Consider the following 60,948-nt stretch of genomic DNA (forward strand, 5'->3'; position numbering starts at 1 on the left):
ATATTTTATTAATGAAGTGAAAACTCAGTTAAGAGAAAAACCACTCTGGGGCAGCCAAACCCAGGATATCCACTATTTAGAAGACAAAGCTAGTTTCAAAGCAGTAGCACTCACATTCCCTTATGCAGTGGTCATACCTTAAACTATGGCGTGTAACCCAACACGAACGCTTCCCAACCAAGTCACCTACTTGAAGGGGTCTTCAATGGAATCCTTTACCTTAGGGCTCTTCCCTAAGATAGACTTCACACGAACACAGCAACAGCACTTCGGCAACAGCTTGAGAGCAACTGGATTAGCACAACAACTCCTAAAATATACTCTCTAAGCAATATGAAATTCAATACTGAATTCTTACAAATTACATGCCTAGATGCCTCTATTTATAGGCCACAGAAGCCTTAAATCGAGTTTAAATCGATTTTCTCTAGGCAGCATCCGGACGATAGCTTAGGGCGTCCAGATAGACAACTATGCAATCGGCTTTCAAAATTCGCTGAAATTCTTTCCTGAATAGAGTTGCATCTGGACAATGTTGCCCTAGCGTTTAGACGGTTACACTTTTGCTGCTTACAATTTCCATAATAAGGTCTGAGCGTCCGAACAGTGTAGACAGACGTCCAGATGGTTTCAACTCTTCTATATGTCTTGCCTTATCAAGGATAGCATCCGGACAGAATAACCACGTTGTCCAAACGGTTGTAACTGTCTTCCCATATCTGTGGATGGAAATGAAATCCTTTTACTTATCGAACACTGAAAGGCGTTCAGACGTGTTGCTGAGACGTCTGAACGGGTGTAACTTGGAACAGTTCGAAGCTTCTGGACATAGATGAGAGTCCGGAAGAAAAATTCTCGTCGTCCGGATGGATGTTACGTGACTGATGAGCGTCAGGATGGAATACCACGTTGTCCAGACGGATGTAAGGGACTTGAACTTCACTGTCTTGAATTCTGCACAGAGTCTTCTTGAAGCACATAAACGAAGTGTAGATTCTGAATATAACAATATCCCTAATTAAATAAACAACATTACATAGAAGTGATTTTGTCCAACAGAATGCAGCCAATCACAAATTAACAAATTCCTCTTTTGGCCATTTTGAGACAAAAATCACTTGACTGGTTTAAAAATACAATCCCAATCCAAATCAAAAAATACTCCCCCTTTTTGTCTCAAAATGACAAAGGGTAAAATAGAGTAAGAGAAAAACCAACAAATAAAATTTCTCCCCCTTAATGTCTCAACAGCACAAGGGCAAATAGAGTAAATAAATCCAAGAGTCATAAAGTTTTACAAAAATCTAAAACAGAATAAAACAAATTGTCTAAAAAATAAATAACCAAAGCACTAAAAAGAAATTAATCCTCTTCACCTAAGGTACGATGGTCCTCTTCATCACGAGCCGGATGATGGTATTGGAGACAGTCCTGAACATCCAGCTGACACTGCTCCACATGGAGGTCAATAGAATGACCCACCCACTGCATCGAGCTCATACCTTCGTGCAATGACTTTAGAGATGCTAGAATCTGGGTCAACACTGCATCAGACGGAGGAGGTGGAGGAGCAGTCTGTGAAGAAGATGCTTAGTAGGCGTCTCAACATCTATAGGAGAAGGTTGAGGAGCTTCATCTTGACTTCATCAGTTTCTAATTGCTGATGGGTTCTTGTATCTTCATATTGGGCTCTCCAGAAATGCTTATACCAGATTGCATAATAATCTACGTGATCAAGCAACCGAAAGGAAGTCTTGTAGTGCTCTCATCTCGAGCCTCTAGCATAATGTTGAGGATATGCTTGCACAGACAGAATGGCAGTCTTATGATAATGGCCTACAGGAACTAAGCCCACTTCTAGATCAGATCACTCCTCTTAACAGTAGGCCAAAGATTGTGCTGGACAATCTTCGTGAGCAGGTGGTGCGGGGGAGAGAAGGCACCAATTCTGTTAGTAGTAGCTCGCTCCTCACCCTGTGGAACAGCATGAAAGAACTCTCTAAGATCATCTGACAGGGGAGCCATCAAGACCTCATTAAAAGGGCTAGCTAAAATTTGAAGCACTAGTACTCCTATGATCTGGCTGATGACCTGAGGATAAACCATAATCACATGCCCCTCAACTGTAGACTAAAGGACAATGCCATTGTCCTCATCCTGCACAACCTTTGGATGAGTATAGAACTCTCTGGCCAGTCTGGTGAATACGACGCAGGCGCAATTGTGGAGGTAGCCCCAGCTATATGTCTGAATAATCTCACTGATAACATCCAAGGGAGCTACCATAACACCAGCCCTGACTACATTCCGCTCTGGAATGACCGGTCTGTTGGCAATTTATTTTGGCTGTAGAAGCAGCATTGCCTTCCTCTATCCTTTGTCGGACTCTGCGCTGAGAGCTGCTGGCAGATATGATTCTGCAAAGAATAACCAAATTTTTTTTGCCAAAAATAACACCAAGGATATTAGGTTCTATTAGTACCAAAAAAAATTGGCATTATAACAGCAGTAAACTGGACTTTCCAAAAATTACAAACAAGCAATATATCCAACACAGTCCAAATAAATACCATAACAGATAATCCAAACTCAGTAGCAGATATCATAAATATAAATATGCAGTCTTTATCTCAAGAATATACCACAAAAATACCTAAACAGTTAAAATAATTGAAAAATAGTTAAAGGACGGGGCAACATACCTGGAAATGAGATAAAGGACAGAAAATGACAAAATAAGCTGAGAATATGCGAGAAACTATGAGAAAACCGCAACAAAATGACAAAACGAAATGGGATGCGGCGGCTAGGCCTGAAACGTAATATTTAACCCTATAGGGTGCCCGTCCAGACGCATCACTAACCCGTCCGAATGCGGGATGCCACATAAGCATTCGACAAAGCCGTGCGCATCCGGACGTGTCATCTGATTGTCAGGCCATCTGAGCCGCACCTGTTCGGACGCAAGAGGAGACCGTCCAAACGCTTCACAATGAAAAGCAGAAACTGAAGGAAATTTGTAGAAAATTTATTTTCCCTAATGTCAGCTTCAGAATACGCATGTATAATCAACTAATATGGCAGTCAGATAGCATTTCAAAAATATGCAAAGATATAATTGAGAGTTAAGAGCTCAATTTGCACAAAATTCCTTGTAGATAGAAATCTTAAATAAATTACTCAACTCATGCAATGCGTGTGTGTATGAAGGCTTTCTCAATATGGTATGAAGTTCACTTCTATGACTTAAAGCAACTAAATTTTTTAAAAAAGAGAGAAAATTAATGAAGATCAGTCAAAAGTCAAACCTTATTTTACTAGGGCCTAGTAACCTTCATCTGATATAATCACCCTAAGATACAACACTTTTCTTTTACTTAGTCCTTTAGTGACCGTCTATTTTTGCAATGATTTGGTCACTGTCTGTTTCTTTAAGGACAAGTTCAAGAATAGATTTATAGCACAATAAGTAGTGGATCTTTTTATTTATCCATATTTACTGATTTTTTAAATGCTTTTTATCACTTGGTACTGCAACCTAGAGAGAATACTAGAATTTTTAGGTTCTAGGTTCAACTAGAGAGTTGGTCAATTTGACCATCTTACAAAAAATATCACTCTCATAAGAATCTTCAAAAGCAAAAAGTCAGAGAAAAAAAAAAGTACATTAGGGGAGCCTTAGATAGTGCACAAAATCATCTCATAAGAAAAGTAACTATCTAGCATTTAGATACACAGGAAACTTGGCAGATATTAAGCATAAACTCTCAATCATATATAAGCATAGTCAATTAATGCACAATGAACTAAGATATCAAACAAAAACACATGCAATATCTGATATTCTAAGAAAAGAGAAGAAAAAAATTCCTGCATCTTCTTCCCCAATTTTTTTTTTAAAAAAATAAAAAATAAAAACATGTTATAATTGTAAAAAGACACTCATACCCCTAGCATGTGGTAAGATCAAACCTATCTTCAAAGAGAAGGGATCAAAATTACCAATACAGAAAAAAATCACCCGACATGCTTTTTCTGTCTTCCCCAAATAGTACCTGTAAAATTTTGTCAAGAACAACAAGAGAAATATAGGGCAAATAACAATGGTTCCTAAATTGCAAAGCAAACAAAAATATGATAAGTAGAAAATTATGCAATGCAATCAAACATGATGCTCTAGGATTAGGAACCAAATCCTAGGCATGTATACCCTCACCAACTAGGTGAGTCCATTCCCACTCAAGGGGTGAATATCTGCCTCCTTTTTGACCCATGTCTGCCTTCCTTTGGTGGTTGTTGACAGAACTTCATTTGATGATCCATCCACTACATTATACTCTGCATCCAAATAGGTAGCTCCCTATAGAATTGATCATCCTCCATCTTCTGTGGCTTCTTCATGAAGTGTCTTGATTTGTTAGTCTTGAATTTGCCATTCTGATTGGCAGGAACAAATCTCTGTTGATGCCGCTGATGCTGAAGAGCCTGACACCGTGGGGTCTGGTGCCTTTGACCTTGATGCCATGGAGCTTGATACTGGGGGGCCTGATGTTGTGGAGCCTGATGCTAGGTCAGAGGTCTAGTGCCAAAATTTGCTTGTCTTGGCACTTCTTTCTTGACCTCTGATCTCTGAGCCTTGAGAAGAGAGCACTGGGGTTGGATGTGCCTGCTTAGGCAGCACTGATGGCACATATGAGGTCGTCTAATGGTGGGAAGCTTCTGAGTGATTGGAATATCTCCATAAATTACGTCCTTTCCTTTGTCCATGATTGTGAGTGGAGGCTCGGGGACTGTGGGCTTGACAAAAATAGTTCTAGAAGTAAAGGGAATGTTAGGGAAATGAGCTACATACCCAAGTCTGGTCTTGTCAGTTGGGCTCTTCTGGATTGACAGCATATGGGTCAACTTCTCATCGGTGACCCTCTCTAACTGAAGTTGTGTCTCCAATAGCTTCTCCTCTAGATCCTGTATTTTGAGCAACAACGAGCTCTTCTCAATCTGTAGGCTATACAGGTCATGGATGTGCCTCCTTGAGTTCTTCTCCATCTTCATCACTATGCTCAGAGTAGAAAGAATCCTCCTCTTCTTCATATGGAGCCACAAAGGCTAGAAACCTATCTTGATCAGGAAATTCTTCTTCTTCGGACTCATCACTGAGAGTCGCATTATAAGCCTTCCCTTTTCCCTGCTTGAGGTTTCCACAATCAGCTCGTATATGCCCAAAGCCTGAGCATTCAAAACATCTAGGGCCTCTTGGGTCTTTCTTCTCAGCTTCCTTAGATTCAGACTCTCTAGGGGCCTTCTTTAGTTTTTCGAAGAATTTCTTCTTCAATCGATCATTCCTCATTAATCTTCCAAAATTCTTGGCCAACATTGCCACAACATCTTCTTCCTTCTCAGAGTCTTCTTCAGATTAGACTTTGGTTTTCTTTTTAGATGCCTTGAGAGCAATAGTCTTCACCTTCTTGACTGGGGGCAGGGACAACTCATAGGTTTGAAGAGATCCCACCAACTCTTCAATCTTCATCTCTTCTAAGTCTTTGCTTTCTTCAATGGTAGTCACATTGATTCTGAAATGCTCAGGTAAAGATCTTATAATTTTTCGAATGAGTTTTACATCTGAGACAGTCTTCCCAAGACTCACCATTGAGTTTCTTAGGTCGCTCATCTTAGAGTAAAACTCTCTAAATGTCTCATCATCCAACATCTTAATCTCTTCAAATCTAGAAATCAACATTTGAAGTTTGGCAAATTTAACAAGTTTTGTGCCTTCATATGTTGTTTCTAAGTTTTGCCATGCTTCTTGAGCAGTTCCATAGTTTGAAGTTTTAGTAAATTCAGACGGTGAAAGCGCTTGACATAGAGCATGGAGGGCTTTGTCATTGGCAAGTCGTGCATTCTTTTCAGTCACAAGCTCAATATTTGTATTCGCTGGCTTAGTCCAACCAATTTCAACAATTTTCCAACAATCAATAGATTTTAAAAAGAACCGCATACGAGCTTTCCAATAGCCATAGGTCGTGCCATCAAAGGCAGGAATAGTATTAAGATTTTGAGATATAGGAAGATAAAATAGAAGTCAGAGGATAACACTCAAGAATTAAATCTAAACAGAGTGTACCAAGCTTTGATATTAATTGAAAAATAAAGTAACTTCTAATTTAACTTGCTTGTGTGCAACGTGTAACAAAATATTGTAAAAGTAGAATTTAAATGACACAAATATTTTGTTAACAAAGTGGAAACTCAATTAAGAGAAAAACCACTCCGGGGCAGCCAAACCCAGGATATCCATTATTCAGAAGACAAAACTAGTTACAAAACAGTAGCACTTACATACCCTTATGCAATGGTCGTACCTTGAACTATGATGTATAACCCAACACGAACGCTTCCCAACCAAGTCACCTACTTGAAGGGGTTTTCAATGGAATCCTTCACCTTAGGGCTCCTCCCTAGGATAGACTTCACACGAACACAGCAACAGCACTTCGGCAACAGCTTGAGAGCAACTGGATCAACACAACAACTCCTAAAATATAATCTCTAAGCACTATGGAATTCAATACTGAATTCTTATAAATTACATGCCTAGAGGTCTCTATTTATAGGCTATAGAAGACCTAAATTGAGTCTGAATCGATTTTCTCTAAGTGGCATCATGAAGGTAGCTAAGGGCGTTTGGACGGACAACTTTGCTACCGGCTTTCCAAAGTTGTTGAAATACTTTCCTGAATAGAGTTGTGTCTGGACGGTGTTATCCTAGCATCTAGACGGTTGCACTTCTGCTGCACGCAATTTCCATAATAAGGTCTGAGCGTCCGGACAGTGTAGACAGACGTCTGAATGGTTTCAACTCTTCTGCACGTCTTGTCTTATCAAGGATAGCGTCCGGACGGAATAACCACGTCGTCCAGACGGTTGCAACTATCTTCCCATATCTGTATTTAGAAAGGAAATCATTTTTCTTGTCGAACACTGAAAGGCGTTTGGAAGTGTTACTGAGACATCCGAACGGATGCAACCTGGAACAGTTCGAAGCTTCTGGACACAGATAGGAGTCCGGACGGAAAATTCTCGTCGTCTAGAAGGATGTTGCCTGACTGATGAGCGTCCGGATGGAATACCACGTCGTTCGAACAAATGCAAAGGACTTGAACTTCATTGTTTTGAATTCTGCACAGAGTCTTCTTAAAGCATATAAACGAAGTTTAGACTCTGGATATAACAATATCTCTGATTAAATAAATAACATTACATAGAAGTGATTTTGTCTAACACAATGCAGTCAATCACAAACTAACAAAAAGTTTTATGGCTTTTCATAACTACTGTGTTTGCTTCATCAGCTACAAAATGTTTTTGGAAGAAATATCAAATTAGTAGTAGATGATGTTGTAGACACATGGTAGGAAGTGAAGTTAGTGGGTTTTAATCGCTAAGAATTGTTGACTTACTCATTTCCGCCTATGTTATCATGGGATTCTACGATTGCATAGATTTTGTTGTTGTAGGTACTCAGAGTTCGGATGAGAATCCGATAGACGAATACTTAGGCTATTATGACTAAGGTCGTAGGGTGCTCTCCTTTTATTTAGACTAGCAAGTGTTAGTCTAACTTTTGTATTCCATCATTTGTTATACTATGTAAACAATGTTGATGTATATTGGCTTGTTTTGGTTGTAACACTTTTGTATAGTCATTCTTTTGAAGTATATATGGAAATGTAAGACTTCAATGATCTAGATGTATTTTCTTGTTAGCTCTGTATTTGGTATGTCTACTCCTTATGTGTTATGCCTCTACTACTATGATATGTAACTCTGATGCAATAGGTTCATTCTCATAAGACATTATGAGATGTATGAATTGCATAGGTTATTCTGATGATCGGATTAAAAAATAAAATAAAATAAAATTGATGACATATATTGAATCGGGTCACCACAAATTCACCTATAGTGTCTAAAAATCCTATTCTCTCCATCTTTTGGGATTTATGACTAATACAACTCTCCCATGACACTTAGGTAGTAATTAAGGGTGTCCTTCATCCTAATTTAGTGCGTGGTGTTACAAGACATTTCATAGCGAATATTTTATTTTCTTGCATCTAACTGTATACATGATGCCACGAGTGACTATATTGCCACGACATTTAAAAATTTTCAATGGCGCAATATTCTATACACTGTTAGATGCAACAAAATAAAATCTTCAACATAGAATGGTCACTCTCTATTTTATGTGAAATTGAGGGAATCCTATTCCATTGCTTTATGGGTGTTCCTATAGAATAGGTTTTTAGGTTTAGTTTTAATTAATGTGGTTTTATGATAAAATTGAGAATTAAATGTCAAATTCCAATTTTGGTAGACAATTCAAGTAAGCATGTGATTTTTTGGGGGGAAAATTTGGCATATTAATGGCTAGCCGATTTAGGAAAAAAAAATCAGAGAGAATTAAGTTCATATTAAATGGATTTTGAAATTGAACTTAAGTTGTTTCATAAAGGGAAAATTTATTTACCTTTTTAAGTTTGTCTTGAAAATTTAATTCAATGAGGGAGTGAGGCATCATGCGACTGACAGAGAGGAAGAGAGGATTTTTCAAAATTTTCTTTAGGTTAGTTAAGGAAAATATTAAAAAATTTGTAAGGAAAATGAAAAAAAAAATGAATATATATATATACAAGGATTTGGTCAGCTCCATATTTAGTATTTGCCAACAACCTTCCTAATTTTTAGATTAAAATTTAAGAAAATATAGTTTGTAATTAGTAGTACATTTTATTTCTCCCCTTTTTAATTTTTAAAAGTCTATTTAAATTTAATTCAACAAAACAAGAAGGCGTTATCGGTGTTATGGGTAGGGGTGAAAACCCGGAGCCGGTTATTAAAAATTGCCAACCGGCTACCCCGGTTAGTACCCAATTATTCGAACCGGGTACTAAAGTATAGCTCCAGCAAGAGAAGAGGGAAAAAGGGGAAAATACACTTTACCCCCCCTGAAGTATCCACCCATTGGCATTTTGGCGTCCAATGTTCAAAAAAGGCAAATGACTCCCCCAATCTAGCCAACTTTAGTAAATATTACCTTCCTTCCATGTTGTCTGTCTATTTAGTCGGAAACGATTGCACATGACCTCTTAAGGCTGCGTCTTTCCCATTTTGCCCCTCATCCAAATTCCTCATCAAATTTCCGTTTCCACATCTCATTATTTGCTAGCCTTCTCCTTCATTCTCTTCCTTCCCTTTCTCTCCCTTTTCGTAGCGCTGTTTACCTTAGCCCAGTCGTCACCTTCTGCTACGTGAAAAGTCTACCCTCTACCCGAAGCTCCGCCGCTCAATCCTCTCCACCATCCGCTCCTCTCCGTCCAATCCCTACGGCTACAGCAATTTCTCTGTGACAGTCGTCAATGGGCCACGCCGAGGTAGTCGCAAAATGTTACAGTAGGATTCACAAAATTCAAGACTCCTAAACAAACCTTACCAAAACTAGAGCCCCTCTTAACATAATTAATATCTGTTACCGGTCCGGTTACCCCCATACTTCGATTCCTTAATTCGCTATACTAAAATAACCAAACATATATTAGTAATCAAAAGCCATTATTTTAGTAAACATACACCTAGCTTCTCCGGTCCCTTCAAGCCCTATGATAAGTATTGAAATATTCTATTCAAGACCCCTTAATTCACATATGTTATACCTAGTTTGTTTTGTAAATATAATGTTTTGTTGTGTTTTTGTGTTTTGTCTTATTTTCATGTCTTAATTGAAAACTAATTCAAAACATCCGAATTAGACCTGAAAATACATCAAGGATAATTTCTATCATTTCTAGAGTTCAAGACTGCTCCTGCCAAGAAAAAAAATCAGTTCAAGTATAATCGATTGATTAACTTTATTATCGATCGAAGAAAATCGATCATGCAAAGAATCAATCGAGCAACACAGGGCAACAGCGAAATCGATCGAGTGAAAATCGATCAATCAACTTCGAAGCGATCGATCGACTTCGAATATTTTCGGAAGAACCTAGAACGATGTCGACATTATTTTGTGCGATCCAAATTGATTTATTTTCTGCGGTTCACAGAAGATGTTGACATCCATTTTGTGCGGCTAAAATCAATCTTTGATGATATTTTATAAATCCAATTATCTATATATATGAGATGAGGGTTAGGGTTGCATCACTTAGTTTATTTTCGTGCTTTAGCTTTTATTTGATGCAACCTCTCTGGGACAAAATCCAGAGTGCTTGTGTTCTTCTTACCTCTCCATTTCTAGTTTAGTTTTGTATTTTCTTTCCTTTTCTTTTCATGTAATCCAAATTTCTTCTTTTTTAATCTAGTGTTTTTAGTTCATTTTGAGCTTGTTTCTTTACTGTTTTTCTTAGATTACATGTTTAGATTAGTTTTCATTATGTGTAGCTAAGGCCATTCTTAAGGTTTGATCAAGTCTTTTCCAAATGCCATGGATTTAGGTTTTTCTTGATGTGTATGATGATTGCATGGCCTTGAGGATTGCAAAACCATTTCGATTTTAGTCTTGTTTTTAAGATTGAGAAATCGTTTTGTGATTGTTCTCCAAACTTATAATTGTTCATGAAAAAAGAGATTTTCTTGTCTATGAGATATCTTAGATTTCTTTAGTAAAACCTACGTTTCCGAATTATGTGATTGAGGGAACAATGTCTATGCAATGGTACCATTTGACATGATGAATGTTTACTTATTAGAGTCATTTTATAGGGTATGCCAAGGAACATTGATTACTCCACACCTTTGGTAGTTTAAAATACTTTTCAATTGTAGTTTAATCTTTATGTGGAGTGATTGGTGTGAAACTGAGATACTTTATCATTATGTCCTAACCATGGTATTTATGTGTTGTGTATGCTTATTAGGAGGTTTTATAGTCCAAGCTAGGGAGTTTAAATCATTTCACAAGTAGTTGTTAGGTGAGTGACTTGGGTGTAACTAGATGGGTTATCATTACTTCTTAACAAAAGAATCTTTATGTCGAGGTCATCGTATGGTTGACACCCTTTACGCGCTCATATCATGCATGTTAGGAAGATCGGTGTGAGCCGTTAAGCCTTCCATTGGTATGCGGTTTAGATAAGATCATTACCTTAAGTTTTCTTTCCTTTACTTTATTTTTCAATTTTCATCATTTTACTTGTTTTAGTTTCAATACTAAAACTTTTACTTTCTTTTTCAAGGTTAGATTGAATATGTTCTTCAATATTCCATTATGCAAAACAACCCCCCCCAATCCTTGTGGTTCGATAACCCTTACTATAGTACAATTGATTCGTACTATTGCGACACCCAGACAGTCATTGTCACCAACCCTAGGTTCTTGCCAGGGCAAACCCTATGCCCGGCGCCAAATAGTGCGAGCCTCAAATCACCACCCCTTACGTCCACGTCAGCACCACCCTCGCTCTTCAAAAACCTCTCCGGCCTAAACTCCAATGGGTCCTCCCACACTTGCAAGTTGTGTGTGATGGCCGAGATGTTCACCATGGCGGTTATGTTGGCTGGGATCAACATCCTATTGCTGAGTTGGACGTTCGATGTGGGTAAGCGGGCCCAGGAGAGTAATAGGCCAAGGGGGTGGACTTGGAGAGTCTCTTTGACCACAGACTGGAAGTAGGGTAGTGTTGCCATGTCGGCGTCTGTCACTGTTCTTTTCCCACCACGCTATTGATCTCCCTCTAAAGCTTTTCTTGAGACTCTGGGTGCAAGACCAACTCGGCCATCACCCACTCAGTCAACCAGAGTGGTGGTATCAATGCCTTTGAATATCATTTCCTACACGATCAAGCATGGTGAGTTAACTCAAAAACCTAATGACAGTAAGAAATAAGAAAAAGGTTGCATACCCATAAGACAACAACCATGTCATCCTCTTGATGCTTCTCTTCGCCATCTAAAGAAAGCAAAACATCGACGAAATCAGCATGATCAGAGAAGTTTTTGGAATCATTGACTCGGTGTGGCACCGGTTATTTTGCTTGGAGGGACAACCACGCGTGATGCTGGTGCCGGTGATTTCTGGTGTGGCACGGGTTTTTTGCTAGTTTTTGGTGGTTGGGGCTGTTTTGGGTTGTGGTTGTTTGTGTGAGAAAATTGTTGGATAGTGGTACAGGTGTCGGCAGTCTTAGTTTTTGGTCTAGGTGGGAGGGGCAAAATGGGAAAGACGCATCCTTAAAAGGTCACGTGCGTGACCTCGTTTCCATCCAAATAGATGGACAACATGGATGGAAGGTAATATTTACCAAAGTGTGCTAGATTGGGGAGGGGGGGGGGGGGTCCGTTATTTGAACATTAGATGCCAAAATGCCAATTGGTAAATACTTCATGGGGTAAAGTGTTTGACAAGCAAGAGGAGCTCTAAATAACATTAAGAACCACAATTATTTTTTATATAAGACCGATCGAGGCAGAGGTAGAGCTCCGAATTCCAGAACTTAATCACAAGCCATCAAAGATCTATGAGGCACAACAACATTTTAAATAAGAAAAAAAAATAGAGAAAGAGACCTATTTCTCCAGATCTGCCCATGAATTTACGGTTTACCATGAAGGGAAGAATCAAAACAGAAAAAGAGAGAGCCAAACCTCAAATGGCATTGATGGCATCGGCATCGGAAAGGTTTCAATCGAATGTCGAAGTAACTAGTGAGGGCCAAGGGAAAGGTCGAAGACTCAGTCACTCGGATGTCGAAGCGGAAGTGAGGTGGATTTTGGTGGAAGAAAACTAGAAAGTGAGGCGGAATCTAGAAAGGGAAAACTGAAGTCTTGAAGAGAAGAAAAGTGAATCTAAAGAAAACTGGAAAGTGAGGCGGAAGGAAAGGAAAAGGAAGTAAGCCGAAAAAAAAAAACTGAAAACCCTAAGGTAGCCTCTAATATATTTTAAATAAAAAGGGGAAAGTACACTTCACCCCCCCTAGTATCCACCTATTGGCAATTTGACGCCCAATGTTTAAAAAATGGTAAATGACCTCCCTGATATAACAAACTTTGACACTTAAACCCTTCCGTCCACTCAGTCTGTCAAAAGTAACGAAAAAGAGGTCATGTGTCATGCACATGACCTTTTAAAGCTTAACTTTCCAAAATCACCCCTGCTTCTATTCAAAACACATTGTTTCATTTAGGCTTTCTGTTGCATTCTGAGCACCATTGTTTTCTCATCATCCTTCTGGGGCTGGATAAACAGGGCTGGTGCCATGCATGCTTTCAACAGCAACACTATCGACGTGGTGAATATACACGACGTGGAAGATATAGCAGTCCTGAGAATAGGCCACGTCGTTGTCCTCTCCCCTCAAAATCCTCTCCTTCTCCTTCTCATTCACATATATAGTTCGGGTCCTTCTTGTCGATAGCCGGTGGCACCCCAAGAGCTCGCTCTCCACCAGGTCGTTGGGACCCCCCCATATGTGCTGGAAAAGAAGACATTGGAGAGGTGGGACACCCCCCCCCCCCCCCCATGAAACTTGGGACTTGTTAAGGCCTCTTACCTTAGACTGGACTACCAATGGCATCGATCAGAGAAGAGGTTGAAGGCAATTTGGTTTCGTTCGATGTTTAGAACTGGGAAGATAGCGTGTATGTGGCCGTGGGCAAGAGCGACTCCAGCATGGACGCGCTAGCTTGGACATTAAAGCATGCTGTTACTCCCTCCACCATCGTCTATCTCGTACATGTCTTCCTGGAGACATGGTACATCCCAAGTCCATGTAAGCTCTCTCTAGATCTCTCCCTCTCTCTCTCTCTCTCTCTCTCTCTCTCTCTCTCTCTTTCCCTCCGGTTGGTGACTCACGGTCAAATCGGTGCATTGACAACCTTAACCACCATTGACTTTAATCCTAACAAAGACAAAGAATTATAGGAGATTTTTTTAGAAAAAAAGGTTGAAAGATGTCAGTGTTAACAAACAACAAATGGCATGAATGAATTACGCGAAAGATAACAATGAAACAGGTTAAGGTAGACACCATTCTAATCGAAAGTGACACGGTTGCAAGTGCTATCCGGGACCTCATTCCTATTGTCAACATAAGAATGCTGGTTGTTGGAACCACCAAGTCCAGTCTAAGGTACAAATTTAGAAGAGAATCAGTTCACGTGGCTTCAGTCTGCGAACACAGTTGGCTTCCACTTGCTTCTTCTAGTGTCTTCTTCCTTTCTATCTTCTAGCCCAGTACCCACACCCTTAGTAGATTTTTCCACCCAGATTTCAAGCCGTTGAAGGACTAGAGGAGCCTCCTGACTCGGCCAGCCAGAGAACCCGAATCCATTTCTGTGCACTTAGAGAGAGAGAGAGAGAGAGATTTGTTTTAGTGAAATTTTGGGGGACACTTTCAGACAAACGGTGGTTGTGGTGGGGCCTTTGGTTGAAGGGGCGAGGGGAGAGGAATTTGGGGGAGAGTTTGGAATCCGATTGGTAGCATGTCCCTCTTGGTTTGGAATCCAGTTGTTTTTGAAAAGCTTGAGTTGCAGCTTTAATGGTGACTCATTCTCTAACTTGGTTGTCGGGGAGGTCATCAGGTCACCACGTGAAAAAAAGAAAAAGAGAAAATGGAGTTGAGTCGAAACTCACCGTTTCAGGGATAATTTCGGAAAGCTGGGCTTTAAGTGGTCATGTGCTTGGCATGTGACCTGTTTTCCGTTTCTTTGGACGGAAGGGTTTAAGTGTCAAAGTTTGTTATATCAAGGGGGTCATTTACCAATTTTTAAATATTGGGCGTCAAATTGCCAATAGGTGGATACATTAGGGGGGTAAAGTGTACTTTCCCCAAATAAAAAATATTTTATTATTATTATTATATATATATATATATATATATATATATATATATATATATATACTCAGTTACCTGGTTTCCCGGCTTTTCAGTTATAACCAGGTATATGAAAATGCCAAAACCGGTAACCAGCTCCTGGCAATCGGATACCGAGTACCAAACCAATTTTTTAGTTACCGGTTGGTACTCGGTTTCAGGCCGATTATAACCGGCTAGATTTTCCTGGTTTTTCAGTTATAACCAGGTATATGAAAATGCCAAAACCGGTAACCAGCTCCTGGCAATCGGATACTGAGTACCAAACCAATTTTTTAGTTACCGGTTGGTACTTGGTTTCAGGCCGATTATAACCAGCTAGATTTTCATCCCTACTTATGGGGATTCGAACCCCTCCACATGTGTCACACCACCTTCAGGTTTCAACCATTAATAAATGAGAAGTGATTTTTTTATACCCACCATACACCTCTTCGGATTAGGATCTTGTCCATTTCATTTGAAATTGAAAGGAGCCGACTAGTTATAAAAAAAATTTGGCAAAAGTATCCAAAAAAAATTGAAATGACAATTTTACCCCTTTTATATATAACTAACGAGCTATTCTCCATTTCATTTGATCAATATATATAGGTGTAAGGAAGGTGTAGAATGAGAGTGTAAAAAAAGCATTTATCTTAATTAAATCATATGTTATTTTTGAAACAATTTTGAAATATATATATTTGGATCTACACACTCCCGATCACCTTAGGCATTATTACTCGATCTAGGGTGTAGGGTAGGGCGATATTACATTTGCTATAACACTATTAATGGCTCTTTCTACGAATTAGAAAAGCAATGTTCTGAAATAGGGGGATATTACTTAGGAGCAATTTTTTTTTCTTTTTTTTTTTCAGAAAATCAAACTATTTTTGACTTTTCTATTCGAATAAACTTATCTACAACATTGAGTTGGTGGTTCAAATTACACTAGTTTAGTATGCTATTGAACAGAATTATTCAGGGTACCATTTAGCATTTTCAGTTGATTTTTTTTTTCCTAGCATTTGAAATGGGTTTATTTTCTTGCACAATACATTTTCTTATCATTTTTTTATATTATTTAAATTAAATATTAAGAAAATGAAAAAGAAAAGAGAAAACATTTTATTAAAATAATGTTAAAGAAAATAGGAATGCTAACCTAAATTTAGTATAGCACTTTTAGTTTGATAGGTTTAGAAAATACTAATGTAATTTTTTTTAAAATAAAATCTAAATTTATAAAATAAAATAAAATGAAATAAATTAAAAAAACTGCTACTTTTATGCAAGAGAGTAGTAATAGAGTAAGAATTTCAACTGGAAAGATGGGTGCCGTCAGAAATCCGAATCAGGATCAATCACTTTTTACGGCGTGCGCAGAGATCGATGCAGGTGGCCACCGACTTCCATCCTTTTCACATTGAGAGACAATACTGAAGCCTTATCGCGTCGGGGATAACACGAAAAGCAAATTCAGTGGGAGCCCCAAAAAGGGCATGGAAATGGAATCCCTCCATCCAGATGGTTATTGTCAAATGAACTGACAATTGGGACTCTAGGGAGATTGTTCAGAAGCAGTGAAATTGACATTGAACCTGTAACTGTTTATTGATCAGTGGACATTAACACAAATACTAAATAATAGGATCACATCACGTAGGAGTTATAACTCGGGCCCAACTACGACTCTGGGTCCAAGTTAAACTCCCAACATTTTTAGGTTAAGCTAGAGTAGAAGATTTAATTTAGATTTGACTTCATCTTTTAGGTCTCTATACCAGGTATAAATCTTAGACTGATTTATTGTGCATTGAGCATACTTTTTTCGGAAAGACTTACTTAAACATCGGAGTGATATCTCGCCGGCACCCCGACGAATTCTCTCTTAACCGTTCACACCGTACTGAAAATTGTTCTAACAATGTATCCGCCAAGAGATGAATTAATAAGCTTATCTTTTCCTGAAGTCATGAGCTTATTGTGTTTGTAAATTATGTGTCTCGTTGATTAATAAAATTTCGTATTTACCAAGAAGACAAGAATAAAAGGTCCATCAGCTCTATATATTCGTAAGACAATGCGACATAAAAAGACATATATTCGAACATCAAGCCTGTTATCCAACGCCGTATCTTGCTGCTATAAACAAGCATGTTAATCCGAACTAACATAAGCATCTTTCACCCATCATTTCTGCTGCCAAAATTAAAAAAGAAGTAGAGCAATTAGCATCGAAAGCACAATATTCTGTACCCCACCCAAAAGAACTGAATATTTACACTGAAAAACTATGGCAGAAGAGATTCAGAAAAATTCCAACTGTAATGTTAAAACGACACGCGCGCGCACATATATATATATATATATATATATAAACGATTCATGGTATCATATGCTCCATTTCACAGGCGCTTACTCAAAATTTCAGAACATAGTCTCAGTTTGTGACACCACACGAAACTGGATTGTTTTTACAACGCATCGATAGTAAGCAGAAACTGAAGATTGAAGGTGAAAGGTAAATTAGGAGAAAAGGAATTGAAATAGAATGTGGAAAAGAAATACCCTAGTCCCTCAAAGAAAATAGAAAATAATTCTGAAAATATTGAAATTTGATTAGAACTTCCGAACAAAGCCCTCAAGTCGTACTTAAGGTTCATTTGAATTTGCGATTTCAAAAAGTGCGATTTAAAAATATGTAATTTGAAAAAATGATTATTAAAAGCGCAGTTAAGCATTTGGAAAAATCGTAGATTAGCTTTTAAAATTCTGCATTTTCAAGAAAGCATCCCCTTGGCTGCGATTTGAAACAGCAGTTTTCTGCGTTAGGGAATAAAATAAATATTTTAAGGAAAAATATAAAAAAGCTCCCTGAATTTTCAAATGTGCTAAATTGACTCATCAAACTACCAAAGTGTGCTAAAAAGCCCCTAAAAAAAGTGTGCTAAAAATGCTCATTTTGTCGAAATATTCATATAATACTCTTACCACGTGTCATATATTCCATTAAAAAATAATAAAAAATTTAGAATTTTAAAAATTAAAACAATAAATTTGAAAGTCAAGGAAAAATTTAAAATTTTAAAAAACTAAAAATGAATAATAAAAAATATGAATGGGTGGCTTGCCTTTGGGCCAAGGGGCTTGGCTGGCCACCCTCATTTTTGCTCATACCACCCCCGAATGGCAAAATGAGGGTGGCCGAAACCACTCCCAAAGTCCTTGGGGATGGCGCGCCTTGAGGGTGGCCGAAATGGGTGGTTCGACCACCCCGAAAAGGTCAAACAGGAAAATAAAAAATTGGGGTTTGGTCATTTGGGGTGACCATTCCACCCCCAGTGGCCTTGGGGGCCTTAAGGTAGTTCAACCACCCCCAGATCGGCTGTAGGGGGTGGCCAAAACCACCCTTGGGCCAAACGGGGATGGCGCCAAGGTCCATGGGGGTGGTTTCAGCCAACTCAATTGGCCAAAGGGGTGGCTCGAGCCACCCCTTCATATTTTATATTATAATATTTTTTAGATTTTTTGGTTTTTAAATTTAAATTTTTTTTATTATTTTTTAATGAAATATATGACATATGACAAGAGTATTATATGAATATTTCGATATAAAAATGATCTTTTTAGCATACTTTGGTTGTTTGATTGGTCATTTTAGCACATTTAGAAATTCAATGGCTATTTTAAAATTGGTTGTAAGTTCAAGGGTTTTTTTTATATATATTTTTCCCAATATTCTAACATAAATTTGGCAAGATTCAGTAATAAAATCACTACTAAAATGATAAACAAATATTTCCTAAAATAACAAAAAAAACAAAAACTTAAAAAGTGATTCAAATTTGGGAAACTGTGGATTTTGGGCCTGAAACAGAACTCACTAAGCCATGCTTGGTGGCCACAACCAGCGAGCCAAAAAAGAGCTTTGTGAATTAAGGTTATATGCGCGATTTTGTGGATTAGGATTGTGTACTCAAATGTAACGTGCATATCAATTTGATGCATTTATGAGTGAGACCAATATTATGGTCAACATTCTCAGTGCATTGGGTGATGGCAATTAACATTGTGAGAAAGTTTTTCTCAATAAGGAATCAAAGTTTTTTATTAAAATGATAAGACATTTCCCCTTGACATAGATTTTATGGCTTGGATTATTCTTAGTTTTTGGCCGAAGCATTTTGGTATAAGATACCAAAATATAATGTACATGTCATAAGACTTTCACGAGTACGAGAATAATAGATAAAATCAGTGACCCAAAGATAAAGAAATAAAGAATTAAATGATAGTATCTTGATTTCAATTCTGCTACAAAAGATTTTATGGAGGAATCAAAAGTCAATATTAAGTAAGTTTAAATATTTAATTGTTTTAATAAAAAAAATATAAATTAGAGTGCAATTACAATTGTTTAGTAGGATCTATTGCAATGAAATAGTGACTTGATGAGTCAGAACTATTTTGGCTAGATTTTATTTTTCCTTTAGGTCTCTCGCCAAACTGATTTAATTTAACCAGATTAGGCTTTTTATTTGTTGGGCTACTTGTTTTTATTTATTAAAAACATATGTTAGAGAGAAACTATGCATAAGATGTAAGAGGGGAGATTGGGCCTTGGAATGAGACCCAAGCCCAAGGGTATAGCAGATGATGTATGGGCCAAGGAATTAATCCCTAGTCAATGCGTCATGTACGTACCTAGTGAGAGTTCTAGTTCAATTATAACTTTTACCACAGTTTGTCCCACATTTCTTATATCTCACACTCTTCTAGTATCCCTAACAAGTTCTCTCTTAACCGTTCACACTATACTGAAAACTATTCTAACAATATATCGGTCGATAGATGAATTAATAAGCTTATCTTTTCCTGAAGTCATGAGCATATTGTGTTTGTAAATTCTGTGTCTCGTTGATTAATAAAATTTCTTATTTACCAAGAAGACAAGAATAAAAGGCCCATCAGCTCTATATATTCGTAAGACAATGCGACATAAAAAGAAAAATATTCGAATATCAAGCCTGTTATCCAAAACGCCGTATCTTACTGCTATAAATAAGAATCTTAATCCGAACTAATATAAGCATCTTTCACACTGAAAAACTATGGCAGAAGAGATTCAGAAAAATTCCAACTGTAATGTTAAAACCACACACACACACACACACATATATCATGGTATCATATGCTCCATTTCATAAGCACCACGTGAAACTATGATTGTTTTGGCAACGAGCGATAGTAAGCAGATCGAGTTGGGTTGAATTTCTAGTCAAAACTCACCTTCCTACAACCTATCATCCTTTAACTCTCTCTCAACCCGCCGAACAAGAAAACAGCCAAGCAGTTTGATGTTCGCCGGGAAGGGAGGCTTCTACGATGGGAAGGGTAGTTTGTCTCCCAGTTTTAGGCTGTGGAGTTTTAGTTCTCCGAGTCTTCTGGGCTCTGGAGTTTTGTGTTGATTTTGGTTGGTTTTTCTTTTCCTTCTTCTCGTTTTCTCTGGCAGGAGGTTCATCTCGAGGCGTCCGGTGGGGAGTTCTGTTATCGTTTCGTCTCGCCGGTGGAGCGTTTTTGGGCCTAATCTGTTCAACTTTTTGATGCTAGATCTACGCTTATCCATCGACTTCTTAGAGACACAAGCCGCTCAGATGGGTTCATCGGTGTTTTCTGGTTCCGCCGTTGTTTGTTCCGGCCGTAGGGGTCATCGGTGACCGGCACATGATCGTCACGCGCCAGGGAAGTCTTCTCTTCGACCAGCGCGTGGAGGTCTCGCTCCGTCGTTTTTCGCCGTGCAAAGGCGGTGGCCGGGCACTGGGTGGCTGATCTGTTGTTTGGCAGCTTTGGGGGAGGCGCGTGTTGTACACGCGCCGGTCTTCAGCGACGACAGTGCCCTCCTCCGACGACTTAGGTTGAATTTCTGTTAGATGTGTTTGTGTATTCTCTAGTTATTATGTACAGTTGCTTATGTGTGGCTCAAGTTTTACTGGAATTTTCTTTGTTAGGGGGCTGATTTGTAATTTTAGTAAAATTTGAGATTCTGCATAGGTAATTGTTTTTTAAGCTAGATCCTTCTAGCTTAAGAGTGTGGGGGGTATGTCCCTCATTTCTCATGATGTAGCCTGTGGGCTTTCAGATGTTATAATAGCACATGCTATTATTTAAAAAAAAAAAAAAAAAAAAAAAAAAAAAACTAAAGATTGAAGGTAATAGGTAATTAATCAGGAGGAAAGGAAATAACGAATATGGGAGTGAAATACCCTATTCCCCAAAGAAAATAGAAAATAATTATGAAAATACTGAAATTTGATTAAAACTCGAAGTTCCGAGCAAAACCCTCAAGCCGCACTTAGGGTCTGTTTGGGTTTGCGATTTCAAAAAGTGCGTTTTAAAATGTGAGATTTGAAAATTGATTTTTAAAAATGCAATTAAGTGTTTGGCCAAATCGCAGGTTAGTCTTTAAAATTCTGCATTTTAAAAAAATGCATCCCTTTAGCTACAATTTGAAACAGCAGTTTTTTACGTTTTTAAATCATAATTTTTTAAAAACACTATTCCCAAATTATTTATTTTCTGCGATTTGGTTTAAAATCGCATTTTTTGTCTACGAAATCGCAATCTCAAATGAACTCTTATATAGGTGAAGCAAACCGTCTTTCTGCCAAAAAAAAAAAGGCAAAAGTATAATTATTACTTAAAAGTGGAATAAAATAAATATTTTAGGTAAAAATTAAAAAAAAAAAAAAAAAAAAAAAAAAAAAAACCGTGAATTTTCAAGTGTGCTAAAGTAACTCATTAAACTACCAAAGTGTGCTAAAAAGGCCAATTTTGTCGAAATATTTCTATAATACATTTGACATGTGTCATATATTCCATTAACAAATAATTAAAATTTTAAATTTTGAAAATTAAAAAAAAAAAATTAAAAGTCAGGGAAAAATTGAAAAAACAAAAAAAAACAAAAAAAAGATAAAAAATGTGAATGGGTGGCTCAAGCCATCCCTTTGGGCCAAGAGGCGTGGCCAGCCACCTCAATACCGTCCCCGAACGACGAAATGAAGGTGGTCGAAACCACTGTCAAAGTCTTTGTGGGTAGTACGCCTACGACCCTTGAGGGTGGCCAAAGGGAGTGGCCGAATCACCCCCATGGGCCATGGGGGTGGTTCGGCCATCCTGAAAAGGTCAAAAAGAAAAATAAAAAGTTGGGGTTTGCCCCCTTGTGATGGCCGAACCACCACCAAAGGCCTTGGGGTGATTCGACCAACCCCAGATCAGTCGTAGGGGTGGCCAAAATCACCCATTGGCCAAACGGGGGTGGCCAAACCGCCCCCTACATATTTTTTATTATAATTTTTTTTTAGTTTTTTTGGTTTCTTTTAAATAAAAAAATTCTTGATTTTTAAATTTAATTTTTTTTTAATGAAATATATGACATACGACAAGGGTATTATGTGAATATTTTGACAAAATAGGTTTTTTTGGCATACTTTGGTAGTTTGATGGGTCACTTTAACACATTTAGAAATTCAATGGGCTATTTTAAAATCGGACGTTAGTTCATGGGCTTTTTTATATTTTTTTCCAATATTCTAACATAAATCTAGCAAAATTCGGTAATAAAATCACTTCTAAAACGAGAAACAAAATGTTTCCTAAAATAGCCAAAAAAAAAAAAAAAAAACTTAAAAAGTGATTCAAAATGGGGAAACTGTGGACTTTGGGCCTGAAACGACACTCACTGAGCCATGCTTGGTGGCCACAACCAGTGAGCAAAAAAGGAGCTTTGTGGATATGCGTGATTTTGATACTTGTATCAAACGTTATGTTTGATTTACTGCCTAATGTGCAATATTGCCCCAATTAAACATGACTCTACTAATGCTTGCCATTCATGCGCTGATCTTCTCTGTCGAGATATTCCAACGCCATCAATTTAGAATCTAACAACTTAGCATCTGCTAATTCTACTACATCAATCTTCCCTGGTTGGAAAGAACTCGCCCTCGAGTTCACATTGTCTTCGTCAGCATCAACAAAATAGGTAGTCAAATGCTTCGCATTGAACACGTGAGAAGACTTCAAATAACTTGGAAGACGTAGTCTATACCCATTGGCATTGATCTTCTGCAAAACTTCACAACGCCCCACTTTCCTTTCTTGCAACTTATTATACTTATTGATAAGAAAGTGATCATGTGTAAGTACAACCCAAACCAAATTACCAACCTCAAAAGTTACCTTACGTTTGTGGCTATCGAACTGTGTTTTATATTTCGTATTGCTATCTTTTATCGCTTGCTTTACTTGGTCATGAACTCCTTCGAGATAATCTGTCATCTCATTAACGTTAATGCTCAAACGACCAATAAGGGGGCAATGGGCACTAGATCTAGTACTCCCAATGGATTCTGACCATATTCTATCTCAAAATGGCATAGCTGAGTAGTTTTATTCTTGGACCAAGTGTAAGCAAACACTGTTTATGGTAAGGCCAAGTCCAACTCGTTTGGCTTATTTCCTACTAAACTCTTCAAGAGATTTTCCAAGCTCCGATTCACTACCTTGGTTTGACCACCCATTTAGGGGTGGTATGCACTGTTGAAATTAAACTTGGTCTCCTTTTCCCACAAACTCTACCAAAAATGGATCATGAACTTTGCATCTTGGTCTAAGAGAATATTTCTCGAGACCTCATGCATTCAAACAATCTCCCAAAAATAAAGGTGAACAATCCCGGTGGCATTGTAATACCACGAAAATAAATATGTAATGATAATTTACAAAACTGAAAGACTCTTAGTTTTAAATCACATAGAAAATATTTCAAAAGAAAGATTTTATAATCCTCTAATTAAAACCCTCATGAAAATTAGCAAAATCTATGTTTTGAAGAAAATCCTAATTTTCTAACATTCGACTTTCTTCTCGAACGAACAAACTTTCCTCCTAAACATTCAACCTTTCCTGTCGAACGATCGATAAAAGTCTGCATGAAAATATTAAAAGATTTTTAAGTTTTTGTGTGACCTTGTGTTGGGGTTTATGCCCTAAATCCCAATATATTGTTGACATATAAGTTTGTTATGAATAAATGTTGTTCTTCACTAGTCTATTTTTGAGAATAAGACATATGATATTTTACATGCTTAATAATAATTATGTATATTTTGCATGTAAAAGGCCCATGGATCACATTGAATATGATCTATGTTGTGAATAATAGGGTCATCACACAAAGACTTAGTCCATAATCCTTGTCATCTTAAATATTGTATAGTTCACAGTCAGTAATGGAATTGGGCATTCCATTTGTGAAGACTGTCACACATCGAATCTTTGTGATTTGTCTTGATCAGGTGAAGTTGGAGGTTTCGGGTTGATGTGTAGGTGTTATGCACTGAACGGATGATGAGAGTTGCTTTTCCACTAAAATATTGTCGATGGGAAAAACTCGTATTCCCAAGACTTTTTATAATAATAATTCTAAATCCTGATAGGATTGTGTGCTCAAATGTGAAGTGCATATCACTTTGATGCATTTATGAGTGAGACCAATATTATGGTCAACATTCTCAGTGCATTGGGTGATGTCTATTAGCACTGTGAGAAAGTTTTTCTTAAGAAGGAATCCAAGTCTTTTATTAAAAGGATAATACATTTCCCTTTGACATAGATTTTATGATTTGGATTATTCTCAGTCTCTAGCTGGATAATTTTTTTTAACATGAGACAGCAAAATATAATGTACATGTTATAAGACTTTCACGAGTACGAGAATAATGGATAAAATCAGTAACTCAAGGATAAAGAGATAGAGAATTAAATGACAGTATCTTGGCTTTAATTCTACTACAAAAGATTTCATAGAGAATCAAAAGTCAATATTAAGTAAGTTTAAACAATTAATTGTTTTAATAAAAAGTATAAATTAGAGTGCAATTGCAATTGTTTAGTTGAATCAATTGTTATTAAATAGTGACATGATGAGTTAGAACTATTTTGGCTAGATTTTATTTTTCCTTTAGGTTCCTTACTAAGCTGATTTAATTTAACCATATTAGGCTTTTAATTTGTTGGGCTGTTTGTTTTTATATATTAAAAACTTGTGCTAGGGAGAAACTATACATGAGATGCAAGATGGGAGATTGGACCTTGGGATGAAACTCTAGCCCAAGGGTATAGCAGATGACGCATGGGCTAGGGAATTAATCCCTAGCCAATGTGTCATGTACCTAGTGAGAGTTCTAGTTCAACTATAACTTCTACTACAACTTGTCCCACATTGCCTATATCTCACACTCTTCTAGTATTTAGAGCATATAAATAGTTATGTGTTGAGCTCTTGTAAATCAAGTGACTGCAACAGTTATTTAGATTTTACTAAGAACTAATATTGTCGAAAACTCTCGAGAATAAGTTTAAGTTTTGAAGCAAGTTAAGAGCCCACGCTCTTGGTTATCATCAGTCATTAGTAGAAGATCTAAAAGTTTCATAATCCGTGAGATCACATGTTCTTCATTGAGGAGTAAGGAGCAAAGTTTCAACCAAAAAACCAAGTTGTGGTTGAATTCTTCAAGTAAGTGTTTTTGCTTTACAATTTATTTTAAAATAGCACAATGTTTCACTTGTTCATCATAAATTTCGATCTTGGCCTTAGAATTTTATTTTCCACTGCACAAACATATTTTTGTAAACCAATTCCTAACACCTTGTGTCCTATTTAAGGACCCAGGATAAACCCGAGGTCCCATTTTCATTATGTTTCACACACCAGAACCTGGAGAGAGAGAGAGAGAGAGAGAGAGAGAATGTGACTCTTGGAAGACTTTATCCTCAAGAGAAGGTAACCCTTAAGCCCAATCTTGTTCTTGTATTTATATTAGCCTTTTATGCTATCATTAGGTTATTATGTCTATGATTTACCAAACATCATGTAGATTTAAAGCATTTGGGTTTACCATCTTAGGGTTTTATGTTTAATCACGCTTAGGTATTACATGGGTTTGCTTGGATATGTTTATAACGTGTTATTATTATTTGTTAGGCCACTTAAGATCATTAGGAGTTGTTTGTAAGTTGTTCGTGCATTTTGGCAGTCATCAAACGTTTTATCCTCAGGATCAAAGGATTGATCCCTGTTGGTCGAACAATCGACCTCGATACCAAACATTCGACGAAGGCAATAATATGCATGATTAGGGTTTTATTATGTGATTAGGATTTTACGTGACGTGAAGGATACGATGTCTAAGAGTTAGGAGAATCACTTGAGGTAAGTAAATGTTTACGGAACTGTTCTTTTTCACTATGCGGTATGTTTCCAAACTAAGCATACTAGTCTTCCCTCTTTAAGTATGAAAATTTGTCATGAGTCTACTTAATTGATCAAATATTTGTAAATGCTTCAAATGAGTATTTACTAATTATATGGTTTATATTAATTGAATGTATGGTAAGGATCGTCATGTACTGATGGCGAGCACATATATCAGTTTGACCTTATGGTTAAAGATAGAGATTTACTTTTATGCTTGACCTTGGATCCAATAATTTTATAGGTGACTGACGCACTACTAATGGGGTGACAACTACAACATTGTTGGTGGCGTAGATTGTTAGTATTTTTATTGGCTGCATTCTGATTCAAACAAAAACACTTTATGTAATGGTTGCAGGACAGTCGGTTTTTCCAATCTTTATATATTTGACAGTCGGTTTTCAAATTGGAATCTTCATACATAGAGACATTTACTGCTCACAAGCTTTTAGAAGATACCCATGAAGTGTCCATTGCAAAAATCAAGACAAATCAGCCGGTTCCTGTGAAACCGTCCTGACGGGCCTTTGAAGGTGTCCGAACGCCCCGCAGTGTCCTACAGATAAACATTGAAGATGTCCGGACGTTAGAGCAACACCGTCCAGATGCTCGGTCAATCAGTATTCAACAAGGAGTCTGTTTTTAGAAATCGACACTGTTTGGGAAGTCTCTGCAATCCGTCCGGACGACTCGGCAACTCGTCCGGACGATGTCTAGTATTTTCATACCGTCTGGACAACTCAGCAACACGTCCGGACGATATCCAGTAGTTCAGTTAAACTCGAGATTTCCGTTCGAACGTGGAAAGGATTTTAGCGAAGACTACCCGGACGCTCGATCAAACCATCTGAACGCAAATCTGATAAGGATATAATTGCGCTGTTTTTGAAGGGTATCGGAGAAATCAGTCCGGACGAGGCTATCTTTTGTTTGGACGCTAGACAGACAGAGTCCAAATCTTAGCAGTTTTTGAGGTCTTTTAAAAGCTATAAATAGGAGGCTCTAGGTCTGTGTTTTGTACGGAATTCGGTGGTGAATTCCATAGTGCTTTGAGAGGGTGTTTAGGGAGAATCGAAGATCTGCTAGCTCTCAAGCCGGTGCCAGTGTGTGCTCAAGTGTTCGTGTGAAGTCTATCTTAGGGGTCGGCCCTAAGGTAAAGGAATCTAATGAGTTCCAAATATTGTGTATTTGGACCCCTTGATTTGCACTAGTTAGACCTTTAGCCTTGTTATTTTCTAATGTTTTGGTTAGTTTTTGTGTTTTCTGTCTCTGTAGGACAATAAGAAAGAAATGGCAAATTTCATAAGGAAATAACTGGAAATTCGGAGGTCCTGAAAAGTCGATCGATCGAACTTAAAAGTCGATCGATCAAAACTTTGCCCGAAGTCGATCGATCTACATATAAGTCGATCGATCGAATTTTCCCAGAACCTGCTTTTACAGAGCACGCCAGAACACCCAATCAGAAGCCAAAAAGCAGTCCTCCCTCTGATTTTCGCAGCAGAACACGCTGGTTTCGTGTTCTTGGTTGTCTCTAGCAGCAGAAGAACCCTAGAGGAGGGTAGATGAGTCATTTCTAGCCCTAGCTTTCTTCTATAAAAGCCATAGCCATGCCTCCTTGTGAGGAAGAGAGGAGAATGGAGTAGAATAGAGCAGAAAATCAGTAGATAGGTTTAATTTCGTGCATCTTGTAGTGTATTTCAGTAGTTTTATTTTCAGATACTTTCTCTTTGTAAAGCTTTTCTTTCATTTTCATGGTTGTTCATCATTTTCTTGTGGTGTGAAGGCTAGTAACCTCAACTAGGGTTGAGGATGAAACCTTTCCATTGATGACACTCACAATCTTGTTGTACCACTTGCACATTTAATGATATATCACATTAGTTGTTCAAGTTCCATTCATTTAAAGCTTTATCTTTTGCAATGAATGTGGTTAGTGGTGGAAAGAGGACATTTTATGTGTTTCAACCGATGAATACATTGTTTTATCGGTTTGAATGATGATATCCATTGTGATTGAATGATACATTGGATGTTTTGATTTCAATTGGTACTCTTTGTGATTTGTCTATGTGTTGGATTCATTTAATGGTTCTCGGGTTTATGGTTAAGAAACTTGAATGACACCCTAAACTTAATGTTCTTTGGGTGTTCAAGTGGAAACCAAGAGTGTGAGTTGTAGGATTTGGTTTGGTGGATTCCTTAGCCTTAGTTCCTTTTAATTTGCATATTTCATTCCATCTCTTTTATTTAGTCTTTTGTTCTTGAATCAATTCTCAAACCTTTGGAACTAGGTTAAAATGAGGTTGATTAAACAAGACACCAATATTTGACCATTTTCCTGTGGATTCGACCTCGCACTTGCACACACTATATTGCAAACGATTCGTGCACTTGCGAATACTAAAATTTGCACAACAGAATCCATCAAAAACCCTTTCAGGTGGAAGATCTGGTTGGGAAGCGTTCGTGTTGGGCTACACATTAGAGTTAAAGGTATGACTACTGCATATGGTTATGTGAGTACGAATGTCTTATAACTAGGTTTGTTTTTGGATAGTGGATTTCCTGGGTTTGGCTGCCCGGAGTGATTTTTTATCTGCATAGAGTTTCCACTTCGTAGCAAATATCTTGTCTCATTTAAATTCTGCATTTAATATATTTGTTTGCACACAACCACACACTTGGTTTAAATTAGAAGTCAATAAATTATTTTCATCGATCATCTGGGAACGAACTCGATCGGGCCACTAACAATGACAATACGCAACCCCCATGTCGTGCGCCTCCCCGTCATTGACTATGTATTAAGCAATGAATTTGGCTAGTGCTTGCCCTTTTATTGTTGCCTTGGGCAATATTTAATATCAAATTCACCAAGTCACTGGTAAAAATATTTCAGCTTGTCCGAAGTTCAGCTTGAACTGAACTTGGGATGGCAGCTTCTGTCTATCTTTTCAATCTCTTCTTCGCATACCGTTTTGACCCTGTAAACTTTGGAATTATTAAAAACTTCATTAAACATGAATTTGTAGGCTTTTGAATTATCTTTCCAAATCCACTAAGATTGGCTTCATCCAATGTCAGAAACTTGAGATATGGCCTTTTTATTAAATGAGGTTTGATTAGAAACTACCAAGCATCCTTCTCTCCCGATTGGCAAGAATTCGTCCTCTAATTCCGATGGTCCTTACCTCAATCCTTAAGATGCTCAACCAACCTCTTCCATAACATGTTCTTCAAAGCCCACCAATGTGATAGCTAAAAAGGTATATCTCACAACGAATGATTACAAAACTTCGATAATAAGCTTCAAAATTCTTCACAAAAGGTTCAGATAATTCTTCCTTCACACAACTGCTATCTACCTTCCCCCTTTCATGCTCCATAAAGATCTCCAAAAAAAGGAACAATAATTTCTTCTCATGTAACCATAAAATTCCCCAAATCAGATTCTTTCAATTTTAGGGCTTTTATCAACCTCATGAAGTATAGTACTCTCATAAACCAATATTTCTATAATATCTGAGAGACTTTCCTCATCCATGCGATCATCTTCTTCAAGATAAATGGCGTAGATTGGTAGAGAGACCCAATTTGTCATAGATGCTTCCTCTTAATCACATGATAAAGAGCTTCCTACAAGATCTTCCTCATTGACCTCGGCCTCATAAGTTGATGGAGAATCCTAATACACAAATCTAATACTCCAACAATTAATTAGGGTTAAGCGAGCCTTAATTAAATTAATGGTAATGTTAGGGTTTGTTAAAAGGGAGAATTTTGATTTTCTGTTCTAGTCAAACGTTCGAATGAGTAAGCCGAGCGTTCTATTAGAATAGTACACTGAACATTCAATCATATGTTGCGTAGCATCGCCCAGACGTTCAGATCGTACGTCAAAATAGTACACCGAACGTTCTATTTGAAACCCTAAGACTGTTAGATAAACAATACATCGAACGTTTGAGAGCACGGACTAAACATTCAATGTCTAGCTGTATTGAAAATGAACACCTAAAAGTTATCCATACTTCTTTTTGATTCTAGAAATACCCCACCCCTTTGCCCCCTTCAGCTTATTTCAACCCCTTTTACTTAATTTGTTCATTATGAATGTGTGAGAATGTTTTGAAGGAGTGAGAAACTCTTTTCATACCTAATTTTTTAGATGGTTAACATTTATGATAACTTATTATGGATAAAAGAAAACTTAAAGAAAAGCTTTAAGCCTCGTTTGGTTCGAAGAATAGACCCATGTAATGGAATGACTATTTTATAGGAATAGTAATTAAATTGTTTGGTATGGGTCTACTCCTTCAAATAGTTATTCTCATTGGAATAATTATTACCTTACAAAGAAGAATACATACATAAATTTCCTACAAACCGGTTTGTAAGAAATTTATGTCCGAAGAGTACCTATTCCTTTAAAAAATGAGAGGAATATACTACATTTTCTAGAAAAGACCATTCATTATTTTTTATTTTCTCTCAATTTTTTTTAAAAGAAAACAAAGAAAAAAAAACACCATTTTACAGTGGTTGGCTGACCACCCCAATGGGTGGTCAGCTAGCAACAAATGGAGTTGGGGGGTGGTCGCACCACCCCCGGAACCCCTCGTGGTGGACCCCCTTGTCGGTGGTGTGATTGATCAGAAGGCTTTGGGCGAGCTCGATCATTACTGTGTTGTTGGTCTTACACTCCTCCTAGATTCTACCCTTCGACTCCAAATGGTACACCTCTCTAGTGGCCACCGAGTTTCTGGTGAAGATGCACGGGTAGGACTCCGCCACCATTGCCATGCCCAGCGCCATCGGTGCGTGCTCGCGGGACATGCTGCATCCGAAGTTGTAGCTGCCGATGACGATGGAGTACTTCGTCCTGGTCTTGTTGGGCTCCACAAAGCACATGGTGTAGGTGGAGGGGAGGCCTGTGAGTGTGTAGGAGCCGAGCTTCTCATACTCGGTGGGCTTGGAGGGGATGAGGGTGAGGTGCTCGGCGGGGATGATCTGGTTGGTGTCAATGTTGTCATTGATGATGTAGGTGGGGGAGGAGGAGGTCGGCATGGAGTGTGAGGATTGAGCCGTAAGGGGTTTGAGTTTGACAGGGTGGGAGAATAATGTGGGGTCTTTTTTAGTAATTTTGATTAGATTCTAATTAAAGCATATAAATAGTAGAAATAACAATTTCATTCTACTCTCTTTTATTCCTGGTAATAACTATTATATTTCCTAATGAAATAGCCATTCCGCAAATTAAAGAAGGCTTTATTAAACTCTCCATACTCTTTTTTATTTTTTAATTAATTAATTCATTTAAAATACGAAGGAAAGAACTCGGTCACCTCTTCGGGTCTTCCTTTGTTTCCTCACCCTCCATACGACTCTTTTTCCAAGTAATCACGGTACACAGTGGGTGGACACTCTCGCAGGAGTCGCAACACACGCACAACACGGTCATCACCACCACCGCCGCCGAAATGGCGACAATGTCTACAACCGCACCGCCAGCAGTGGCACACCCACCAGGCGTAATAAACCTCGACTCCGTCGGTCACATCGACATGTCCACACTCTCCCAGTCGGAGCTCCAAGCCCTCTCCCTCTGCTCCCCCTCCGTCTTCGATCTCCGCCAACCCTCCCACCTCCTCGCCCCCAAAATCGACCGCTCCCTCTTCAACGAATCCGCTGGCTCTCGCCGCCAGACCTACTCCCGCCCCTCCAATTCCACCCCCTCCGCCGGCCACCGCCGCCGCGTCGCTGGCCTCCTCCCCACCCCCAAGCTCCCTCCTGTCCCCTCCGACGACCCTGAACGCGTAGAGAACCGCCTCATCATCGACCACCTCAAGCATTTCATCGACCAAGACCCCCGGTTCGACCACTTCGACCTAACCCTACCCTCATTGTCGTCCCTCTTCGTTGACACGAATCGCGAGGAGGCGGAGCGAGATAACACGGTGAGTTTTGTTGGGGAGAGGAAGAGGAAGAGAGGGAGGAAGCCGAGAGTGAAGGTTCTGCATTTGGAGGAGGGGAGGGGTGTAATGGAGATTGTGAATAGGGACGGTGTGGCGGTGGATCTTACGGCGTTGGCGAATGCGGAGGACCCGTATGGGGAGGAATTGAGGAGGAGGACTGTGGGGATGGAGAGTGAAGAGGAGTTGCTGGGGTTTATGAGGGAATTGGGTGGGCAGTGGGGGAGTAGGAGGAAGAAGAGGAAAATTGTGGATGCAGGCGTGTTCGGAGATACCTTGCCGGTCGGATGGAAGCTCTTGTTGGGGATCAAGAGGAGGGATGGCCGTGCCTCCATTTACTGCCGCAGATATATAAGGTGGTTTCCCTTGTTTTCTTTTGAATTTTGGTTTCTCTGTCTGCTTGATTGATTCCTGGGTAAAAACTGAGTGTTGTGATTTGCGTGACTTAGTTCTCTGTTTTCCAATAATTATTTGGCAATGGCTTCTGAAATTTTAGCTTGGGTTAAATTTAGTTTAGAATGTTGAGGTTGTTATTCTAGTTCAATGTTGAAATGTTTTACCTGATAAATTTGGATTTGCATGATGATGAGTATGTGAATTCTTTTTTTAGAAGAAAATGAACTGTACAAGTTCTGTGTCTTTTGGATGATGAAGTTATTAGGGAACTATGTTTTCTTTTGTAAAGCTTTCAGAAGTTAAGGTTCAATCAGATTGTGCTTATGGATGCTTAATTGTAATTGCAGTGGTTGACCTGTGATTCAGTGAGCAGAATGTTCTAATTTCAAATGTTCAAATATTTTTGTTTTTTGGGTACTGTAATTTTGCCATGGTTGGATAGTAGCTTTTGTTGGGGCTCAAGAGGTGAGATAGCCTTGCTTGATTTATTGCCACTGATACATAAGGTGGTTTTCCTGGTTTTTGTTTTGAATTGCTATTGGGTTGTTACATTAATGGGGTTTAATGTTTTGCATTAGGAAGTTTCATGGTTCATATTTGAAGTTTGTTGTTCTTTTGGAGTCTGATTGTAACTTCTTGTGGGAATATATCGAGAACAACTCTATTGCTTGGTGCTGGCTGTCTTTCTTTTCTTAGCTTGCTTACTGTCTTGTCTTATTGCTTCGCTCGCATGCATATCTTAGACTCGAATTTAGGATATGTACATTGCCCCTTATATTTAATAAAACTATTTTTACTTATTGAAAAAAATATAATAGTGTAGCTCTTCATAAGTGCGTTATGATGATTATTATATCAAATCTCCGCGAAGATGGCCGGGTTCCATTAAGAATGTACTTCATACCTTTAAGATAGACAAAACTATACTTTCTTTTGCTTCTCATTCAAAAATAGTTGAGGTTTTTTAGCATGAATGTGACACCCCAAAAAGTCAACCTCACATTGAATGGGTGGATTGTAAAGGTGTTTCGAGGTTGCTAAGTCTTGTTTTTTTTATTAGGTGAGATTGGGCTATATAAGTGATTTTATGGAACTACAATTGTATGTTCGACTAGTTCTTTTGGATATTACGGTGATGTGGCTAGTGCTTTCACTAGGTCGTGACAAAAATGTATGAAAGCCAGGTTAGTAACATCATGTGGACGTCGAGTATTGCAGCGTGATGTGGGCCCCAACAAGGGATGTTAGGAATTTTAATGGGAGAGATTGTGACACCTCAAAAAGTTAGTCACACATTAGGTGGGTGGATTATGAAGGGTATTGCATGAGTGCTAAGTTTCACATTGGTTGTTTACTAGGTGATTGAATTATATAAGTGATTTTAAGGAGTTCCATTTGTAACTTTGGCTAATTCTTTTAGAGTATAGCGCAAATGTGGCTGGTTATTTGTCTGAGTCATGACAATGAAACTGTGAACATGTAATGGATCTATATATATATATATATATTCGATAAATACATTATGGATTAGTGATACTTATCTCTGGTGAATAATCTGAATTCAAGTTATTATATTTCTGTCGGTTGTCAATTGCTATGAGGTATTGACACATTGATGGACTTTTGATATTGTGAAATCCTATATTTAGTATATATAATATATTTTAAGATGGGAATTCATTACTGTGTGAATATACATTAATCTGACACTTCTGCTATTTGGATGTCCTCATTCATTGCAATTACTGGTTTTCCCACAGACGGCAGGCATCATGGTTTGTAATAAGGAGCATCCTATACAAACTAAAAGTTATGATACTTTAGTTTTGAATTCTTGCACTTTTCTGGCAATGAAGTGACTTGCATGCTCTCTATATCATAATTTAGTCATATTAATCAGTAGATGAAACACCAACGATTGTTGATTTCTTGCCTGTGCCATGCGTCTTTAGACTCAGAACCTTAAAAAAATTTCCAACTGTTAAAGTTATATACTTCTTGTTACTTGTATGTTTGTTCCCTCTCTCTCCGTGCTGGACCTTACCTGTTCTCTTAATTGACAAATTCCAGCCCTACTGGACTACAGTTTATATCCTGCAAGGAAGCTGCTTCATATTTGCTGTCCTTTTTCGGTCTTAGTGATGCACAGTGTCCCAATAATCAGAAGGGTGAAAACATTCAGCAGGACTACAGACAGAGTTCTGAAAATGTAAGTAAATATATGGCCAGCTGTTTGGCATATTTTAATATTGTTCAATAAGGTTTATGGGATGTGCAACAGCTTGCAGGCTTTACCCCAAAGTACAGCAGCAGGCAAGAAGTCATTTCGAGTTCAACTCCATCTACAATTCCTATATCTAGTGAACAGGTGAAGGAAACAACCTTGTTGGGAATGGAAAATCTTGAAGATGTTCAAATACATGATCTATTTGAATGTCACAAGTGCAGCATGACGTTTGATGAGAAGGATTCATATCTGCAGCACCTCTTATCCTATCACCAGAGGACTACAAGGAGGTATAGACTGGGTTCTTCTGTTGGGGATGGAGTAATAATTAAAGATGGAAAGTATGAATGCCAGTTCTGCCATAAGATATTTCTAGAGAGGCGTCGCTACAATGGTCACGTGGGGATACACGTGAGGAACTATGTGAGGAGGGTTGAAGAATTGCCTGGTCCAACAACTCTTGAAAAGAGAATCGAGTCTCCAACCGGGGATGATGTACCATTAAGGATATCTAAAATGGATGCTTTGATTGAAATTGCTCAGAATTCTATTTTAGAGAGTTCTACTCTTAGAACTAATGATGAACCCAATGGTGATTCCACTCCTGATCGACTGAACGTTCCTTCTACTCAAGAAATTCCTGCTGCCAATTCTGATCTTGATATGAATCTTGATTCTCCCCTTAGTGGACAGGAAATGGATGATGGCATGACTGACATAACTCTCTATCAAGATTTAAGTCAGCAAGATGGTGAGCACTTGATCGCTGATGAAAATGTGGAGAATACCGATGATTCTAATGAAGTGGTAGATTCTAAGAGAGATTCTTGTTTGGATTCCACAACTGTCCTGCCTGCTAATGAGCAAAATGGTACATCTGAAACATTTTGTGAAAAAGTTGGTTTGACATTTGTCGATGATAAAGGAAATTCTGGGGTTCAGCAAGAGGAAGTTTCTGAAGGTCATTTACTTGCTCAATTTGGCAACAAGATGGTGTGTGATGTTAGGGATGATATAAATTTGGTTTGTGCTAGCACTTTAGAGCATCCCAAGCTTGGTGAAGTTAATGATAATAGTGAGCTAAAAGTTGGCTTTAGTCACAGCAGTGATGGGCCAGTCAAGAATATTGTGACAGAAACTGAACAGAAAACTTCTGAAGAAAATTTACTCCAGTGTGGGGTTTCTGACTCTTTAATCTCCACAGAGCAACCTTTGCAATATTTCCCCACATTCAGCGCAACCTCAGATAAGGTATGGAGGAATTGTTGTTGGATTTTCTTACCTTCTGGTTCACAGTTGATTGAAAGCCTTGGGAGCTTTTCAGCAACTAATAAAATGATTATTACCTCTGTATTTTGCCCAACTTCCTTTCGCCTTTTCTCTTACCTTAAAAGTATACTCTATGTTACATTTGTTATGGGCTTCTTGTTGAAGATGTTGACTCATAGTTGTCCAGTTGTGGACTAGATGTGTGAGTCTTGGGGAATCCCAGGAAGTTAGTAGATTGTTCTTTGTGTTTGATTGTTGTTGATTAATTAGTTTGTCCTTGAACTGTTAGCTTGATGTCTGTGAGACTTTTTTGTGTATTGACTTTCCCTGTGTTCGAATGGTTTTATGGTGAGAAGTTATTCACTTGACCCAGAAAAAACAAGAAAAAGAGGACAAGGATTCAATTCCTCTTTAGGGGCTGTTTGGTTTAATGGTTTGAAAAAATAACGATTTCAAAATGTAGTTAATAAAAATGCGTTTTTTAAAAATGTAATTAAGCGTTTGGTAAAATCACGGTTCGGCATTTAAAATAGTGTTTTAACTTTTAAATGGTACCCCCTTGCTTGCGATTTAAAAATGTGAAAAAAAATGATTTTTTTCAAAACGCACTCCCAAACAAGGACAGGACACTTTTTGCGATTTTTTTTGTTTTTTAGAAAACACACTTTTGACCTGTGAAATTGGTGGCCAAACGGACTCAGTCATTGCAAAGTAATAATACATGCTCTATACAAAGATCACATTTGATACATGTGGTTTGCCAAATTTCTAGTTGCATATACTTTTTTTTGATAAGTATATGCATATACAAAGAAGTAGTTGCATATACTTCTTAACCTACATTGGTATATCATAAATAAGGTGATAGGATTCATCATGATTTTCATGTTCTGTATGCTAACTTGTTAGAAATTTAAGTGAAAGCCTACTTCTTTATTTGTGTCAAATTGACTGATAAAGTGTGGAGTTTTGAAGGCACTGTTTTTATTTTACCTGCCCAAAGTTTGTGATAATGATTTTTAGTCTCTCACCTTCTATCTTGCTACATGAAGTGTTGTTACTTATTTTATTTATAGGCAGAGGAACAGTTATGCATTGTTGACCAAAGGCATGACAATGTAACCGGGTTTGAGGAACTGAGGTTGGATGAAATAGAACCTCTTAAGTATAGTTCTGCGACTGCACAAGAATCTCTTTCCATTCAAGATGTACCCATGGATTTGACATACAATGTAGAGATGGAAGGGGCATATGGTTCCTCCGTCCAGTTTGAGTCAGAAGAAGTCATGTTAAATATGGGTGGCAGAAGTCAGCTTACAACTGTTTGTGTATGGTGTGGAGTAGAGTTCAACCATGAGGCTGTTGATGCTCAAATACAGCCAGATTCTGTTGGTTTTATGTGTCCAACCTGCAAGGCAAAAATCTCTGGGCAACTTAATGTACTAGACAGTGGTTTACCGTTGAATTCTCATCGCCCCTGACAAAGTATGTCTTTTTCAATTTTCGGATAATTTCTATTTCTATAGAATACACACTTTGGATTTGTTATGTTTCTGTCATATATTGCTGAGTTGTTGTACTTGTCAGGTTATGGTCTTTTAGGTAAGTTACAATTTAAACTCGTGCTTTGTCTTGAATTTGATTTGTGAACCTGTGATTTTTTTACCCCTCGAGTTGGACAGAATTGGTCAAGAAATGCGTGTATCTCCAACAAAACAAAGAAATACAGAGATAATGGTTTACCAACCTCTAAATCAAAAGGTGACGCTTTGTCCTCCTGTGATTCTTTCCCTATATGCGTTTCACGTGTAATTTCCTTCCAACTAATTTCTTTCCCTTTTTGCATTATTTGCTAGTTGATGTAGGAGAAGTGAAGATAGACAAATTTTATGGTTTGGAGGCCAAGTTTATAGCCTGTGGTCTGAGTTATGTCTTCCAATGATGAGGTTACAACTTACAACTGTGTAATGTGCACGTGGAGGAACGAGAGCTCCAAGTTAGATATCATGAGGTTCTTCTAGCATTATTCATGATAGTTGTAATGGATACTTATTTTGTGGCTCAAGTGGGATTTTCTGGAGGTGTCATTTAGTGGAACTTGAGCTTTGCTAAAGCGGCTCATGATTGAGAGATGGATGTTTTTGTCTCGTTCTTCAGGGTGTTCTATTTAGTCAGAATGAGACGGGAAGACGAGGGCAAGCTGTGGTGCGTCCAATCCGAAAGAGGGTTGTTTGGTTTTAAATCCTTTTCCAGTGTCATGGGTTGAAATGATGATTTTTGTTTCCCTTAGAAGAGTGTTTGGTGGATACAGGTCCCCGTTGGGAGTGGCCTTTTTCGTTTGGTCGACAGCTCTAGGAAAGATTCTTACCATGGACAATTTCTGGAAGTAGCGCATCATTTTAGTTGGTATTTGTTGTATGTGCAAAAGGAATAGGGAGTCTATGGATCATCTTCTTCTTCATTGTGAGGTTGCTTTTGCTATTTAAATATTTTTTTTCCCAGTTGATTTAGGTTGTCTTGGGTTATGCTTAGACAAGTAGTTGACTCGTATGCTTGTTGCTGGATTGTTGATAGCACTCGGACTGCTGCTGTGTGAGAGATGGTGCATTCAAACCTTTTTTGGTGTCTATAGAGGGAAAAGAATGATAAAAGTTTTGGGACCGTGAAAAGATTTTAGAAGAGATTAAGTACTTATTTTTCGATACCCTATATCTTTGGACAGTTGTTTTTGTTTCTCATTTGGTGATTAGTTATCATTTTTTTGCTTTGTTTTGTTTTGTTTTGTTTTGTCCTACTATCTCGGTGGTTTTTTTTTATACTTTTTGTGTATTTAAGGGTGTTTTACGCTTTTAATGATATCTCAATTACTAAAAAAAAAAAAAAAAAAAAGGGTTAAATATTAGAAAATCATCTTAGAAGAGATCAAGAGAACTCTCATTTCGATAACATAAGTTTCTTATTTTGCTCTAGATATGAACAAAAAATTATTCAAAAAGGCGACTTAGTTTCTCCTTTCAAATTATGCTTGACGACGATAGCTAATTGAATAAAATTCATCTATTATCATATTTTGAAGTGAAAATTTTACCAATTTCTTTTTCAATATAAATCTAAAAATGAGTAAAACTAAAAGAAATTTTTTAAAAAGAGGTAAAAAAATTATTTTGGGGGACGGCTTTATAAATTTGGGGAGACGAATTTTGAAAATATATATACTTTAATGCTTTGTTTGTTTCGATATAAAATATTTTTCATTGTAAAATATTTTCAACGAAATCATTTTTTTAAAAAAATGATTTTCTTGAAAATATTTTTCGGTGTTTGGTTCGTACGAAAAAACTACCAACAGCGTAAAATAGATGCCGACAATTGCCGTTGGAATCTAGCGACGTTTGGTGGCCATCGTTGGAATCCAGCGAACTAGATTCTGGCCAAACTGGCCGAAATCTGACTAGTACGATCAGAATTCAAATAGTTTTGCCAGATTTCAGCCATTTGATTTCGGCCAAATGGCTAGAATTTGGCATAGTTTGGTCGGAATCCGGTAGAAATTTTTGGAGTCCGGCCAAACTGGCCGGAATATGGTCTGCCAAAATCCTGTGACGTTGCAGGATTCGTCAATAATTTCCAAATTCCGGCCAGTAGAGTTGATTCTTGCCAAAATTGGCCGGAATCTGGCAGATGTCGCCGGATTCTGGCGACGAAATCCAGCCAATGCAGCCGAATTCTAGAGACGAAATTCAGCCAATGCCCCCGGATTCTGGTAATCAGATACCAAAATTTGGGGATCTTCAGCGGTAAAGTCGGGCTATCAACAAACTCTAATGCCCGGCGGTGGCGGATTCCTAAAAACGTGTGTACAAGAATGAAGAGTTTAAATTCAGAAAACGATTTACGGTTTCAAAACCGTAAATCGTTTTCTAAAAAGTAAATAGGCTTATACGGTCAAATTGAAAATGATTTTTGTTGACAATTATTTTTGCTCCCACAAAACACCAAAAAATGTCGAAAACAAAAAACATTTTATGCAACCCCCCACCCCCACCCCCCCCCCAACACTTACTTCAGCCCCTGGATGCTCGGCTTGTTCTGAGTGTTTGGCCTTGTAAACTTGGTCTTCCTCTTTGGTCAACATTTTCTCATTTGTTTTCTTGGCCGTTATTTTGCTTTTTGGCATTATGTGTAAAGTTATAGGGATAATTGCACCGTTGGTCCCTGTGGTATACCATAATTATTTTTCACTCCCTATTGTTTAAAAAGTTTATGGGAGGTCCTCGTGATATGCAATAATTACAAATCGATCCCTGGCGTCAAATTCTGTTAAAATTTTTAACAGATTCCGTCAAATGCCACGTCAGCGCCACGTGTCGTCATCTTATTGGTGACACGTGGCGCTGACATGTCTAATTTTAATAAAATAATATAAATTTATTAAAAAATAAATAAAAAATACTTATTATTATTATTTTTTTTTTAAAAAAGAAAAATAAAAGAAAAAAAAAATGGGGAAAGGGAGTGGCCTGGCCACCCACAGCCCATGGGGGTGGCCGCGCGCCACCCCCAGAGGCCGCCGGGGGTGGCCTTCGGGCCACCCCTAGATCTTCTAAGGGTGGCCCGATGGCCACCTCCGGCCACCCCAGGTGGCCGCGCGCCACCCCCAGAGGCCACCTGGGGTGGCGCACGGCCACCCCAGTGGCCGGGGGTGGCCATCGGGCCACCCTTAGTAGATCTAGGGGTGGCCCGAAGGCCACCCCCTGGGCCTTGGGGGTGGCTGGGCCACCCCTTCAGCTTTTTTTTTTTTTTGTTTTTTTTTTGGAATTTTTTTTGAATTTTTTTTATAAAAAAATAAGTATTTTTATTTATTTTTTAATAAATTTATATTTTTTTTTACGATAGACACGTGTCGTCATCTTATTGGCGACACGTGGCGCTGACGTGGCATTTGACGGAATCTGTTAAAAATTTTAACAGAATTTGATGCCAGGGATCAATTTGTAATTATTGCATATCACGAGGACCTCCTATGAACTTTTTAAACAATAGGGAGTGAAAAATAATTATGGTATACCACAGGGACCAACAGTGCAATTATCCCAAAGTTATATTATGACGACACCGCTTGCCATTATTCAATCTTAACCGTTCAAACCTTTTACAGCAGATTTCTGGTTACGTTACTTTTACTTACATCATGGAAAACATAAAGAGTTAGAAGGATGAAAGGTCGTCAACTTGTGAACATTTATGGCAAAATATGGTTTGAAATTGTAATGAGAGAATATTGCTCTTGATTTCTAGCTAGTATTTAATAGTGTTGGATTTTAGTACTATGTTTGTAGGAGGAAGTTACCAACAGTTTGAGAAGTTGGGTTTAAAGGATTACATCAGCTTTTAAGGAAGTGCTAGTTGGTGTTGAGTAGGGGTGAAAAGGAGGTTGCGGTTAGCGATTATCTGGCATCTGGCAACTGGCAATAGGCAACCGATTTTATGGTTTTTTTTTTTTGGGCATTTTTGTTGTTGGTGTCCAATGCCGATCGCCGATCATACAAAAACAAATAGCACATTACACATCATCAATCACAAAGATTAAGATATAAGACTTAGAATAATAAATCAAGGCCTAGAATAACAAATCAGTGTACAAATATTCAGATCTAAGATCTAGAATAACAAATCAAGGCACAAATATTCAGATATAAGAAGCAGTAAAAGAAAACATATTCGTAGGAGTCTAGATCTCATCGAAGATGGTGTTGATGGGGTTCATGGTGACCTGGTTCGTGGCCATTGGCTGCATTGCCGAACGTTCAACGAAAGAGGTGACTCGGTTCATGGCGACCTGGTTCGTGGCGTCGTTCTCTTACCCTGGTCTTTGGCAATGATCTATTGATCTTGACACGGTCGTGTTGCAGAGAGAGAGAGATGAGAGTAGACTGAGAGAGTGAGAGAGGAGGCTGTGTGGCGCAGGTAGTGAGAGAGTCAAAGAGGTTTTGCGGTTGTAAGGTTAGCGATTAACAGACGGTTATTAGAGAACAATTATTTCACCCCTACTGTTGAGAGGCATTCTAGCAACGCGAAGGAAAAAAACGACAAAATTGAGAGTAAGGTCTTTAGGATGACTGATGTAGTCAGTAAGAGGACTAGTAGTAGCTTTCTTAAAATTCATTTTCTTTCTTAAACTTAGGAAAAACTCCTAAAAAATCCCTTGAAACAAATTCATTTATTGTTTTCTAAACTAAGGAAACACCAAAGGAACCAAAAGTTGTGCCTTAAATCTAGAGAAGCAAAAGTAACTTCCTTAACATTAGTTTAATTTTAAAAAAGCTTTATCCTTCATCTCTCTAGCATTTATTTAAATTAATATTTAAATGGTTTCTCTCTTTCTCCTCTCTTTTCTCTAGCATTTAATTTAAAAATATTGTGGAATTTATTTGAATAATGAAGCAAAAAATAATTTGAGTTCCTATAAAATTTAGAAGAAGCTGCAGATAGTGCCCTAAAAGTTGCTGTGGTGAGAGGTTCTAATGGGTTGGGGATATTGTAAGTCATAAAGTGGTTGGGAGTTGTTTTGTGGTTTTTATTAACTTTGGTGGATGGGATGGTCGGATGCAATTTTATTTTTTACTTTTTTGGGGTGATATAGGTGTTGTCGAGAGGTTGCTTTGATAAGGTGTCCAATTTTATTCACATTGAAGATAAGGAAATGACTAGTTCTTCTATATAGGCATGTGGTTGAGGTTTTAAGTTGCATTGTAGATTTGTGCAAGCAATCGGAATTGGTTGGTGGTGTTTTCTTGGTTTTCTGGTGTTAGGAAAATTGATCAGAACACCAACTTTACAGATTGGAAGTTACTTGGTCTAGTGATTAGGAACAGGTTTATATAGTCTCTTTTGCTACATTTTTATTCCCTTCGGAGGCGAGTTCTTAGATTATTTTATTAAAATTTTTTATAGCAGTGCTTGAAGATTAGAAAGTCGAAATAGAAGAGGGATAAATAAGCCTGTATTGGTTGTGATGGTGTACCACATAATGCCCTTAGAAGTGGGCTTCCTCTATCTATTAAACCGGCCTAACTTCGGCCCAATCTCGAGCTTTAGACATTCTAAATGGGCCGAACTGTATCTACTCTAGATAGCCGGACCAAATTTAGTTACGTTGGTCGGACCTAGTTCGATTAAGAGAAACAAGTGCATAAAGCATAAAGAGAAGCTGAATCAATTATATCTCAACTCTTACCATCTGTGTGAGTGCGCTTGGACGGTTGGTATCTCACGTTGGTAAAATACAAAGAAAGAGAACAATTAATATGGTTTAGTGGACCCAAGCCTATTAGCTTAGGGTTTGAGGATGAGATTTGTTGTAAGTACAGTTGTGAGTGTTGTGTCCTACATTGAAAAAAAGAGTAGTTAATATGTATATTAAGTAGACCCAATCCATTAACTTAGGCTTTTGGAGTAGAAATGATGTCCTAGTATGTATATTAAGTTACTCTTGTTTCACTCATGCGGTGCTTTCTCTCCCTAACACCATCTAGACTACTAATATTTCATTATTATCGGGGAATGAAGCAAGTTTATCCAAGGGAGTGGAAGCCACATAATTGTAAGCCCTTGAGTCTCTCCTTCAAGCAACTACGCACAGAAAAACACTCATTAAAAGAAAAGGAAGCTGGGTCATTCAGAGGTATGTCCAATTTTAGCCAAACACTTCTCCTTCAATCTACTTTCCTTCTTTACAATAAATACTGATTTAAGCATCGGAGTGACCCGTTGGGATACTTTGAGCTTACTTTACATTGTTTTACAAGTTCTCTTGGTCAAGGGTTTGGCGTATGATCAACAAATTCTTCAATTGGTGCTGTCCATGGGAATCTAATAATTACAGTATCAATTCCTGAAGCTAAAAGATCATATGCCAAAAACTAGATTGATATATGAATGCTCTTAGTGATGATGTAGCTCCACCTATCTTACCTAACTAACAAAATCAGAAAGTTCTAAGAAATCCAAGACTCCCTGTTAAGCCAAATCCTCAAGATTAGAGAATCTCAACAATTGAACTTCCAATGCGAGTGAACATTCGAATTCAAAATGCCACAGATCAATGCATACGACAGTCTAAAGGATCTCGTGGACCAAATAGAAACTTACAAATTAAGCTCACATGGAGTTACAATTTGTCTACGATGAAATTATGTGTAGAGCTTTCCAATCTCTACATGGAGCTACAATCTGTCTTCGATGAAACTAGTATTGTGCTAACCGACCAACCATTAAGACAAGCCTTACACAAGCCATATATATACGTCAGGCCGACTAGTAAATTGGTCAAACTGGTAAGTGTCTCGGTTCAAACTGGTTGCGATTGTTTTTGTAAACTGACTTATTTCGAAATTCCTCTACAGGAGTTACACTATATAGACATGTTATAGGTGACCTAGAAACACAGTTTTGATTGATTATGAATAAGAAACACTTTGGTAATGCTTTTCTTTCTATCATACCTTGAATTCTTGATAGAATCTTGGGTTTTTAGAAGAGTTGTGACTCTGTATGTTGTTTGTCTTTGTGAACCCACTACATCTGGATGTATCGAGATGTTAGGCTTATCTTAGGCTGCATACATAGACCTGGTCCTATCTACTTTTAGCATGTAGGACTCCAAAAAAGGATTACTTCCCGAGAGTAATGGAGTTCTTTTTCCTAGGGAGTAGTGTCGTCCCTGGGCACCGCAAATGGAAGAGTATAGGGGAATGGTTCCATATGCTTATGTGTTAGGAAGCCTGATGTTTGCCATGTTGTATACCAGATTGGACATGTGTTATGCAATCAACATGGTCAGCAGATATCAGTCAAATCGTAGACCACCATCTTATGTAGCGTTAAATATATACCCAAGTATCCTCAGAAAATGCTGATTATATGCTTATCTATTATAGTGAGGATTTGACATCCTGTCGAATTGCGAATCGTGTATGTTAAGGAATATTCCTCCCCTACCCAAGGTGGGGCCAGATTTGCCCTCCTTGTGGGATTTCGGACACCGGAAAGGATTGGTCCCCGGACAATGACCTTGGTCGCAGGAAGCCTTCAATATTTATGAAGCCAGTCAAATCAAGTCAAGGAAGATATGAGACGTCTACATGGAGGCCTGTGCTTGACAGGGGTAAAAGAGACATATAGCACATAGGGGTATAAAAAGGGAGTATAGAAATTATTAAAGGGCCATTATTATTCTCTGAGATCTCTCTCCCCCTCTCCTCTTCTTACAAACACTGGACTGACTTGATCGTCGAAGGAGGCTTCGCCGGCCACCCCCGGCGGGTCTTTCCTGTTTTGCAGGTCAGGGCGCGGATGAAGGGACGTCTCTGATGATGTCACGTCACCGGCTCAAAAATATCATCAACATTTGGCGCCGTCTGTGGGAACGACGTGGTCGTTCATACAAAGATAGAAACTTAGAATGGTGACTGATGGTAAGAGACCTCCTTCATTAAGAGAGGGCGAGAGGAGCAGATCTGGATCCACATGTGATAGATCTGAACTCAAGAGCAACATATCTGTACTTGCATGTTGTGGTTTTATGAAGATCTAAGTTAGTGTGGCCTCCTGTTAGCAACCATACCAAAAGCAAAGTTGACTTTCGCCAAGTATAAGTATGTGTAGCCACGGGCTTGAAAACCTGGATTCTTTAGCATCAGCTGACGGTCGACCACATATGATGGAAGATGAGTCTTCTATTTTTCATTATGGTTTGGATGTAGAAATTTACATTTGAATTTTCGATAACCTTTGTAGAAAGAAACAACTTCTAGGAGGGGGATGAGAAACTCTCCTTAATTCACATGAATTTTGTACCGGGTGCCATTGATGTTCAGCTCCGCATGTGTAAAAGGAAAAGCACTTTGTATTTTATTTTATGTGTCTTAAAACTGACTTGGTCAGGAAACATAAGGTTGAGAGATTGAAAGAAAGTCGTGAGAAGCATGTAGGCTTGACTTTATTGGCTTTTCTGACAGTTCAATTAATTGTGATTAGAAACTAATGAGGATGAAATTCCTGTATTATCCTTTTTGTTACTTGATTTCACGGGTTTTGCTATTCAGTATTACTGAGAAAGGAGAGATCGTGGAGAAGAGTGGGTCTTGCTTTATTGGTTTTTATTGGAGATGATGTTTTTCTGACAACATCATTTATTGCGACTGAAAGGAGATGGGCTATGAGGCAACGTTTCACTCCGGACGTTTCAAATAGTGGAAGGAGCGGGCTGTCAGAAATTGTACGTTTCCTTTGACCAAAGAGCTTGTTGCATCATACTAGAAAACAATTTATGCCTCCCAGTCGCTTAGATTAATCGGGGTCCGAAGGCCATAATTATTATAATGCTCTCCGAACCTGTATCAGATTGATGATTTTGTATGAGCCTGTCTAGATGTGGCTTTCATGAAAATTATTAAAGAAGAATTAAAGGCTGAGAAGTGGCCGCGTTTTAGATTAAAAGAAAATTATTTCCTCTTTAGAACTACCGATGACGGAAGTACGAGGATAGAAAGGTGGGACCTTGCTGACCTTGACGAGAATAAAGAGCAAGAATTGGAGAGTTGAGGCTTCCTTCCCCGACGTCATCCAGAAAGGTTTCCAAGTATGGAGAGATTAGCTCAGCTCGATTTACTCCATGACAGTAGAGCCTGAAGTTTGGATTTCTATCCCTCAAGCTTGGGATCTTCAGGTGGAGACGTCACCTCCATGCACAATCGGAATTGCCAAAGATTTGAGTCTTGGTGTGCAGTCAAAGTATGTCCCCAGCATAGGTTGGAAGACGACGACCTGAGGGAGTTTTCGGGAACGTTTCCGAGATTACATCCGGGATTCGGGGCCACAGTTATTATAAAATTTTCAGGATTTGTATCAGGTTGAGGTCGAGATTATCCTAGGTTGTGGCAACTCACCATAGAGTGATAGAGAATAATCAGTGGCGGACCTAGGTTTATAAAAATGGAGGGGCCAAATTGAAAAGAAAAAAAATAGAGGGGGCAAAACTAAAATAATTAAAAAATAAAGGGGTAAAATTTTTTAATTTTTTTTTTTTTTTTTGGGAAATTTTTTTTTTTAGGGGAAAATTTTGGGGCTTGGGGGGGCCAGGGCCCCCCCTAGCCTCCATGTAGGACCGCCCCTGAGAATAATGCTGAACGTGGACAGCCTAGTCGGAGGCAACACTGGGCCCACTCCCGTGAACAAGGATTTACCTGGGGGCTTCAGTTGCGTGGACTTTTGTTCAGACCGAAGACGTTAATAGCTGTGACAGAGCTGGTCAGGGTAAGTCCGGAAATGAGAGCTTATCATGAGGAGGTCGGATTACAAGATGCTATTTGTGGGTCTATGTTAAGGGCATTGCCCAAGGAAGGGAGAGTACAAAGCTCTTTGTAAGGAAGATCAGTCCGAGGAGGGTTGTGAATTTACGAGGGATGTCATAAGAAGGGGAAGCAGTCCGTGCACATTAGAATTGTCTGAGTTCACGGTATTACAGTGCGGGAAAGGCAGATGGAGAGATGAGCTACGAAGCAATATTTCCCCCGGACATGTTCCGGGGATCAGTAGAGCAGCAGGTGGCTGACCTGCGGAGGTTCGAGTGATAGAGCCCGGATACGGGTCCCATGCACGAGAGAAAATATTAAAATTTCAGAAGAAAGGTGGGTGCATCGACACTTCAATCTCACATACAAAGAAGGTGAACCGGCTAGAGTCCCCGGACCTGTGGAGGTATCGTCAGATCCCGGTGAAGGGCTTGCATGCAAAGGTTCGGGCCATGCAGAAATGAGCCATGCAGTGGAAACTCGTGTCTACAACAGATTGTGCAGGTTCTTCATCTGCTGCATGATGAGAGTTAGAAAGGAGGGGAAGTACGCAACATGGGTCCTCACCGGCAGCAGGTTCACCAGCAGCCCGACGCACACTGACCATAGTTCCGGGGTCACCGCCCTCCTTCCCTGCTTCTTCGCCAGGATTAGTAACCCGAACACCCAGCCAATGCCGGGGACGACGCCGTCGAGTCGGCAGAAGAGAACAAGAAGACTGGTCCTTTGCTCAGCAAAGATCGTATGGCTTCCAAAGAATATCAAGCGGGCAGGGCTTCTACTGACTGCGCTTCTTGGCATCGAGGCGAACCCAAGGCTTGCCTTTCCACCTCCAGTGCAGCAAGCCGACTGGGACGTGTTCCGTTACGCGTGGTCCGATTGAGGAAAGCAAGGAGCATCTGAGGAAGAACAATTGACTCATATGGCTGTGGTTTTTGATTCCGGATTTGCGGTATTTTACTTCATTCGGCTCCTATTAAATCGGAAATTGTTAAGTGCCCGGTGTATGAACCCAAGCCCGGATCAGTGCCTACAGAAGCCCCTGATTCAGTTTCCAGTTGTTCCCCGGATTCCTTTTGCGAGACACATGGCATAACGGCAGTTCAAGAAAACAAAATTAAGAAGGAAAGGCAGAACAGTAGCAATGCTAGCGGTCCCCGGACAGGTTAGACCGCAAAATGGAAGGAGACCAAAGTTTGCAAGGACGCAATAGCATACGTGCGCAACTGGTTTCAGAGGATCGGCGGTTCCGGGCACAGAGAGGCTAGGTCTAGGGAGAACGGACTTGTCAGGCATTTTCGGACCTCAGCAAGGTTGACGAAAAAATTCCAGTCAACCTCTCCCAGAAGACTCTTCAGAGCTCAACTGTTTGTTCCGAGGTCTAGGATCCCCTACAAAGTTCAGGGGTAATTGTGGGGCAAGCCGGGGGCCCCATTTGAGCTCACTTCCGAATTTCATTGAAAAGGAGAAATAGTTATGGAGCTACTTTTCATCCCGAAAACAGACAGTAGCAGGATGGCAACCTATCAGAGTTCGGGCTTAAAGATCTAAACGGATGGGAGGCTAAGTGCGCTCTTCAGAGGCCGGAAAGGCCGAGATAAGTCCACTTTTATCTCTCCTCATTTCATTTTATTAAATATTTAAAATTGAAATAGTCTCTCTGACGGCCAGTGCATTATTGTGCCCTTATACCCAGTGCTTCAAAGCATAAATACGGAGAAATTAATAATTTTGTAATTCCAGTAATAAGGGTTAGATATGCTCTTTTACAAATAGCCTAGAATTTATTTGCAAAAAAATAATAAGGAGCTATGGCAGCTCCAAACTTTGAGCGACAGAGGCTACTTCCCTGGAACCAAATTACTTTTGTAGGAGCTTTTGTTCTTATTATGCAAACGGATTAAAGGGAGCCCGCCCCCTCGAGGGGAGTAACGGGTGGACCCCTGTCTTCGGGCAGAGGGATTAAAGGGAGCCCGTCCCCTCGAGGGGAGTAACGGGTGGACCCCTGTCTCCGGGCAGAGGGATTAAAGGGAGCTCGCCCCCTCGAGGGGAGTAACGGGTGGACCCCTGTCTCCGGGCAGAGGGATTAAAGGGAGCCCGCCCCCTCGAGGGGAGTAACGGGTGGACCCCTGTCTCCAGACAGAGGGATTAAAGGGAGCCCGCCCTTAATAGGGGACTGACGGGAGAACGTCCGACCTCGGACTTGGCATCCCTCCTGGTTTCGGACAGGGGGGTGACTTGGAGACCGTCCTACCAACTTCGGCATTTGGTTTTTCAGCGTTGATTCATTTTCACAGGCTTTGTGTTCCCAGGACAAATCACTCCGGCTAGCTCCCCGCAGACCGGAGTGCTTTGGGGGGGTAAGAGGTTGGAAGATTGGTTGTCAAATATTTGATATGTAAAATCCCGTTAACATTTCTGATGACATTTTCGATAACTTCCGGACTAGATTAAAGGAAGAGGAGTAATAACCTCGTCAAAAAATCGGGAGAGGAGTAATAACCTCGTAAAAAGTCCGATCTCGGACAAAGGACCACCCCTCTTGGTAGAGGACCAGGGGGTGAGGAGAAAAGTCCAATTTCGGACAAAGAACCACCCCTCTCGGTAGAGGACAGGGGGGTGATGAAAAAAATCCGATTTCGGACAAAGGACCACCCCTCTTGGTAGAGGACCAGGGGGGTGAGGAGAAAAGTCCAATTTCGGACAAAGAACCACCCCTCTCGGTAGAGGACAGGGGGTGACGAAAAAAGTCTGATTTCGGACAAAGGACCACCCCTCTTGGTAGAGGACCAGGGGGGTGAGGAGAAAAGTCCGATTTCGGACAAAGGACCACCCCTCTTGGTAGAGGACCAGGGGGGTGAGGAGAAAAGTCCAATTTCGGACAAAGAACCACCCCTCTCGGTAAAGGACAGGGGGGTGACAAAAAAAGTCCGATTTCGGACAAAGGACCACCCCTCTTGGTAGAGGATCAGGGGGGTGAGGAGAAAAGTCCAATTTCGGACAAAGAACCACCCCTCTCGGTAGAGGACAGGGGGGTGACGAAAAAGGTCCGATCTCGGACAAAGGACCACCCCTCTTGGTAGAGGACCAGGGGGTGAGGAGAAAAGTCCAATTTCGGACAAAAAACCACCCCTCTTGGTAGAGGACAGGGGGGTGATGAGGAAAGTCCGATCTCGGACAATGGACCACCCCTCTTGGTAGAGGACAGGGGGGTACGAAAAAAGTCCGATCTCGGACAAAGGACCACCCTTCTTGGTAGAGGACCAGGGGGTGAGGAGAAAAGTCCAATTTCGGAAAAAGAACCACCCCTCTCGGTAGAGGATAGGGGGGTGATGAGGAAAGTCTGATCTCGGACAATGGACCACCCCTCTCGGTAGAAGACAGGGGGGTGACGAAAAAAGTCCGATCTCGGACAAAGGACCACCCCTCTTGGTAGAGGACCAGGGGGGTGAGGAGAAAAGTCCAATTTCTGACAAAAAACCACCCCTCTTGGTAGAGGACAGGGGGGTGACGAAAAAAGTCCGATCTCGGACAAAGGACCACCTCTCTTGGTAGAGGACCAAGAGGGGTGAGGAGAACCACCCCTCTCGGTAGAGGATAGGGGGTGATGAGGAAAGTCCGATCTCGGACAATGGACCACCCCTCTCGGTAGAAGACAGGGGGGTGACGAAAAAAATCCGATCTCGGACAAAGGACCACCCCTCTTGGTAGAGGACCAGGGGGGTGAGGAGAAAAGTCCAATTTCGGACAAAAAACCACCCCTCTTGGTAGAGGACAGGGGGGTGACGAAAAAAGTCCGATCTCGGACAAAGGACCACCCCTCTTGGTAGAGGACCAGGGGGGTGAGGAGAAAAGTCCAATTTCGGACAAAAAACCACCCCTCTTGGTAGAGGACAGGGGGGTGACGAAAAAAGTCCGATCTCGGACAAAGGACCACCCCTCTTGGTAGAGGACCAGGGGGGTGAGGAGAAAAGTCCAATCTCGGACAATGGACCACCCCTCTCGATAGAGGACAGGGGGGTGACGAGAAAAGGTCCGATCTCGGACAAAGGATCTCCCCTCCTGGTAGAGGACCAGGGGGGTGATGAGAAATGTCCAATATCTTGGACAAGGGAGCGAGCAAGAGATGACACTAGTTAATTTGCCGATATTAAAGACAGAATTAATTATGGCAGCTCGTCCGTCATCGGGAGCTATCTATGCTTGGGGTTATATCAAGGACGAGAAATTTCCAGTCTAACGACCCAGAAGTCGAATAGGGAAATTGGGGTGATTACCTCTTCTTTGAAGAAATGGAAAGGGCAACTGCGCCTCTAGCAGTCCCCGAACTTTAGGCGTGCCGGTTAACGGGCATCCATCTACCAAAAGAAATTAATGGCCCGACGAAAGGTTTCCGACTATTGGGAACGGTGGATATGTTAAAATGCCATTGGAATCATTGTCCGGGAAAGCATAATGCTAATGCTTGGCATGATGTTGTGCGGGCGTAATTTTACGATTTATGAGACATCCATATCGGTGGTAATCCGAGGAAATTATTAGAGATTAATTTGGAATTCACGTCATAAGGGCGTAACTTTCGTCAAAGAAGAAGATTTTATTAAATTTGCTCAAAGTACACACGTACATGAAAACGAAGAGAGCAGACGACCCCAAAAGAATGCTATACAGGGTAGTCATTTGATTACAAGTAATCCTAACACAGCGAAGAGGAATTGCCTGAAAAATCTTGAAAAGATCATCTGCGCAAACTCCAAGCACGGCCTAAATAGTTGGGCTCCCACGGACTGATGGGGCAAAATTCACTTGCTGCGCAGTTCCTGTAGGCTGGACAGGAACAGGTTGGCGTAAAGCCGGGGGTCACACACCCTTGTGTGTCTAAAGCCGGAGATCGCACATTCAGAAGAACCACCGTGAAGAGCAAATACTCTAGGTTGGCGTAAAGCCGGGGGTCACACACCCTTGTAAATATGTTCGGTCGTGAGGACCGCGCCAGGAATGAAGGGCATTGCAAGAAGATCTGGAGAGTCCAAAAAGAAAGAAGGGGAAAGTCCGATCTCCGGGAAAGGGATAAAAAGAAAGGAGGATCTACTCAAATGGGCAATCTGGAGACCAACGACCTTCTAGCAAAGGAAGTGACGAATAAATAGGAAGATAATGACAATCAATGCACGCATGATTTACGGGGTGTTAGGTGAGCTTAATTAATGGCGAATTTATGATGGAAATAAATTCCTGATTACTTGTCCTAAATGGCCTGGAGTCGCGTGGAACGGCAGTCAAGGAAATGTTCAAGTTTTCACGGGACCAAAGGAGGGCATTATGCAAGTTAGATGAGGAATGGTCGATGAGTCAGTCGAATAACAGAGGTTTCATTAGGTAAATTCTCCGTACCTTTATACCAAAGATAGGAGAATTGGGGGGTAAGTGTTAAGGAATATTCCTCCCCTACCCAAGGTGGGGCCAGATTTGCCATCCTTGTGGGATTTCGGACACCAGAAAGGATTGGTCCCCGGACAATGACCTTGGTCGCAGGAAGCCTTCAATATTTATGAAACTAGTCAAATCAAGTCAGGGAAGATATGAGACGTCTACATGGAGCCCTGTGCTTGACAGAGGTAAAAGAGACATATAGCACATAGGGGTATAAAAAGGGAGTATAGAAATTATTAAAGGGCCATTATTATTCTCTGAGATCTCTCTCCCCCTCTCCTCTTCTTACAAACACTGGACTGACTTGATCGTCGAAGGAGGCTCCGCCGGCCACCCCCGGCGGGTCTTTCCTGTTTTGCAGGTCAGGGCGCGGATGAAGGGACGTCTCTGATGATGCCACGTCACCGGCTAAAAAATATCATCAACAGTGTAGATCCATCTAAGAGTAAAGAGTTTGCTCTGGATGGTAGACCTATTAGTTGGAGGAGCAAATAGCAATATAGTATTGCTAACTCCACCATGGAGGATGAGTGTGTTGTGGCTTGGGAAGTTGCAAGTATCATTTCAATAGAGAGAGTTATCTCTCGGAGAGATGTAGTTATGGCAAGGAATATCTAATTGGCAAGGAATTTGGCTGGCCTTTTTGACTAAGACATTACCTCTGTAGACTTGGGAACTCTTACTCAGAGAGAATGCGTGTTAGGTGTATAAAGAATTTGAATTGAGAACAAGGAAGAGATTGTTCTGGTTTATGCCTTAAAGTACAATTACTTTCTATGACGTTGTTTAGTCACTGATTTATTTTTAATGAATATTTACTACTAGAAAACTCGCATTTTTGGTCGTTTATATTTTCTTCGTTTACCTAAGAAGCTATAAAATATTAAATACTTGTCAAATTTATATCCACGACGTCATTTATCGTCTTTCAAAAGACGAGAATTAATATATTGTAAAAGGTGTAATCGACGAGATATTAATATATTCGGTAAATTCACATCTTTTAAAGCGTAACCGACGACAAACTGAATTTAGAAATTAAGAATAAAGAATATAAATTAAATCTTGATTTTTGTGTCCTATCACGAAACGACGCCTCTTTTTACTATATCCTCACAAAATTTCCCACTTTCACATGCCTGCACCCATTAATGGTCTCCTCCTTTTACTGCATCCATTAATCTTCCCCAAGTCTTGAGTTGCCCCCATTACTCAGTCCCAAGTTTTATCATGCTTCCCTAAAAGTCATGTTACTCTTCCCCAAGTCCTTTTATTAAATCATCTTCCCAAGGTCTCATATTTTTCGAATCATGATTCACTATAATTATTTGTTTGAATTTGAAAAACTTGAATTTCAGGCAGATGAATGTGAAAGACCACTTGAAGAACCCATCTAACCGGATAAGTAATTGGGCAATCCAATTTTTATTTGGTCAGGTGGGTCCTACAAGTGGTTTCTCACAATCACCTGTTCAAATTTTCTCAAATTCAGATAAATGATTATAGAAGATCCTAATCCATATTTTTCTCATCAAGGGCCTTAATGGTATGCACCTTTTGCTGCTCCATACTTGCCAAGACTTTTTGCAACTCGGCCTCCACCTTCTTCTTGCCCTCCATCGGCTTCTGCTCCACCTTCTCTTGTGTCTCCTTCATCTTGTTGAGCGCGCACCTGATATCTTGGCTTTGATGGTCTTTAGAACCGCCGCAACCTGCTCCTCCAAGTGCTTCATCTCACTAAAGTTGTCCTTCACGCTACTCAGCTTCTCCCTAATGGCGGTTTCTCGGTCATCCATTAAGGAACATGAACAAGAACTCCGCCATGATGATGGGGAGGGTGAGGTTGAAGTCAAATAGGACGGCTTTTTCTATCTTTACGACGTGTTAAATTACCAATTGTCCTAAAAGCTTAAGTTAATAGAAAGATGTAAATTTAAGTACTCCCTCTCACATGTGAGCTCAAACTTCATTTTAATAGATGAGGCCTAACACGTGAAATATTTAATTGAAATGGGAGGTAAATTACGGAGTCAAGATTTGAACTCAGGACCTTTGGTTTTAATACCATGTTAAAGTTCATGGGCCCAATTCACTCTCAAAAGACGCCTTTTTGATAGAGGAGGGTGTCCATGGCTTATAAAGTTCACAAGTCATGTATCTCTTGGCGATGTGGGACACTTTAACATGCCCTCTTACGTGTGACAACTTTTGGTCAAACATGTGTTCAATATCGGGAGGGAAAGACCCATCATCGTCCAACGAATTGGCTCTAATACCAGTGTTGGGTGGTCTTGGGCCTCTATCAACTCTAAAAACTATGTCATAAGGCGAGGCTTTCCCTTACACTTATAAATTGACCACCAACCCCTTCCACAACCGATGTGGGATAACCCCAACAATCTTCTCCTCACACATCGAGCCTTGGGTCGAAGCAAAGACAACCCGTTTCTCTTGCGGACTGTTGGGCCTGAGACTTGTTGATAAACTTAGGCTCTGATACCATGTTAAATCATCAATTGTCCTAAAAGCTTAAGCTTTTAGGACAATTAGTGATTTAACATGACGAAAGAAGGGGGGCGAGGATGAGGTAGGTGGCGGCTATGAGGGACATGGAGTGTGCTCTGATAGGGTGACAGGAAGGGCGACACTTGTTTTCTCTTCCTTAATTGGATCTTTGGTTGAGGAGAAACACTTGTACTAGAAAATGTCAGGATTTTTTTTTATTTTAAAAAAAATTAATCTAGACTAGCATGGTTTTATTCAATGAGGTAAAAAGGTTTATGTCGTACGATATAAATGAAAAAAATTAATATTTTTTTTATTCAAACAACATTTTATATTTATCCTCGACATAAGATTTCACGACAAATGAAAAAGGAAGAAAAAAAAAGGGACGTTAACAAATGGATGTCATGTTTTTTTTTTTTATTGTTCACGACGGACAAAAAATGACTCAAGTATGCAATTTTTGTAATTTTGTTAGTGATTGGGCATATAACCATTACATGTATGCATTTAATGATGATTAATTATCATATACATGTAACATCCATAATTTATATTGAATATGACTTAAGTGTGAGCAATGAAATTGTCACATAAAAGATTTAAGTCATGAACCTTGTAACTTATAAACAATTGTTCGTAGTCTGTATTAAATTGAGCATTTCATTTGATAAAACTATAACATGTTAATTATGATGATTTATCTTGATCATGTGAAGTGGATACTTCTGGTTGCCATATTGGTACAGATACAATGCACTCAAGTGTGTTTTGATAAAATTAATATTCTACTCTACATTGGTATTGTTGTTTACGCAGCAAATTTGGTCAGTTCTATTTTTCAAGCCATGCTATTGATCAAGGTAGCCAAGAGTATTTCTTGTTTTTCCTAAGAAAAGTTAGCCAAGTGTATTTTTTTTTTCTCGATAAACATTTAATTCGCTCCATGTGTGCTGATGGTAATATGAATTTATATTAATTTAGATATCCTTATCTCTAAAGAATAATGTGAGTATCCTAAAAAGTGTATGTAAGTTTTATGGTAAAGTGATGAGTGAGGCTATGGAGTACTTGTGTGGTTGGTGGAGTGCAAGCAGAGGTAGTAGCCTTTGAAGCAAAAGAGACAGTCTAAGTTTGGTTCTGATACCATATAATGTAAACAAGTATTTGGATGTAATAATGTTGCCTACTGATGATAGTGATTATGCTTGATACAAATTATGGGTAGAATTGATTTTTGAAAATCGGCTTGCAAAATAAGGGTGATCAAGAGCTTAATTATATACATACATTTCCAAAGCCAAAGTCTATGGCGGCCCACTCTATCGACACTGATCCGATGGTAACAATTTCTCTTTTGGCGGCACTACTTACCTATCAAAATTTTAATCCAACACATAGTTCGCCCCCATCATGAGTTGCACCGTGACATGGGCTTTGGTTCTGTTACCAAATGATACAAACTTTAGGTATAACTCACCATTGTGTTGGTTTATTTTAATTGGCCACGTTCTCTTTGACAAAAACGCTTCCATAACAAGGACACTATAATTCTAGAAGAATTATTGCAGAATATTAATTCTAATATGGAAAGAGCTGAACAATGAAGTAATAATCACTAAGAATGCAACATTTTGAAGAAAGAAAGTTTCTGGAGACTTTACAGTAAAAAAAGTTAGTTTTCCCTTTAGCCCGTTCGGACACCTAGATGCCAGAGTCCGGAAGCCTAACTCAGAAATTTAGGGTCCTATGAAGGTCTGAATGCTACAGTAGACGATGAAGTCAGTAGCTCAGAGTCTGGAAGGAGTCCGAACGGCTCAGCGGACGTGAACCACATAGAGCACCCGTTTGCAAGAAAGTCTAAATGCTGATGCGATAACTGTGGATGGATCAGCAATTTTATACAACTGTCTAGACGCTAAGGTTGCCAATCCAGACGTGCTTCAATAATTTCATGAAGTTTTAGTTGTAGGTTCAGACGCTAGAAGCCAGGTCCGGATGTCGCCTATGTAAATCCGAATTTGTGTAGAATTAAGATTTCTGAAGCCTTTTTAAAAGGGCTTCTAGGCTGTGTTATTGTAAGAATTTCGAATAGAATTCCAGTGTGTTAAAAGAATGTTTTTAGGCAAAATTTGTTAGATGTGCTAACTCTCTTATAGTTTACTTAGTTTGTATTTAACTGTTTGAAGTCTAACTTAGAGAGGAGCTCTAAGTTAAAGGAATCTATTGAAGAACTCTTTAGACAGGGGTCTGGTTGAGAAGCACTCAAGTATAGGTACTTGTTAGAGTTCAAGGTAAGACTACTATAAAGGTATTGTGAGTGCTATTATCTTATAACTAGCTATTTCTTCTGTTAGTAGATTTCCTGGATTTGGCTGCCCCGTAGTGGTTTTTCTCTTTGGTGCAAATGGTTTCCATTTCCTAACCAAATCTCTGTGTATCACTTTACTCATTTTATATTTTGGTTGCATGTTTATTTATAGTTGATTAAGTCATTATTATTTCAATTGGCATTAGAGCGGGTTCACTCGTGTTTTTGGATTTATTTCTTGAGTGTTTTCCGTGACTCCTACCATGTCTCAAAATCTTAATTTTGTCATGCTTTTGATGGCACTAATTAGGGTTGTCAAAACGGGTTGACACGACCCGTTTGACCCGTCAACATGTTAAGGATAAACCTTGACACGACCCGTTTAGATAAAAGGGTCAAATAACTAACCCCTAACACAACCCTGCTAAATAACGGGTTGACCCGACCCGACCCGTTTATTAATAAAGTTTATAAAAATAAAAATAAAAACACAAATTTAAACTAAATAAAAAATCATATTGTTTGAATAATCATATTATTTCATTGTTGAAATATAAAATATTGGGTTGTTTTATTGTTTACTTGTTTTGGTTCAACTTCTAAGTTCGAAAACTTGAAAGAAAAAAAAACTCTGCTAATTTTTTTTAGTCTTTGCCTTTTTTGTTCAAGTTCTAACTCAATAAAAGAAAAAGGACTAATTTTGTTTTTTATGAGATTTTTTTTTTTAGTTTAGTCTTTATTCTTTAGAAAGTGAAAGAAAGAGAGAGGTAACATGATTGTTTATATTTAATTTTTAATGTTGAAAAAAAATGTTTAAGTATACGGGTCGACCCACGGGTCAAACAAGTTTACCCTGTAACGACAATTTTATTAAACTGGTCTAACGGGTCAACAATTTTATGACCCAAACCCTTTTAAACTTAATCATAACCCTTGAACTTTGTGTTGGGTTCGCGGGTGGTGTCAAAAATTACCAACCCTAACACTAATTATACCTATTGGAAAACGCGAATGAGATTTTTTCTAAAATTCACATATGTTTGGCACATTGTTGAGTCTGGATGGACCACACTAGACTCAACCCATGTGAAATGCAACGATTGTAACACAGTAATTTTATTTATAATTGTACATATTGAATTTATCATCCGTACAAGATAGATGCAAAGGAATTTAAACATTTCGACTTTAAGCTAAGATTTGCTTCTTCTGTTTGGCTTAAACATTTACAAGCAGGAGAACATCGGCAACCAACTTGTCCCAGTTCTGGTAAGAAGTACCACCAGGTTGGACAGCTTCTTCTGCCTTTCTCTTCCACTCCATTACCTTCCTCTTCATTTCTTTACCCTTATCACCCTCCATTAACTCCCTCACAAGCTTCTTAACATCATCTCTCTTAACATTATTATCTATCTCCATCCCAATGCCCCATTCAGTGCAAGAATACCGGCAATTTATCTGTTGATCGGCAAAAAAGGGCCAGGAGATGATTGGCACTCCACCACACACGCTTTCGAGCGTTGAATTCCATCCGCTATGCGTTAAAAACCCTCCAATCGAGGGGTGCTTCAGGATTTCTTCTTGAGGACACCAACTTGCTAACATGCCTCTCTCTTTAGTTTTGGTAATAAACTCAGAAGGAAGAACAGCTGAATCGCCTACCACAAGATCAGGTCTTATAATCCACAAGAAGGGTTTCTCACTGTTGGCAAGTCCCCAAGCAAACTCAATGAGTTGTTGGGGCGTCATGACAGTGATGCTCCCAAAATTTACGTACACTACGGAGTTGGGTTCTTTTGAATTTAGCCACTCCACAGACCCCGGTTCTTCTTTCCATAGATTGGATCCTATTGATTTCAGTCTCTCGTTTTTAATCTGATCAGCAAGCAACAGAAGTGGACCAAGGGTGTAAATGCGAGGAAGCAAAGATGAGATACCATGCAAAACATCCTGTTCAAAGGAGTCAAATGTGTTCAAAATGATAGCTGAAGATCTTGAAGCTTGCTCCACTACTTCATCGATGATGAAGTTGAGCATGATGTCGTTCTCATCGGTAGTTCTAATGAAAGTTGGAAAATCCTTCAGACGAATGTTTTTCAACCCGGGAATCCAATCGATTGTGGTTTCTAAATACCCATTTGTTAGATAGCTTGCATCTGTGAATCACATCAAGGTAAGGTACTTTAAAATTAAGCTATTAAATAGTACTGGAGTATAACTGGATAAATATAGTTACCTTTGAGGGGAGTTAAACCTCGTTCAACTAGATGGCGGCAATGCATATAGGCCAAGCAAGCGCAGGCGCTAGGTGTCCAGAAAAGAACATTTGGAATTCCAAATTCTTCAGCAGCTTTAAGAGTGAAGGCCATGGGACCATCAGAGATGATACACGTCACAGGCGGCACGTTGGAAGTGGAAATGTCGTTGAGTTTGGAGAGAAGGTTGCGAAGTGGGACGAGGCAATTCTTTGAGGTGGAATCGCAAAGAGCGCGGCTGTCTTGGCTGACATCGGCATCGGAAGGTGGGAGGCCATCGGGGATGGATTCAAAGCGGAAGTCCGGCAAGCCGTCGAGGGAGTTGGGGCCTCTGGAGCTGAGTAAGCGTCTGTGGTTGTAATGGGTGTTGACAAAAGTTACATGAAAGCCTTTATGGTGGAGGAGCTTGGCTAGTTTCAGCATGGGGTTTATGTGACCCTGAACTGGGAATGGAACGCAAACAACATGAGCTCTAACAGCTTCCGAAATGGAACTCATTTCTCTTCTCTCACAAGCATAGACAAACAAGGAAGCAAAACAGGACTTTTTTAGAGTAAGCTGGAGCTGGGTCTTTCCAGGCCTCTTACAGCCAAACTGTCGAACAGAACGGAGCTTTTACTTTATTTATTTTTTCATTCTTTGTTTTTTTTTTGGTAAATCTTCTTCTTTTTGTTTGTCTTTTTCCCTTAAAAACAAATAATCTTACATGTGCAATGACATAAAACCAAATCAGATTTTTTATTTTTTATGGATTAAACATATAATAAGGACAACCGGTTCAATATATATAGTCAATGAAAAAGCTCAATAATGTGTTACTGACGTGTTCTTTTGACAACGTGTTAGACATTGTGGATGTTTGTTTAAATATTTGACATTATGATGGTGCTTTCTTGGTTCACCGGTGTTAGGAAATTGATCAGCACACCAACGGTAAAGACCAAGAAAATAAATAGGAGGTTTAACAATTAATAAATAATATTTATAAATTGATATGATTAATAATTAGATTCTAAGTGATATTTATATTATTTAAATTAAATAAGTC

At 39.3% G+C, this 60,948-nt stretch overlaps 2 protein-coding genes and 1 pseudogene across 6 annotated transcripts; 1 reads left to right on the plus strand and 2 right to left on the minus strand.

Annotated features, from left to right (window-relative positions):
- Window positions 1-31,524: 31,524 nt before the first annotated feature.
- Window positions 31,525-38,820, plus strand: LOC133881772 (uncharacterized). 5 transcript variants are annotated; one of them, XR_009902590.1, is made up of 6 exons: window positions 31,525-32,506; window positions 34,617-34,755; window positions 34,828-36,024; window positions 37,119-37,527; window positions 37,717-37,803; window positions 37,899-38,820. XR_009902590.1 is itself a non-coding variant. In XM_062320799.1 (4 exons), the coding sequence occupies exons 1-4, from the start codon at window positions 31,659-31,661 to the stop codon at window positions 37,521-37,523; spliced, it is 2,589 nt and encodes an 862-aa protein (XP_062176783.1). In that variant the 5' UTR covers window positions 31,525-31,658; the 3' UTR covers window positions 37,524-37,590. The 5 variants fall into 5 exon arrangements, 1 of the variants encoding a protein (XP_062176783.1); XR_009902592.1 differs by having other exon boundaries at window positions 37,908-38,820; XR_009902589.1 differs by having other exon boundaries at window positions 37,725-37,803.
- A 7,163-nt stretch (window positions 38,821-45,983) lies between these two features.
- LOC133881171 (ATP synthase subunit b', chloroplastic-like) lies at window positions 45,984-54,897 on the minus strand (annotated as a pseudogene).
- Window positions 54,898-58,745: 3,848 nt separating this feature from the next.
- LOC133882553 (7-deoxyloganetin glucosyltransferase-like) lies at window positions 58,746-60,497 on the minus strand. Its single transcript, XM_062321754.1, has 2 exons — window positions 59,882-60,497; window positions 58,746-59,801 (listed from the first exon to the last, which is right to left on the minus strand). The coding sequence occupies exons 1-2, from the start codon at window positions 60,396-60,398 to the stop codon at window positions 58,864-58,866; spliced, it is 1,455 nt and encodes a 484-aa protein (XP_062177738.1). The 5' UTR covers window positions 60,399-60,497; the 3' UTR covers window positions 58,746-58,863.
- Between the last annotated feature and the right edge of the window lie 451 nt (window positions 60,498-60,948).

The sequence above is a fragment of the Alnus glutinosa genome, chromosome 11, assembly GCF_958979055.1.
Source record: "Alnus glutinosa chromosome 11, dhAlnGlut1.1, whole genome shotgun sequence".
Lineage (NCBI taxonomy): Eukaryota > Viridiplantae > Streptophyta > Magnoliopsida > Fagales > Betulaceae > Alnus > Alnus glutinosa.

Bases quoted from the DNA above. Each gene is read 5' to 3' on its own strand.
- LOC133881772 (XM_062320799.1), top strand. From the start codon at position 31,659: ATGGCGACAATGTCTACAACCGCACCGCCAGCAGTGGCACACCCACCA. The intron at 32,507-34,616 runs GTGGTTTCCCTT...GACAAATTCCAG, and splicing joins TACTGCCGCAGATATATAAG to CCCTACTGGACTACAGTTTA. The intron at 36,025-37,118 runs GTATGGAGGAAT...TTTTATTTATAG, and splicing joins TCAGCGCAACCTCAGATAAG to GCAGAGGAACAGTTATGCAT.
- LOC133882553 (XM_062321754.1), bottom strand. From the start codon at position 60,398: ATGAGTTCCATTTCGGAAGCTGTTAGAGCTCATGTTGTTTGCGTTCCA. The intron at 59,802-59,881 runs GTAACTATATTT...TGTGATTCACAG, and splicing joins AGGTTTAACTCCCCTCAAAG to ATGCAAGCTATCTAACAAAT.